General features: G+C 40.3%; 4 protein-coding genes across 6 annotated transcripts; 2 read left to right on the forward strand and 2 right to left on the reverse strand.

Moving 5' to 3' along the window:
* Positions 1–22,272: 22,272 nt before the first annotated feature.
* prpf18 (PRP18 pre-mRNA processing factor 18 homolog (yeast)) lies at positions 22,273–29,059 on the reverse strand. Of its 3 annotated transcripts, XM_076088964.1 has the most exons (11): positions 28,893–29,059; positions 28,262–28,339; positions 28,007–28,033; positions 26,488–26,586; positions 26,278–26,391; positions 25,906–26,052; positions 25,681–25,749; positions 24,531–24,671; positions 24,353–24,424; positions 24,108–24,263; positions 22,273–23,130 (listed from the first exon to the last, which is right to left on the reverse strand). In XM_076088964.1, exons 1-11 carry the CDS (start codon positions 28,956–28,958, stop codon positions 23,050–23,052), a joined length of 1,050 nt encoding a protein of 349 aa, XP_075945079.1. In that variant the 5' UTR covers positions 28,959–29,059; the 3' UTR covers positions 22,273–23,049. The 3 variants fall into 3 exon arrangements, with proteins under 3 accessions (XP_075945079.1, XP_075945080.1, XP_075945081.1); XM_076088965.1 differs by lacking the exon at positions 28,007–28,033 and having other exon boundaries at positions 28,893–29,058; XM_076088966.1 differs by lacking the exons at positions 28,262–28,339; positions 28,893–29,059 and having other exon boundaries at positions 27,889–28,162.
* Positions 29,060–30,406: 1,347 nt separating this feature from the next.
* Positions 30,407–34,399, forward strand: bend7 (BEN domain containing 7). The gene is made up of 10 exons (XM_076090012.1): positions 30,407–30,470; positions 30,955–31,032; positions 31,120–31,473; positions 31,796–31,915; positions 31,994–32,346; positions 32,951–33,058; positions 33,255–33,372; positions 33,482–33,595; positions 33,753–33,794; positions 34,341–34,399. The coding sequence occupies exons 1-10, from the start codon at positions 30,407–30,409 to the stop codon at positions 34,397–34,399; spliced, it is 1,410 nt and encodes a 469-aa protein (XP_075946127.1).
* Positions 34,400–35,822: 1,423 nt separating this feature from the next.
* sephs1 (selenophosphate synthetase 1) lies at positions 35,823–42,132 on the forward strand. The gene is made up of 10 exons (XM_076088967.1): positions 35,823–35,878; positions 37,606–37,728; positions 37,873–37,969; positions 38,451–38,554; positions 38,740–38,847; positions 38,980–39,134; positions 39,236–39,326; positions 39,431–39,530; positions 40,087–40,299; positions 40,780–42,132. Exons 2-10 carry the CDS (start codon positions 37,633–37,635, stop codon positions 40,992–40,994), a joined length of 1,179 nt encoding a protein of 392 aa, XP_075945082.1. The 5' UTR covers positions 35,823–35,878; positions 37,606–37,632; the 3' UTR covers positions 40,995–42,132.
* A 652-nt stretch (positions 42,133–42,784) lies between these two features.
* cpt1b (carnitine palmitoyltransferase 1B (muscle)) lies at positions 42,785–48,385 on the reverse strand. Its single transcript, XM_076089865.1, has 18 exons — positions 48,245–48,385; positions 47,900–48,039; positions 47,569–47,740; positions 47,257–47,358; positions 46,641–46,778; positions 46,474–46,551; positions 46,126–46,233; positions 45,899–45,983; positions 45,293–45,488; positions 45,033–45,218; positions 44,821–44,926; positions 44,615–44,731; positions 44,317–44,481; positions 44,083–44,217; positions 43,451–43,603; positions 43,256–43,369; positions 43,041–43,133; positions 42,785–42,919 (listed from the first exon to the last, which is right to left on the reverse strand). Exons 1-18 carry the CDS (start codon positions 48,383–48,385, stop codon positions 42,785–42,787), a joined length of 2,364 nt encoding a protein of 787 aa, XP_075945980.1.
* Positions 48,386–50,618: the final 2,233 nt, after the last annotated feature.

Below are 50,618 nucleotides of genomic sequence, written 5' to 3' on the forward strand. Positions count from 1 at the left end.
CAGCTATGAACTGCTGAAGTGCATTTCTCTTCTGACATTCCACAGTATAGGGAGGAGGGTCCAGATTATTCCAAAGTCATTCCAAGTTTACCAAAGCAGTTTGTTTCTCCCCTAAAAAGTCACAGTCTATGTTACTCAACGTGAACCCCACTCAGCATTTCGGAGAGTTTTCTGTCAGCCTTGCAAAATAAACAGCTCTCTCTCTCTCTCTTATGCCCCCTTCTTTCACCCCCTCTCCTCTTCTCTCTCTGTCTCCCTCTGTCTCTCTCTCACCCTGTCACAGTTGCTCATTCGCAGGTTGATGGGGGGCATCAGAAGGGATGAGTAGGAGGCATTTGAGACAAGTGTGTGAGAGACACAGCGTAATATCGGTGGAGAGGGACGTCTCTCTCAGAGCTTGTCTCTGGTCATATCCACAACCGGGAGACAACAGATGATGCAGAAGAAAGGATAACCCGGACAATCACCCAAGGGCAGGATGGCAACGTGGAGAGGTTACCGTAGAGCGAGAGAACACACAGAGAGGAGGGGTCACCAGGCCGACTGTGAGCTGGCTCTCCCGCTCACGTCCCATCATTTAACTGTGTTTTTGTCTGTCTGATGCCCCCCCCCCCCCTCCGCTCTACTTGCCATTCTCTTCCTTCCCAATCTTTCTCTACATGTAGAGCCTCGTCAACTAGATCTGCTCTGACAGGCCCTAGCTGCATGCTTACACTTTGACCGACTGCTCTTTTTGACTTTGTGTTTGTGTGTGCATGCATGTGCGTGCATTTGTGTGCAAAGAGAGAAGGGGGAGTAAGACTCTTTTGCTGGCGTTTGAAGGGTCTGATTTTTGTGGCAGGGCTGTCAGATCTCCGTTCCCTCCACGCCAGATCAATGCCAGCACCAGGCAAGTGGCAGCGCCTGATGAGAGCCACCCGCCCCTCTGACGGGTGCCCACTACGACAGGGAATATGTTCTTCCAAATAGCAAGCTGGTAGCAACTGAGTGACGCACACACAGAGTGGCACCACAGAGGAAATTGGTCCCTTCAATGCACATGGAGTGCTTTCTGTTGAAAGCGGCAGGTATGGAGGCTTTGACGTCTGTATGTTGCATTGTCAACACAAACACACTTGTGGATTATTCATCTTGTATGTGCACAGTGTGGTTTCAAGATGTTAATCACAACAAAATAGATAAGTGACTACCTTCTTAAATCTGTATTCAGTGAAGATATTTGTGCATTTTCTGTATTTTTAGTAGCTGATTCCTTCAACTGAATATGATTTGACATTTTCAACAAAACAATTCCTTCCAATTTATAAAATAATAGTGCAATTAAAAGGTTTTACTTCTTTATCCAAAAAGCAAATATTTAAAATGGGTATCAGCTAGTTCGTGTTTTTGACAAATGACTGCTACAGTTTCTGCTTGAATTTATTGCTGTACTTCAGTTACAATTAATATCTTGCTTCAATATGCTGGTGGTGACTAAATTATACAATGTATTGTTTCTAAATAATTCAGAAAAAACTGTTCTCAATCATTGTAAGTGATAAAACACGTCATGTCATGCACATGCAGCACATTAGCTCAGTTTTCAATTCCATTGTCGTGATCAACACGTGAATATCTTTGTGCCATCATAAATACTAACACAGAGGAGTGACGCTTTCTTCTTAAAAGTAGTTCCGCCTGAAACTCAGTGTAGTAAATTTCACCAAACACATTCTTCACCAAAAGCCAGATGCATAAGACAAGGTGAAGGTACGGCAACAGAGTGTGGCATTTAATGCACAAAACCAAAGCCATAACACTGAGTAGATGCTGCCCACTTAAATCTTTACATTCTTCATTCACTTTAGCTCACCAAACAGGACAGTCCCCATAGGCGAGTAATGAATAATCATTAGCAAAAGGTCCACAAATTATTGATGTAAAATAAGCAATGATTCTTTTTTTTGTTTCGCAATTTATTGCCATTAACAAGTAACTTGCAATCCAATAAATGTCAGCATGGCTTTCAGTTAATTAAAGGGAAAGATATTATACAGTAATGCAGGGTGGCGTTTATATCTCGATTTCCACAGACTGCAATTTACTGCTGAGCCTTTATTTGAAGGGACCCACAAATAATGGCTATTAAGCCGTCAGAGGATGGACAGGGGATCACATTAATGAAATTAGATAAGTTGGAATGGTGATCTACACAGCCTGGACTCTGGAGACTCACACTGACGCACAAATCCACACGGACATGTACGCACGCTGCACACTAGCATGACATATTAGGACTGGGTGCTGTTTAGTTTCCTCTTTCCACCTCTTTTTATTTCTCTGACCTGCTTGGCTTGTGTTTCCATTTTTCTTCTTTCTTGCCATCACCTCTTCTGCACTTTGTCCAAGCACCAACGAGTCCAGTTAGGTGTTCAACATGAGGGCCTGTCAGCTCATCAGGGAAAGTTTCCCTGTTTGTCCTGAGCACTGTCGGCAGCCAGTCAGTCCACTAACCCCGCCATCAACACTGCTAACACACACTCTCTCTCACACACACACACACACACTGGCACACATGTCCACATCTCCCCCACTAACAGGGAGGTGTCACTTGGGGAGGCAGCTGCAGTCGCTGGTGTGACTGCTCTCCTCAAATCAGAGACCCTCGTCCCTGTCAACAGCAACCTGGCCCTGAGGCTACCACTGTCACACAGTGTGCACCCTGTCGTACACACACACACACACACACACACACACACACACACACACACACACACACACACACACACATAGACAAATACACACTAGGGGGGAGGAAGAGGAGGAGATGGAGGAGGCAGGAGCTGTGTTCTGGAGAGCTGATTTCCACTGTATTAGGGGGAAAGGGTGATGGAGAAGGTAGGAAGAGAGGGAGAGGGAAAAGGGGGAGAAGGAAGGATAAAGGGAGGGGTGAGGGATGTGTGTTTTAGTTAGAACAGTGGGCCTGATTTCCTTCCTGACAGAGAGGCCCAATTATTAGCTGTGACAGTTTAGGGAAATTGGGCGTGTGAGTGTGATGGGACAGATAGGAGCCGAACAGATAGGAGAACTGATAATTGTTTGACAGACGCCCAAGTCAGGTAAAAATCCAGCTGCAGAATTCACCCCGCTCTGTTTCATGTATACAAATGCAAAAATGAACATGATCCACCAATAAGACATTAGCCGAATAATTTTACCTAAAACTACCGACACCGTAAAAGTCTTAATATTTCCTTTTTTCCAGCTTTGTTCTCATCCTCTCACTCTTTGTCTCTCTCTCTTTGTGTGTGTGTGTGTGTGTGTGTGTGTGTGTGTGTGTGTGTGTGTGTGTGTGTATATATATATGAATGACTTGGCCTGTATTTGTGCTGGCAGCATACATAAGAGGCCCTCTGTGCAATCGGACAAGGTGCCGATATCTCAGTCATGTGACAGTGACTTCCTGTCTGTATGTCCGACAGCAACTGAAGGCTTGTCAATACGAACTCGTGCTCACATCCTTTCCCATCTCTTCAAACACAAACTCCCACGGCCAGCAGAGAACCATGAAAAACACTTTCTTCTTTTTACTGTATGTCAAGCTCCTCCTATGGGAATGAATGAAACTTTACACTATATGACAATTGCTATTTTTACGTATTTTTAAGTAAAACTGAAATTGTTCAGTTTTAGTTGTAAAAAATTGAGCCAAGGTCAAAAAGTGAATTCGGTTTTTTTGGCATCAGATTAGCATCATTCAGTGTGACAGATTGTCCCACCCCAAAATAGTGTAATACATTTGCTTTCATCAAAATGAATTAATTTATCATATGGATATTTTCCAGAACATAGCAGTCGTATACAGTCTCCATCCATCCTATCTACAATCCCTCCAGTTCCTCTTCCAGTTTTGCTTTGTGGCTCCGCAGCCTGCTGAACTCAGATGGCGCCTGGAGGCTATTTCAAAGGACAACACTGCCCTCGTATGGCTAGACGATGCTATTAAAATGACAAAATTCATGCTGGCTTCACTCTCAAGTTACATGTGTTGCAATTTGACACATCTGTATTTGGCACATCTGAAGTCATCTGAAAAAGGTGTAAAATGCGCCTCGTGATCAGAAGTATACACGCAAATATTCTTTACAAGTGCCTTTTATTTAATGTGTAGTGAAAAGTAGGATTTGACAGAGTCTGCCCATTTAATGCCACGCACACACACTCACACAGAGGTTCATCAGTTATCCAGCTATGCCGGCAGAATCAAATATTGTTTTTTGGACTCATAGATGGCCGTATCTGTTACTACAACCCATCCACTTTCTGCTTAACATTTGTCATTGATCGCAGCCAAGCCCCCATTGGCAGGTCTAATTAATTTACGAACTTGTCATTCCACATCATTGATTAAGTTGTCCTTCAACCAAGCTTTAATTATATGCAAAGATAAAAGATTTCTCATTATTGTGTTTAATCTAATGAAAGGCCATGTGCTACAGCAGGGGTCGGTTCAGAGGTCCAGACTATTGACCTTGGAGGACACAGCTAGAGGATGAATGTTTTAATTAGACAGAGCAAACAGCTTTGGGAGGGAGAGCCTTAAGTTGTCTGCTGGCTAGAGGGTGGGACAGGTTGGCACAGAGCAGTTAAATAGATCTCAGCAGGTCTCTCACCTATATTGTCTACAGTCACTCTTTAGCACACTGCAAAAATATCTTAAAAACATATTCAATTTAGTTCAGTCTTTTGAAATCTTGACACTCATTAGGTGAGTTGAATTATTTAACTCCGTTAGGGTGAAATTATTTTCTCCCAGAAATTTAAATATGTGTTATACAAGTTGTTAAAATTAGCTTTTTGATATAGAGTTTGTACAAAATTGGGCCCATATTTGGAAATTGAATCTGGTTTAGTCACGAGGGTGAGATGACACCTTTAGTGAACTATTTAGCAAGGCATGTGGCATCTAGATGTCAGCAGTATGCAGTTTGAGTGGCTATTTGCAGGGATGGAAAGAGTATTAGACTATTTTACTCCAGTACCAGTAGGCCTACTACTACTTCAAGAAAAATGTGTCAAGTATAAGTGAAATCACAGTTTTTTACAGTCCAAAAACTAACATTTCATTGAAAAATAATAATAAATACTCTCGGAAACATTGCACCCTCAAGCTCCCAGTCCCCTTCCAACTTCTCCTCCCCAAACTACAGTCCATCTGTATTTTCAAGTAATGTTGCTCTATTGATTCTCCCAGATCCCTAGAGTCGTCGTCTTCTTCCTTTCATTGCACAATGAAGTTTTAGGTGCATACCGCCTCGGGCTGCAACAACTAATCAATCAAATCGATTAAAATGAAATAACAGATTAACTTAACTAACTTTGAAAATAACTATAAAGTCTATTAGAGGTATAAAAAGTTTATTTTATATTGCAGTATACTATTCTATAAAAAGTCACAGTATAGCATGTCATAAAATGTTACAGTACTGCATAAAAAATTGTCCTGAAGATTTTTCAGTGTATAGTACGCCAAAAAAAGTATCATGAAATACGTTACAGTTCAGAATGTCATTAAAACGTCTTGAAATAGTCATAGTATAACATGTCATTAAAATATAAAAATGGTAGTATAGTATGTCATAAAAAATGCCACATAAAAATGTCATGATATATTATCCCATGAAAATGTCATTAAAAATGTCCTATGCCATTCAATTTAATAACAAATGTCATAGTATAATATGCCATCAAAATGTCAATGAAAAATGTCAATGTATAGTATGCCAGAAAACGTTGTCATAAAGAAAGTCATAGTATAATATTTAATAAAAATGCCAAGAATGTTTGGTATAGTATGCCATTACATTGTTGTAAAAAATGTCATAGTATGGTATGCCATTAAAACTTCATGAAAATCATAGAATAGCAAGTCATAGTATAGCATGCTATAAACAATGCCAAAAAAATGTCATATCATAAAAAATGTCATAGTATAGTACGTCATGAAAACGTGTTTCATGTCATAGTATAGTATGCCATAAAAACATCATGTACAGCATGCAATTAAAAAAGTGTAATCAAATATGTCATTGTATAGTATGTCATAAAAGTGTCTTGGAGAAAGTCTTAGTACAGTATGCAAGAAAGAAATGTCATTCAAAATGTCACAGTACGATATTTGATAGAAACGTTCAACAAACGTTATAGCATAGTATGCCATGAAGAATACCATACAATACATCAAAGTATTATATTTGTATTTTATTTTATTCAATTTTCAAAAGAAATGTCATGAAATTGTCATAGTACAGTATGCAATTGGAATTGGAAAATTAGAAAATTAGAAGAAATGACATGAAAAAGTCATGTAAAGTATGCCATAAGAATGTCATTAAAAACATCAAATTATAGCATGCCATAAAAAAATGTCATAAAACACTTCCCAGTATAATGTCGTACAAAATTCATCGATTAGTATTCCATTAGAAATACCACAAACATGTCATTGTATAGTACGCCATTAAAAATTCATAAAAAATGTCTTATAATGTGTGATAGTATAAAAGTGTCTTTAAAAAAATGTCATGAAATAGTATGCCATTCAAATTTCAATAAAAATGTCAGAGAAGAGTAGGCCTTTAAAATGTCACGTATAAATGTCAACGTATAGTATGCCAGCAAAGTGTCATAAAAAACGTACGGTATGCCATTAAAAACGTGTCATAGTATATGTCCTAGTATAGTATGTCACAAAAATGTCCTAAACAACGTCATAGAATATTATGCCATGAAAAATTGTCATAAAATACATGATACTTGATATGATACTTCATAAAAAGGTCATAAAAAATCATAACATAAGTCATTGTATAATATATTATAAAAAAGGTCATAAAGTATGCCATAAAAAATGTCAAAAAAACGTCTTAGTGTAATAGCTATTAGCTGATGTAGTTGTAGTTGTTGCAGCAGTATAGTAGGAGTTGTATTTGATGTAGGAGTGATTGTAGAAGTTGTTGTTGTAGTAGTAGCAGTTGTCAAATATATATTTGAATGAGGTGCAATTTCTTCTTTTCTTTCGATCTCTCCAGATGAGTGCGGTTTCTTCACTCTTTTTCATTCATGTTGTTTTCTTCTGCTGTATGAATGTACTCAGATGAATGAATACACACATGGGAGTCTGTCGTTTCTCATTAAAAAATCTTTCAAATGTGTGGCTTTCTTTTCTATGTCTCTTATTGTTGCTAAATATAGCACTTGAAGAAATTCAGCTTAAAGTTGACTTCCAAAGTTGTCTTGCCATTGTGGGGTTGTATCCACATGGTTGAATGCAGTAATGTAACGGTACTACTGTAAACCTCTTCAAAATTAGCTTGATATAAGAACTTAAATCATCAACACTTCTTAGTAAAAGGACACTTTAAAAAGTAGGTTTACTTCACAATTTCACAAGCTACAAAAATCCAATTTTTTTTTTTATGTCCAATTTTAAAACTTTTATTAAATTAACAATTTACAACAAGAGTGTTAAAGCATGAAGCCAGTGCACTCAACATAGAAAAATAACTCTTGGATGAACAAAGAAATCCTCAGTACAAACTGTCAGACATTTTCTGCTTTCAAAAGTTAAATAAATGATTTAACTTCAGGTCCCAGAGAGCACAGCTGTAAAAAAAACAACCAATCAGAGAGCTTCAAATTATAAATGAACGATTACATCAGAAGTAGAGCATGCTGGATAAATTCACAAATTTGATTCAGTTAACTTTTGTATTAATTTTGGATCAATCCATTTAGGATGGGTTAAATGCAAGTGATAGTTGAGAGGTTAGAGAGAAGGTCAGGAGCTCAAGGTCAGGAGCTCAATCAGGAGCCCCTAATATCTGACCAAAGAAGTGGCCTCAACAAGAAAAGGTGAAAACTATAACAAAAGTCTTCAGTGGAATCCTAGCTCCCCTATCTTGCTAAAAAGCTCTCGGCAAGAGCGGCCAAACATCTCAAATCAAAAAGCTCAGGATGATAGAAGACTGGTCTGGAGGCTGGAGGCTGTGGGTTTGATCCTTATGTGGTGCAGTAACCCGGTGTTGGAGGAAGTGAGGAAACAACGTCGTCATCAGTTTTGGTCCGGAACTCTGCACTCATCTAGTGAGAAATGAAGAGAAGGAGGACATAAGAGTTTGCATCTACTACAACAAATACAATAGCGACGACTACAACAGGGGTTCTCAAAATGTTGATGAGTGAGTGCCAATATAGGGAGCCAGCAAAGGGTTGACATTTTCAATAGCATACTATGATATATTTATGACTCTTTTATGGCCTATGACTAACTCTATTAATGCAATTGTTAGTACAGTATCATGACTTTTGTATGACAACATTTACTATGATTTTCTTCATTGATATTTTCATTACTTTTATGGCATACTATACTATGATTCTTTAAATGATACTTGAATGCCATAAATTATTGTATATTTCTGAGGTATTTTATGGCATACTATACTTTGACTTTTGAGTGATATTTTTATGACCTGTAATATTATGACTTTAGATGACATACTATGCCTTTTTTAATGGCCGCATAAAATATTACATTTTAATAATTTTTATATGACTTAATATACTATGATCTTTTTACGGCTTACCGGCATATGACATACTATGCTATGACATTTCCCCCTCTTTTATGGCATCCTATATACACATACTTATATTTGGACTTTTTTTATTGCCTATACTATACTTACTGAAACAATAATCAAAGTGTCGAGTGTCGAGTTCGTTCAGCATCCTCTTCTGGCCTTAGAGCTCCTCTAGGAGGTGGCAGCTGATTCTGATGAGCTTCTGCTCTTCCAGCGTCTTCTGGAGGACAGAGACGAGAGAAAAAAAAAACTCATTCCAGGCAAACAACCCTTCAAATAAATAAAAACCTTAACTCATTAACTCGGGAAGTCTCGTGTGGGGGGGTCAACACATCATGGCAGTTCGTGAAATGCTCCAGAAATATAATCTTTTTGTTTCGTGCGGTGTCACTCGGCAAGACATCTTTTTCTGTCAGTCGAGATGACATTATGCCACAAATCGAACAAAAACACCATAAAGGTTTGGCTTAAATTGACTCGGTACAGTTGGGTATGGGAAACAAAAACAACATTAGAAACCCATCACGAATGCGTCACCTCAACATCATTTTGGGAGACGCGGGTCTTGTGGTTCAATATATATAACGATGAAAAAGAACATTTACTGTCACTGTACACGTAACCAATAACTTTCATTTTGTGACTCTTTCACGAACTGCCCTGAGGCTGGAGGGGAAGATGACGTGCGACCTGTTTGATAAACTACATAGATTGTTCCCACACCTCACTGTGATCCGAACACCATGCAAGCCAGGGCACTTCGGCATGTGGTCTGATAATGAAGGACACTCTGAATGACTCGGAAACATCTGCAAGTTTATACTTCTCTGCTCTTTCATTGTTAAAGCGGTACACTCAGCCTCTCTGTTCCACTATAACCAGTCCACTCTCTCTGGCCCACTGCACTCCCCAAAGTGTTCAGACATCTGAGCAGAATGAGGCTCTGTAGTCACTTATTGTCACTGCTGGAGGGTTCATCATGAACAGTATAATATTTAGCAGGTTAAGACCCAGCGTGCACCTGGACCCAGCCTTGTCGAAGTACTGTTTTAAAAATACTTAAGTAAAGGTAGAATTACAGATTTTTTTTAAATACTGTACACTGGCTTTTCGCTTTAGACGATGAATGTGATGTTAAATGTTTTACTTATTTGCTGCATTACAACTTTGTTCATCGCTTCACAGCACATCCCGGAGACATGAAGGTGAATGGTTGTTTCATCGAGTCGTGAGTCAAGAGAAGCTAACAGAAGTCTTTTTTACTCCTCATCCTGCCTAACTGTGTTTGATTGTATCTATTGAGCAGCAGGAGGCTACTCCAACGACACCTCAGACAAGAAACTAAATGAAAATACATTTCCATAAATGACTGTATTTCACTGATTTATATTAAGCGACTGCATTATCTCCACCCTTGAGGTATTGCGTGCAGATGCAATGAAGCATGTGACTGCAGAAGGAGCAGGAGTCATATGGTTGTATTGTGTTTTAAAATAATTGAAAAGAAATAGGAGTTTCACAAACAACATTGATCGGTAAAGCCTCAAAATACACAATAATAATAAAAATAATAATATTTATTTATATAGCACTTCTCTAAACAATGTTACAAAGTGCTTCACAAAAGAAAAGAAAACCAGAAAAGCAACTTGTGTCCTATAGGAAGATATGTCCCTGTCAGTTCCATTGGCGACCTTAAGCAAAGTTACATGTGAGGGGTCGATCGCTTTTATTCATTAAATACCAAATAAATCGTCCTAAACAAACAGGGCTGAGACGTATTGACGTTTGAGGCTCAGCAGATGCAACAGACAGGCTACACCACTAGAGGACAGTACTGCCTCATATCAGCCATTATGGAAACAACACGTTACACTGTCCTGTCTGCATGGGGTGTAGCTCACAAATATTAAGTTATTTACACAACAGCTTGTAAACCTTGATGCTTCCAGAGTAATCAGACACCGACAGAGCTCAACAGATAAGTCTGTTTTCGAAGATTTCATTATTTTTATCTTAATTTGCAGACAGTTTGGTCTGACTAGTTACTACATTTTGGTTTCTTTACTCTTTATTAAATTGCATTTAATGTCTAATTAAACAAATACAAGAGTTTAAAGTAAAGACCATCCATATAACTTATGCCAAATCAGCATCTTTATTGGCACTTCAATAGGAGCAGGATGTTATTACCAGCATACTCTCCATCTGAAATAATGTACTTTTAGGGGTGATACTTGAGTTCTTCTAGATCACCTAGAAGCAACATTTAAAAATTAAAAGTAAACAGTGACATTTGTGATACTACAGTTGGCCCACTGTATGGGAGCAGTACCCTAAAAGCACACAGAAAAGGGCACCCTAGCAAATACTTTACAACGTCATCACCACAATTATCGGATTCTACACTTGTGTTTCTCTGTTGAATCACGGACAATAACAGTTTTATACATGATTCATCTCTAGCTAGAAAAAAAAAAGTTAAAGTTTGAAAACACTTGGAAAGAAAACGAGAAATAAATTCATCCAGGCAGTCCAGGGAGGTGTTCTGGAGGTACTTTACCCAGGAAATATGCGTTTTTACTGGGGTAACGTGTACTTGATGTTGTGGAGGTATTTGGAGAAAAGTGAGTGAAAATACCTCCACATCAAGTACACGTTACTACTAGATGCTACTCCACAGTCTCATTGATGTCCAAAGAACACAATCGGCTAGATTTTGGAAATCAAGTCAATTCTTTCCTTAATAAAAGGAGAAGATGAGAGTGATGAAAAACATTTCATTTGTTCCAACTACTCCTAATCTTATTCCCCTGCATTCTCACACTGAACAGAGAAATCCAAATCCAGTGCAGTTCATTATTAGTCAATGTACTGTATGTTATTTCATTTCAACATTTTAAGATATTGCATCTCTTTCTGCCACAGTTTGTATCAACACGTTTTGCAACCTGAAAAACAAAACAACTCCAAATATTTTGTACCAAATGTGGCCTTGACGTTTCTCGCTCCATCCATGATGAATAGATCCACCCATCGTATGTCACAAAGACTTAGGGTCACATCTTTACACCCATCATCCATCTGTTCACAGCTCACGCTCGGTCATCTCCATACAGTATGTAACAATTAGTGGCCATTTCAACATCAGGCTCGTGATTTCCTGTAAATATTCAGTGTAAACACAAATAATCCATCACCTCTTCCCACTAGGTGGCATCATGCATTCACCTGGCCGTCCTCGTCTTTCATTCATACATTGATTGAGGCAGGCCTGTCTGCTTGAAGGTCTCAGCCACCTGTCTGGAGTGCTGCATTTTAGCCGACAGCGCCTCTAGAATATCATGCTGGTCCACAGCGGTGGCTGTCCGGTAAATGAAGGTCCCCATTGACTCCAGACCTCGCATACCTAGATTCACTCCACAACCTGGAGGATGAAGAGGACGATGAAGAGGAGAGGGAAGAAAAGAAAAGGAAAGGGAGAACATAAATCACAGACGTCATACACGCATCAAATAACATCTATCTCAGCCAAACATGTTCATGATAACAATTATATTGACAATTATTTCGCAGACAAATAGTAAACTGTAGCCTTGAAGATATAGTTATGGCATGAAAAGAAAATGGCAGCACATAAATAAACATAGAGCAGCATGAAAACAAAACCAGATAAGCGTCAGCTGAAAGGCCACTGAGTGCAGTAATGACTCGCACAGACATACAAAATAATTCATCCTCTCCTTGCGTCTCTTTAATTTCCATCTCATTTATTTCTCATTTATTCAAAGTGCTCTGGGTTCTGCTTGATGGTTCGTCTCACCTTCAGCAATACTTTGAGGATAGAAAAGATGGCACTTATCAGAATCTTGTATGGGTTTTGGGCAAAGACGCTCTCCTATTTTCAGCAACACAATAACTGGTATATTATAGACAGATGTACCTGTGTCGAAGTTGAGGACGCGTGCCGCCTCCCCCTCCACAGTGACTGCCACATTGTCGCCCTCTATGAAGGCAGCGCTGATGCGTCTGTGTGATAGCTGAATCTCAAAAAGGCGGCGGCTGCACTGCATATGGTGGAGCGTCACGTCGTTGAGACGAGGCTCTATGTCCGTCTTATAAACATTGAAGGACTGGTGGAAAATGTTCTTCATGATCTGGGCAGCAAGACAGAGACAGATCATTTCTAGCATCATTCACTTCACAAAGACTATTGATGAGTCTTTACATACAACGTTTTATACTCTGGGATGAGAGAAATGGAAAGACGCATCATGACTGAGCTGAAACAACTGTAGCTAATTAATCGATTTGTTGATCGACAGAAGATTTATCTGCAACTACAATGATCATCGAGTTACATGTTTCAGTCATTTTACAAGCACCTTACTGCTTCTTTTTGCACTTCTGGTCAGATGCTAAAACTGCATCTCGTTGTACTAGTACTTGCGCAATGAAAATAAAGTTGAATCTGAAGTAAAACAAACTTTTGTCTTTGTCATATATGATATTAAATAGCATATCTTGATTTTGAACTGTCTGTTGGAAAATAATACCATTCTGAAGACATCTTTTTGGATTGTGGTAAACTGTGATTTCCATTGATTTTCTTTGTCATTTTTTTTACATTTCATAACAAAAGCAATTAATCAATAATAAAAATGAATTGGTTGCAGCCTAATTCCAAGTGAAGAATAGCTGCTGTGTGCCTTCTCATTGATTCTACAGTAATTGTGGGTATTGAGTGACAAGCCTCTCATGCTCTCTCCGCCTCTTTCTCTCCGCTAAACTCTGCTCTCCTTCGACCCATACTTGCACAGTCATCTGTTACCAAGTAACAGTGCATCTGATGGCCACCCACATAGCAACAAGCGCTCCGAGGATGGTCTTGCTATGTATGTACCTGTGTGTATTACATGTTGTGACTACAGGCTATGCCTGACCAAAGCAGGAGACTTCTTGACAAATAAACCTAGAGAGTTTAAATTAAACACAGACTGCCCATCGGTTGTAAATGCACCCACGGCCTGTTGTTTAGCACAGGAACAAAACATCCTACTATCATTTTATTCACTGATGTGTAACAGCAGCATACAAATGGCCTCCACACACACACACACACACACACACACACACACACGGTCTACTTTCTCCTCCCCCTCTTTCCACATTTCTTCATCTCTTGCTTTCTTTGGCTCAGACACACTCTCATTTAAATAACGCTCACTCACGCAAACATACATAAGGACACTAACTCCCACAATAATGTATTAACATGGAAATACAGCTTCTCATACTTCTTTATCAACAACAATAGGTAACAATGCTCAGAATTATTTTTTTTTTTTTTAAATAAAATAAGGACAAGAGTCTCACAGAGGAGTTGGCCGTGTGCCTGAGGAAGCGAACCATCTTGGTGTCAGATGCGGGGCAGACGAGGGCCATGTAGCGATTTCTGAAGGTGCCATAGATCTTGAGGTGAAAGCCAGGTTTGGCCGTGGGATTTCGGGGCTCTCGGAGGGCCTCCACACCGTAAGCGGACAGGTCGAAGTAGAGGCGGTGGGCACGGATCTCAGGAGTGGGTACCTGAAGTTAAGAGAGAGAGGGAAAAGAAGAAAAGACACTGGATCAAATAATTTCAGACATAACAAAATATACAAGGACCAGCAGTGAGATTAATGTAATATTTGATACCGTCACTTTGGACAACAATAAATCAATACAACGATATACCTGCTTAGTAAATCTAATTCTTGATATGCATGCACCCTATGATGTGTTGAAAAGACATAGAACATTACATGTCAGCCTGTGGGGCTGTAGTCACTTGAGTGGAGATTAAGAGTAACATGATTTTTATTCAGTGGTTCAGCCTGGCAGTTACTCCCCATTTTCCCTTAAGCCAGAATTGATCAATTTTCTTTTCAATGACATAAACCAGCCACATTGGATCAAACAGCATTTAGAGCAACCAAAGTAGATAGGCAGGGAAAAGAGCCGCAACTGGGAGGGGATGGGAGGGATGGGAAGGAGGGGAGGGCTGATGGGGATGACCAGGTCATATTCCTGGGAGGTAAATTCAATCATTACAGGAAACAGCCAGGGAGAAAAGGCTCCAATAAAAGGCAGCCACCGAGCCTCTTCAGAGAACGTGATATGAATGGTTATGGTGGCATAAAAAAAGCAATGAAGACCATGCTTGTGTTCAGATATTAAACAATATGGGCCCGAAAACTTTTCACCTCAACCTGTTTATTTGTTTCTCCAAACTAATCATTTCTTCTGTACAGATTGTCACTGCATTTAATCATAAGAGCAACCTTTCGTCCACACAAGTCAATCTCTATGAACAAAACGATGATCAACAATAGCTAATGTCTGGTTATCTGTGCAGGATAAGGAGCAGACTGCTGCTGTAAATGTCATTTGTCTGCATTTCAATGTCTCCAGTTCAATGGACCAGCAGGGATGGGACATTTCTTATTTTCGTTATTTCTTAATCTGAAGTTCATTATTACAGTCAACGAAATAATTAATTAAATCAATTTTACTCTGTAAAAGTGTTCCATATGTATCTATTCAGTGTTTTCTGGGCCTCTTGCTGACATCATTCAGTCAAGGAACCATCTGCATCTATAATGTCAAGTGACCTTTGTCGCACTACGTGGAAAAAAATGGCAGCTGATGTTTTGATATCTTTGATATTCACCTGGCAGGGAACAGATTATGAGTCTGGCAAGGGGGGGGGGGGGGGGGCATAATGAATCGCAAGCTTTATCATCCCCGTCACCTGCCTCCATCAGAACAACAGCTGCTCTCATCAAATTCAATGAGTAAATCAAAATAGGGCCAGTGTTGATACTGCCGAGATTCAACAGTCTGCTGTAATCTGGCTGTTTATATGAGGGTCAGATATTGTGTCCACATCACTGTTTGCTCAACTCAGCTTTATGAGGTCAAATAAAGTGTCGCCTTCTCTGTAATATCCTGCAATATCCTGTTTCTACTGCCTTCATTCTTTACACAAACAGCAACCTATTGTTATTGCCCCAGTGTGTGCACATGAGTGAATGCATCCATTAGTGTATATTCATGTATGCGTTACAGATGGTGCATGCGTGTCCTGACCTGTCTCTGGTCTAGTCTCTCTATAGTTGCATTAGCTCCGTAAGCATGGCAGGACTCCACGCTGTAGTCAGAGCTGATGCCCAGCACCGAGCAGGAGTCACCACACGACCCGTCAGCCACCACGATCACACGCGGCCACTGATTCCGCTGGATCCGCCGCAGGTATTCCTCTGTAAACTGACACAAGAGATGAACGAAAAGTGAAACAAAGGAAAGCTGTTTATTGGATATTACAACTTTATTTACAGTTTAATTTACATTTTCATAGCTTTATATTAACTGTACTGACTGTACTGTATTTTTTCAGTTGTGGCTGTATTTAGTAGAATGAGGGTTTACTTGCAAAACATTCTAAATTCACATAACATATATCATTATGCATAATATGTTTTTAGGATAATATATGTAGGCTAGTTAGACCAACATCAACTTCTAAAGACTTTTAACAGGTTATTAAATGGCTGCAACTAATGATTATTTTCTTAGTTAGTTAGTTAGGTTGTCTTCAGCACACAGTCTTTACAGTAAGAGATAATTGACAGACAACAGAAACATACACAGTTAGCAGCAAGCAAAGCAAGAAATCCTCACAAGTGAAAAGCTGGAACTAGAAAATGTTTTGCATTTGGAAGAATCCACTTAAAGGATCAATCAGTTCTCAAAACAATTTGTCAATTCATCATTTATTAGTTCTTTTTGGTTACAGATTTAATAGTTCTGAAACATTCTGAAAATAAAAACTACTTTTAATCTTATTTTATATGATTTTACTGCGGACACTTCTTAAATTTCCATTACTAACAATTTGAATTATTACAACTTTTACATAACCAAAGGATTTGATTCATCCCTCTTCCACTGGCTATTAATCTTATAAACAGCTAAGTTATATTGTAATATATCCTCACAGGTCATAAAAATGGGCACCAGAGGTTGTGCTTGTCTTGGCAACAGTGTATCTCTCAAAAATATGTATTATTGTGCCTGTTTATGCATCGCTGCCCCTCAGTAAACAGCAGGTACTTGCCTGTGCAGAGCAGGACAAAGACAATTGACAGGATAAAAGGGAGAATAAAATGTCCTTTCGGGGGCTGTAATGGCTCAGAGCCTAAGAGATCTATGTTAAATCCATTAAGAGTGCAAATAACAAGTAATTTAAAACACCTCTTTGCATGTTCAAACATTTGAACCACTGATAGGGTGGGTGAAAAAAAACATTCATCAAACATAGTGTCCCGTCTAATCAAGAGGAAATATCCAGCTTGGCAGTGACTCTAAATAAAACTGAAGTTCGTTGTGAGCAACGACCCTTTTGAGCTTGTTTGCCACGTTCCAAAGGTTGGTGAGTCACTGGATAGCAGAGAGGACAGCAGCAGCTATTAGGAATGACATTGAAGCTGAGGAGGAAAGAAGCTGCTGGCCAGAGCCAGAGAAGAGCGCATGGCTACACACAAGTATAGCGTATACCAGTATGTTTTCTACTGTCACACAGCATCTGCATTGCTGCAGCGACGCTCTAACTCCAGCCCAACCTTAATAGAGCAGCAATAAAGTCTTGTCTCTGGTTTCCAGCGATGACACAAATATTCACTGAACATTTCATAATTGTTTGCCCACTTTGATCACTCGTTGCTTCTCCCTTTGAGGTTTTTGTGTGAGTAGGTTATTTCTTTGTTCTAAGTTGAGGTCTGGCTGGCAGGTTTTGTTCGCATGCTATTGTTCTCTTGGTGTTATGAAGCCCACAGTGAGGGGTACACAAATAAACATAACGTTTTTAGTAAAACAGCTAACATTAATGATTTTATCATCATGCAGTAATCACAATTTGTGGCCAAGTGCCGGACGACAGTACAATTTCATTGACTATGCCTTTGGCTTGGGGATATCCTCAAAAACAGCTGTTGTAGAAATATGCAATTAAATCCTTATCAGTCTAAATAGGATTATTTTGATCATAATAGGTTTGGACTGGTTACTATATTCTCTCTTGTCTGCTCCACTGGCCTAAAAACTGAAGTGAGGATTCTCCTCAGGTTTGAGGTCAGCTTACATAACAGGTTATTTCAACTGATGGGCCCGCTCTCAGTCTGACATTAAACAATGTTATGAGTAACTTTGGGAGAATTGTAGAATACGATATATACATATACAGTACGTCTGGTGTAAATGAGGATGACAAATGAACAAATGTTTGGTAAGAAAAACACAGGATGTTTTCTATGTTTCAGGGTGCTTTAAGCGAGGCACATGACGAGAGCATCAAAAGGCTCTCTAACTGCCAGAAAAGGAAGGTGTGAGCTACAGTATAGACAGCACCCTTGCTCAAGGGCTTCTGATTGGAAATAGGACAGACTTCAACATCACTGCTGATAGCCATCAGATCCCTGCTGAAGTGGATATGCACCAGCCGCTTTCCTTTGACCGCTACCACTTAGGAAGGATCAGGTTTTGACTATGAAGGCATGTCATTACAAAATGAGGTAGCATGAGACTTGAAGTCTGTCTCTACTCTTCACAAAGGCATTACACACTATTTTTCAGATCAGTGTATCATCGATGAAATAGCTGAGAGAGGAAATTGAAGTTATGCAACATAGTATTTATAGCCTAGCACATGGGGATTATTTTGAGCATAAAGCCCTACGTGTTGAATTGACATAAAAGCCTTGAGGTATCACTGTTGCATACAGACTGAGTGATAGTGGTTTGGCAAACTGTATAGAAGTCAGTGAACAGGCTATACCTTGGTTCCCAGCTGCACCTTGACGTCCACCTTCAGCTTCTTCTGCTCCAGGATGCTCAGCAGGTACTCCTGAAACACGCCTATCCTGGTGAAGAAATGCTCGTTGTGCCAACAGCCCTCCATGTTATCAAAGTCCACTCCGAGTCCCAGCAGAAACTTCACACTCCGGGGATCCAAGGCGATCTGCTGGGGCCGGCAGAGCAAGGCAGTCCGGTACCTCTCATCCAGCACGGTCAGTTTCAGCACCTTACCGGAGCGGACAGCGACCAGCGCGGCCGTCAGCCCGACAGGTCCCGAACCCACGATGAGCACCGACATCCTGGCCCGCCACTGTCTGAAGCCGTCCAGACTCACTTTAACCACCACATACACGGCCACAGCCACCAACGTGCTCAGAGCAGTGTCATATACTAGAGCGCGATACCTCTCCTCGTCGTTTTCCTCGATGCCGCCAACTCCAGCATTTTCTGTCTGCAAACCGTCCATACCGCGCGCAGAAATGACACTGTAATGTTTGCCAGCAGTTGTGTCTTCCCTTATCTATTAGCCCAACGTCCTATCAACATCAGTGCATCCACTGAAAGAGAGAAATAGGCTTTACATCCATGCACACAGCCAAACCAAACCAGCCGAGCCTTGCCACACGCGTCCTCTCCGCTCCCTCCGCTGCAAGTTGAGTTGTTGAGTTGTTGATGCAGCGCGCTCTCGCTCTCTCTCCTCTCTCTATTCTCTCTTCCTCTCTCTCTTAGAGCGTCAGGGGGAAATGAGCGGTTTAATGTATCAGCAATAGGCCTATACGTGCAAGGGTTTAAATCAGACATCTTTTTGAAAGTGCCAGGACTTCATAAACTCAATGGAAGACCCACAGGCATGTTAGTCCCGTCCTAGAATCCAATAGAAACAAACTGCAGCTGCTGGACAATGTGCTTTGATTTTACTCTGAGAAACTATTGATTTACTGTTGCTAAAACAAGAGAAATCGGTCGATTCTCTCTCTCTCCCTCACACACACACAATAAGACCAGACAGCAGCACATCAAACTTACTGTATAAACCCAAAGGACTGATTGCAAAGTGTAGCGGCATCTACTCCTATTTCCCCAACAACAATGCCCACTAGGGAATGGAAAGACAAGGTGCTGTAAAAAGCAGAAGGTGACGAATATGATTGTATAATGGAAGGCAACAGTCTAAAGCTGCTGGCGAAAGATTAAGAAAAAAGCCACAAGGTCTGCTTGTAAGCTTCACATCCTCTCTAATCTCTTCCGTACCAATTGCCATCAATTTCGGATTCATTTAGATTCTTTTTAATTTCCCTTCCTGTCCTCTCTGAACTAAAGGAAGCAGTGGCTGTGAACACACTTCACCATGACGGCTCCTCAGAGGACAAGGCCAATTTATATGAAAATATCCATTTATGTGCTGCTCATAGAAATAGATTGCAATGTTACATCAGCAGAGCAGAAGTGATGATGCAGTGGCACTGTGGTGGAGTAACCCTGCTAATAAAATTAGCACTTTGAAGGTGGTAATGACTCCAAGTCAAAGCCTTCACATGCGACTGACAGGGAGGTTCATAATTGCCTCATTGTCTGTGACAGGAAAGAGAGTATATCCATAAATACATTTACATCACCCGGGATCCAGAAAGAAACGGAGGGGAGAAAGACAAACACAGACAAACAGAGCGAGAGGCATATTGGTGTGATATACCATGCCTCCACCAGTCACTGGTTTCCACCTCTGCAGGTGCCTGGCAACGCTCTGTCCAGCCAGTCCAGATGACAAGAGAAATTAAGCTTTAATTACAGCTAAGCCCTGCAAGCTGGCAGGCAACCATAGACAAGCCATTTCCCTGGAAATGAATGGAGAACGGTCACCTGGAAACAAAATGATGAGCTGAAATATTCCATAAAGGTCACGAACTGATGTTTTGATAATTCAGGATTAGTTGAAAGGACGGCTTGTTGAAGACAAATTCAAAGCACAAGGTGCAGAGAACATACTGAAACTATCAAACATTAATAACACTAAATAATGTTTCTACTCGTTTGTGGATAGATTTCTTTTTTTTTTTACCTAAAATGGGATTAATTGAGGAGTATCTCACCAACTGCACGATTACTTCGTCACATGATGCAGCATTAAACAAAACACTAGAAAACAATTAAGCAACACATTTGCTTTGATTTCAATATTGGCATGCTAATGTCAGCAGTTACACAGGAGCAATGGAGATAGTCCTTCCATGAATCCTGGGGATTTGAATGTGATAATGAAACTAAGTGGATCCCTCACACATCCTGCTCTAACGCCTGAACAAAAGGAGCACAGAGAGCAGGTTTTTATCAGCTTTCACAGATTACAGCCAGGAATGGGACCATGCATAACATCTGAGGTTATTAGCAAAGGCCGTATTAAATCAGCATATTCACATACAGGGTCAGTGCCAAGAGAATGGGATGAGGCCACCTATTTGTTTGCAGTCTTTACAACATCTTCGACTAGTGCGGACAAGTGAAAGTGAAATGAATAGAATCAAGGGAGTGAACATGAATCAGAGTATCATCTTTTGAGATTCAAATAGCCAAAGCACAGATGTGAGCAGAACGTGTCACAGAAACACATCAGCTGCTCTCATGCAACATGTATCAATGCTAGGAACAAGAACATGTTGTGTTACATAGAACTGCAAACTTGTTACAACCATAAACATCCAAAAACTGCAGTGTATGCAAAATGCATCGTCTGTTTAGCCATGTTTTCCCTTGCTTTACCCCAACATCTTTTTCCTGCACAGCCCACCCACCCCTCACTGTGCTTGTTCTAAGCCACACATCAGTCTAACATCTGCCTAAGAACCACAAAACTACAATAGGTTTCTCGTGGCCTGCCTCACCAAAAACGTGTAATGATCTCAGAGTAAATCTTGTAGTTTTATTGTGTTTTGAAATTTAATTAGGTCCTATTAAATCTCTGGGATGTCCACCTAAAATGAAGTGTTTCCTTTCTGTTGGCATAGCACTGGTCTGAAAGAGAACACAACTCACACAAACAGCCAGGTGTGATACAATGCAGAGTTATCTTGTTCATTAACAGTGAACTGCAAATACTTTCCACTGGACCATCAATTCAAGGCCTTGTCCAAGCAAACGTCACAGCTGACAGTGACACAACGCATCTGTGTGGACAAAAGCCAAAATATTTAGCTTAGTCTTTCCTCAAGGACGGGCAGATAAATGACTCCGAATGAAAAAGAAACTGGTGAGGGTTAGCTGTGGGTGGAAAGCACAGCTCTTACTCACAGTATTTGCACTGCCGCCTGTCAACCTGTCCAGCTGGGTCTCAAGCAGTGACGCGTTCAGAGCCGACTGACTGGAACCGTGGTAACGTGCACACACCGTAACCACAAGGAACAGATCACCATGGTTACTCGGTGTAATAAGGTCAGTGTGTGACGCTGGATGCCACCGTCTCAGCAAACGACTGGAAGGTTTCCATCAGCAATCAGTGGTGGCAAATCTAGTTTGCTTTGTTGCTTTGAAGAGAACACTGATTCCTTAATTGCCTATTTTCCTCTGACTAGTATTAATGAATCTTCAAGTCACACAGTGGGCAATCTAAAGTATTACTGAAGCACGTCACGGCACATTTACAGAGAGTCCTTTAGCACAAACGGTTTCCCTGGAGACACATTTTCTAATGACCAAAATAAACTAACAATGGTGGCTAAAAATAGTCCCATTCAGCCATCACAAGAACACAAGAGAGCAGATCTCGACTATTTCAGAAGAAAATTTATTTTGAAGAAGAAAAATGTACTTTTCACACTGCATAAAACAAATCCTGGCAGCTGTTATAACACACAAACCTTTATTTTCTTACTAAGATAGTACAGGTACACATTGATTGGTTTAAGTATCTACTGAAACCTCAAACATGCACATAGAACTGAATCTGCATTGTCAACAGAGTTATGAAGAGTTAAGAACTGCCATATTCCACGTGTAATAAAACTTACACTACTGGAGCTGTTTTTGACTAAATGGGTTTCCCACATCATGAAAATTAACCCTTGAAAAACATGTTCTGCTATTATTGGCTTTCACAAGTTAAACCTTTTTACTGTTTAACGTTTCCTGCAACGATAGTTCAGAACTCATGAGAGCATAAACATGTTCTCGAGTAGGACCGAATGACTGAATATTAATGGCATGACGGGTGAATCGGTTTTCCCAGTAGTTCACAAGTCTAACAGGACTCAAGGGTTGTTGAGCGTCCTCCACCTAAATCCAAGACAGTTTCACTTCTAAGCTTGATGACAACTCATTGTATACAACAGGTCTTACTCACACAGATTCTGGTCAAATTATCTATTTTCTCAGACCCCCCAAAAAATGCAGATGTACTTGAAAGCCCTTGACATAGAAGACGTTGAGCAATTTCTACTCAGCCACACTGTCATGCCCAATTAAGTTGCTGCCAAAACTACCATATTGGATTGTGATACAGCTGAGCGGACAGCCTTGGCATAAGTTAAACTGAAGTTACAAGTTAAAGAGCGTTGTACTCCACACACTTTGATGGAACAGTCGTGAAGTGTTTCTGGCAGATAGTCATTAGCCTCTTCAGTCCCTAAAAAAAAAGAAGAAAGAAAAGGCAACTAAGTTGGGAATGAAAAGTATAAACACAGGTTAACTATAACCCACCTGGTGGTTCATTTCTCAAACTGCCTATTAAGATTGTATAGACACGTAAACATTTCATTAATGTGTATACGTCATGATTACAGTGTTTTGGGAGATATATTGATATAATGTGGTGGCTTCTAGTAACTACTGTATATGACCAGCAGTCACTTTAATACACATTATTGACATACGACAGGTGCAGTGACTGCACACGGAGGAGAATAATGCAGCAACACTTGCATACCCTAAATGCTAAATATGTACAGTGTTCCGCAGTGTTCAGCATAGGAGGTGTCCCTCATGAATCCCAGTCATACAAATATGTTACAGTATGAAGAGTCAATATGCATCTTTCTGATGTTAGTTATAGAACATTTTCACAGAAAGCACAGTAACGTTAGGTCTCAGAACTCGTGCACAATCCCTACGATTTCAGTCCTGGTTGATTTAATATATATATATTTGAGTGAAAACTATTTTGGGCTTAGAGTTCAGCAGTCTGGAGTATTTATGTTGATACATAAGCTTCCAGAAGTGTGTGCATAGTTCCATTTTTTTGTCTGAATACAATGGAGACAAATTGTAATACAGTTTCTTTCTGGGAAAGTCACCACAGCCTCCTTCAGCGATAGGCTGTGACTTAGACATTTGTTTAAATAAATTTAAACAAAATTTTTTTTAAGTAATCAAAATATCAATGGGAATAAAAATGATTGTAATTTGTAGAGTAAAATAAGCCTGAATATGGCATTTTATTTATCCGGGAAACGCCCGTTAAGGATACAACAAAGATGAAAATCATAAAATCCTACAGTGACAGGGTAATATATTTGCAATTATTATTAGCTTCAATGTGAGGGTCACAGTTTTAGAAATAATTCTGAAAGCAATAGAGATTGAGATGATCTCAGGGCGTCTCACCTGGATGTACTTCCTCTGTGTCTCGTCGTTGAGAACGTGGGCCACATGCTTGGAGAAGATCTTTTCTCGCCCAGTACGAGCGTGGATACCCACCATGGTCACACCGATTGGCCAGGGAGCATTACCAATGGCCATCTGCAAGTAGGAATCATTTGCCTGGACAAAAGATTGAATTAAGTTGATACATTTGTACATCAATAAAAGGGGCCAACATGGTCAAAAACACTGTTATACAGACGACAAACCTTGACATATTCTCTCTCCAACATGAATTTAATGATGTCTGTGATTGACTCTTTGATGTCAGCTGGTAACGTCTGAAAAAGATTAAAGAGAACTTAAAACTATTAGAAATGAAAATAAAAACCAACACATAGTGAACAACATCCTTGCGGCTTGTTTCACGCTCTCCACAAACGCTACCTTCTTCCTGAGCTTCCTGAAGAGAGGTTTCAGGTAAGACTCAGTCTGCGAGTGAGTAGCACTGGCCAGCTTGCCCTGAACACTTCGCTTCACGTGGTCCTTTCGGCTGTTCAGATCTTTCGCCCAAACACCAAGAAGAAACTAGAAAACAAAACAGGAAACATGGCTATTGACTAAATACTGAGAGAGGGGAGGAAGCACACCAGTGTTGGAGAGGTCTGACAACGGTGAAAACACAGGCGTGAAGGAAAATAGTTGCAGACACGTAGCCACCATGTTTAAAAAAACATCTTTCAACATAACAGCCATCTTCAGGGTATTTAGGGACAAAACAGCTCCACAAACATTCAATAGGGGATAAGAAACAGGTGTGCTCTATCGTGTAGAGGAGTTTCCTCAATTCATATTTACATATTGTAGGAGGAGCAAGAAGCTACCTGATTCATTCTGTCATTTAAAAACCACATCTAGGCAGAGTACATTTGATAAAGAGTTAGGTTGTACAATGCATCAAAAAAGCCAAGCGTCGACAAAACAGTCTGATGAAGACACATAACGTTAAGAGAGACATTAAGGATACTATTTTAAAGAAATAAAACAAAACAAAAAAACACCGCTGGCTCCCTAAGGGATCGTGTTACACGTGATATTAGGTTAAGGACAGAGAAAGAGGGAAGACATCTAGGTATCTATGTACTTATAGACGATAAACAAAGTCAGATAATGAGGTTTAACTAAAAAACAACATTTAGGTCATTCGGGGTAAGGGTCTTTAAGTAATAGATCCGAAAAGCCTCTCTTTTCAACAATGTGCTAGTACCCTGAATAATGTTGAAACGCTGGTAAATTATTAAATAATATTTTTTGCATCATGGCTACGAGTGTGCAATCATTTTCCTGTATCAACATATTCTATACGATACATTTGGACAGTTTACACAACATGATAAATGATGACTATTTGTTCTTGAATGGTCATGTTAAAAACTCCATCATTAAAATAACTTAATATCTCTTCAGCTAGTTAAGAAAAATGCAAAGCAGCACTGTATATTGAAAACAACATGAAAAGCAGCCCCAGTATTGTAAAATATTTGTGATCCAACAGCTCCCTCTAGATCAAAGGTAGAGTAGGATTTTCTTGCCTTACCTTCAAAAACTTGTCGATAACATCCTGGTCTCCATTATCATCGCCTGTGCCCAGAGTGTTACGAAGAGGCTGAAGGAGAGTTTCAGTATCAGACATAAACTCAATCATAACCATATCGTACTGAAGAACACAGTTCATAACCGATACAAATCACAGCTTGTGACACAGAATGAGTTAACGGTTACTTGATCCTGTAACCTACGCAGTATTAACGATGCAACGTACCTCCAATTCTTCTATAGTGGTGTTTTCTTCTAGCACTTTCAGGTCATGCTGAGTGTCCACTTCTCCTGGCTCTGTTCCTCCAACGATCTCATTCAGGTACTGCAGGTCAATCTTGTCCATGGCTGCTTTAAGGTCATTCCTCAAGCCCTGGATGCAGAGGCAGTGTTAAACAGTGTCAACCTGCAAACTGTGCTTAAAAAGGAGGACAAATCTAATTTGTTTCCGATGAAGGCTCATAGAAAAGTGATGGTTACTTGAGCATTTTGAAGGCTAGAAGGCCATTTTTATATTTAGTGGTTACTGTATGATCCCCCCCCCCCCCTAGATAACGACGTGGATGATGTGTCCCACTCAAAGACTACATTGTCCTACCTTGTTTACTTCTGGGGTCAGAATCTCAATCTTCCTGAGTCTCTGGAAGGCTTCATAATCGGACTCTCCAAACAGTCGGACTGGTTCCCCTCGTTCTCTTAGTCGTCGAACTACCTATACACACACATAGCAATGCAAAAAATGCATTAACCTTTTGTTAGGAAAGAAAAAGTACTTTGACGGAGGTGTTGATATTTTATATCGACTCACTTCCTGTCGTGACAGCGTCATTGGCAGCTTCTCTTCTGTTAGTTCCATTTCTAACACTGGATTGGCTGAGGTGGACGGCTCATCTTCTTTCTTAGCAATCTTCAGGACAACATGGAGGAAACAGAGATATACTTATTATTGAAGGGATTATTGAAGGTTCATTTCATTAATATTGAAAGATTGCTCTTTCTGGGACAATGCAACTAAACAGTATACATAATGTGGATATGTGAAAAGCATCTGCAATGTCTTCATGAGATGAGGCCTCATGAGTGACGAGGATGTGTCACTCTGATGCATTTGAATACACACATTCACATCCCCATCTCACCTGCAGGCTCCTCTATAAAGACAAGGCATCCAATAACTTACCAATAGAAGCAAGCATTGTGAATATTACATACAGCTTATTTCACTTTGTGTTTTTTAAATGTTTGCTGCACCACATAAAACCTAATCACAGGCAAAACATTCAGTATTTTTTTCAAAAAGGAAACTCAAAGAATGCGGCTAGATCATGCTTTTATAGGCACATGCATCCCAGCACTCTTAGATTGTGGTATGAGGAGCACAATCTAAAAGCACAAACAGAAAGACAACAAAAGCCTTCCAAACAAACAATGGCCCTTGCTCAAATAAACACAGTATTCTGCATGTGTGCAAAGAACACCGCTTCATACATTAGACATTTTAAGCACTTGCACAAAGTAGAACAGAAATACAGTTTTCTATAGAGCAGCAAATCAGGAGAAACGTTTAGACGGTCTCAACATTAAAGCTGCCGTCATTGATTATGTGCAAAAAAAAGAGGTGCAGCTTGGTAACAGAATTATCTGTTATTTCAGATCAGTATACCATGCTGAAATTCACACCATGTCTGTGTCCCACTTTGTAGTTTCGTTTCCTTGTTCCCTTGCTTTCTGACAAGTGATTGTTGCAGAGTTTGTAAGTAGTTTGTAACACAGAACCGGTCCGGCATGTAGTCTAGATGTCATAGTGGTTGCTGCATATGAAAATAAATTGTTAAAAGCATAAATATTGACAATGGTGGTGCATTGGAAGCATGCGGTGCTTCAGCAAATTCATGTAATGAAGGTGAATTTGAATAATTCATATTTTCAAACGGATTTCTGTAATAGGCTATGAAACTATGACTACTAAAAAGAAAAGAAAAATCCATGACTTTTCAAAATGACTTGGACTAGACTAAATTTATCACGCACAATAAGCAGAGGAGAGCTGGTTAAATAGGCCCGATATCAAATGAGTATAGGTTTACTGATTGATTGAGATGTCTGATGTAGAATAAATGTCATCATCTCCGGCCTTCATGGAGTGATTTCTAACCTGCACTGGAAAATAAAGATGTCTCCACCATGTTATTTCTGCTTTTATCCTCACTGGTTTTGGAGAGTGAACTGTCAGAAAGGGTGCCAAGGAAGCGGAAGCCTTTGGGACACAATGTGTTTTATCCGTTCATCATGCATCCTGTCAGCTACTTTCACTGTGCAATCCATACCTGGCTCTCAGGAGACTCTCTCTGAACCTACAGATGCAGGCAGCAGAGGCAGGTTGGGGAAAAACAGCACACACAAACACCAATGTACACCTGGGCATCAAAGCCTGACCTCATTTTGTTTCCTAGCAAAAAGTTAAACTACAGTATCAAAGTTTCATTTATCTAAACATGAGATACAACTGAACTAAGGAAAGGCAGTGATTTATATTTGTGTGAGAGAGAGAGAGAGTAAGGAAGAGTGATCTTGACATCCACCTTATATCCACATCTTCTGAAGTAATCTTCTTCTTCCTTGCGTGCAAGATCAGACCTTTTGAAGAATGTTTTCGAGTCCTGGAAGCAGAAAGATAATTGACTTGTTTCACATTTCTATTCAAACTTGATGTACAACGCAATGAAAATGTCTGGTGGCAAAGCATGAAGTGGCATTACATAGAAATGGTCTCACAACAAAGATGCTATATGCTTACCTGTTGCTTCTCTTATGCTATGATTGAAGTGTGTATATCTTTAATACAAAATAACTAGTAATTTACCATATGCATATGATGTATTAACGTTACAGGTGTGGATGTCTAACATTAACTTTTTTAATTGCTTGCTATTTTCGGTTAAGTTAACCTAGCATTGTTATTTTTAGCCCGTCTATTATCAGTCTACTGACTGTCTTAACATGTCTAACATTTGCGTTAGCTATATTTTGAGCTTTACACAGTACTGTAACAATACATCTAACAATAAACGTAGCGTTAAAAACATCGATGACTCTGGAAAGGCAGCGTAGACTAAACTAGCTAGCAGCTAACGTTAGCTAAGTTAACGCTAGTAAACATGTAAGAGTTGAGTGACCAAGCTAACAAAACAAGCTACTTTATCAGCCACTCACGTCAACAAGCTGTTTGTCTTCGATGAGTTTTCTTTTCCTGACGATCTCAGCTTTCAGTGTATCCATGTCAATAACTTGTGGTCGTTATTCGTTTATTTCGACAAAGTATCTAACTAGCTAAACATGTAGCACTGATGCAGAACGCTCAGGCTGCGCCACTTAACCCGGAAGTTCATCTCTTAGCCAACCTGAATTTCAGTATAAGAGTCCTTATTTAATCCATTTGTTGTATTTTGTTGATTGTGTTTCAAAATAAAAATGTAAAAATAAAATGTAACTTGGCTCCAACGACTGTTTAAGTCAGCGTCTTAAGTATTTAGTCTCCTTAGAGAGTTTAGTATGGATACCAACATCTAGCTTATCATTTCAAGACAAGCACTCTCCTTTGGGCAGAATAAAACAACAAAATACTTCTTTAGCAAATCACTATTTGAACACTTATGAACTCAGAATATTTTAAGATTGCCTGATCTGACCATGACATGTTAATATGTTTTGGCGCATATTCTAAAATATAAATGACTAAATCAAATTGCAAACAGACTGCCAATGGTACAAATTCTACAAAATAGTGTGTGTGAGGATCAGTCTATTCAACCAAGAATGGGGAATGAAAAAGATTAGACCATTTTGAAATCGTTTTAGGTTGACAATTGAGAATTGATAAAATAATGACAAAAGTAACATCATCTTAACAGACCTGCACTTGTCATAAGTGACTCAACACTAACTCCTTTTTCCTGTCAGTGACTCAGAATTTATACCGTTGCCTGAAGCGAGGTGATGACTGGGAAAATCCATCCACTGATGCACAACATACACTTCAGATATAAGATACTCTTTCTTCACTATGCTTAAAGAAAGAGGGTTTATACAATCTGCGTTTCTGTCTATAAAATATAATATTATCTCTAATGAATGTAACATTAAAAAAAAAACCTCACCAACGAGTTAGACATTACATTACATTAGAGATGGTCATTGAATTATTATTTTAATGTAGAAAATGAGTCGCCCTAACAACCATAAATGCACTATTATCAGTATATATTTCTTAATAATTTTAGAATCCAGAAAAAAAGTTTACAGTCTGATCTCATAAGCCTATTGTTTCTGTTCTAGTGACAGTCCATTGTTTGGCCACCACAGTGGCAAATGTGTGACTCGACCTTTAGATGAGAACATACCATCAGGTGGCGCAAAGGGATATGTGACGAATCTTTAATATTAAAGTCATTAATTTATTTACATGGCGAAAGGGAAGAACCAGCATCATTTCTGGATACGAGAATATATCATACAACAATATTTATCAGGTCTATTTAACAAGCTAAACACGGTGAAAATGTTCCGATGACAGGATCTGTAGCGTAGCCTGAGGAGAAATGTAGCCTAACTGATTAATAAGGCAGACGGACAGTGATTCCGCTGAGTGTATCACTGATTCCGTCTTTCTCAAGAGCGATTTTCGACTGCACGACTTGCTGTAGACTAACGTTAAATCCCCCCTGAAGATGGAGTTTGGAGAAAGGAAGAGAAGAAGGAAGTCACGGAGCTTTAAACTGGTCACGGATGAAGGTAGGCTGCTGAATGAATGCAAGACCTTGCAAGACGCGCGTCTCTGTCTGGGTGCTTGTCTGGCGCTGTGTGCCAGCAGGGACGACTCTGTAAACAAAATCGATGGCCACGATAATGTCCATAGGCTGTGCCTCGGTTATAACCAACAGATAACATTAATGATTAAAGTCTTACATGTGAAAACCTTCCTGGACATCAGTCGCAACATAGATTCAAGAATGAAATGATTAGAACAAATGAATAGTCTAAATTATGAAAACATGTTGCACATTCTGAACATCCAACATGCAGCTTGGATTGTTCACTTTCTGCTGAAGCTATATGCTCTAAGCCTCTCTTGGATACACTTCTTCATACCACCTACAGGTGGTGGTTTCTGCATGGGATGGGAGGGGGGGACGGGGCTTTGGTTTACATCACAGTAGTCCCTATCATTATGCACAAGCTTCATCATTGCAACAAAATCTTGCTGTCTTTCTTGCAGATTTTGCCCCTTCATATATGATGGATTCAAACTGCAACGATGTGAATGGAGAGCCTAAGGATGCTGCTGTTCCTGGTGGTATGTGCCATAGTGAGGAATAACTTCTATGATATATTGAGGCAGATCTCACTTATTATACCGACTCTTTCTTCTTTCTCAACGTAGTTTGGCTGGGGGACGAGGGCGTGGAGATCAAGAGGCAAATCACAGGAATGATGAGGCTTCTGAGTGATAAGACCGGCAGGGTATATCATCGCGTGGTAAGAGAGCAGGACAGCTTAACAAAGGATCCCCAGGAAAGGCATCTGACCTGGGTACATCAGCCTGCAATTTCATCTCTTGTATCAGAGGACCACCAGAGCAACAGCTGGAACTCTGCAGGGGACCCAGGGCCCTCACCTTCATCCATATCCACCCCCATCCCCAACGGTCCAAGTTGTGGCCAGTACAGCACCCGCTCCAAAGCCCTGAGGAGCCTCAACAATACCACGGATCCAATCAAAATGAATGAAGCTAATGGTAGGATACCAACGCAGGTTTGAAGAGGAGAAAACCAATAGACACAACTTTAATTTCCTCAAGAAAAATGATGCTGATAGAATAGAGAGGAGAAAGTGTCCTGTGCTGCACACCAGACAAGCTTTTTGTTGTAGAGGTATATATACAGAGGTATTCGTGTGTAAAGCAGACACTTATCCATACAAGAAAGTCAAACACTCCTCCACACACATATACACATTTTGTTGTCAGTGACGTCAGTGACGTTGTCAGCACTTTGCACCCGTATGAGTATGCATGTTTAAGCAGACACTCCCTTACCAACACCCTACTGTCTTCCCAGCAGATGTAGTCCCTCCTGCTGCGACAGAAGCCCCCTGCTGTATGTGTAACTGTAAGGGCACCTTACAGTCTATTTTGCAGGAACTGCGTGCCATGAGGAGGCTGATGCACACTCAAAAAGGTCAGTGGATGAACACGAACACTCATACTGTGACAAAGTGAGAAAGACAAATTGTAATGTGTTACTGCCTTTCTCTAGCATCCTTGGAAAGACAGGGAGAGGCAGCATCATCATGCCAGCCTTGTCTTGGCCCAGGCCCCGCACCTCGCTGTAGGTCCCGCAAGAGGAGGCCAATCTATAAAGTGGCACCACTGAATGTGTCTAGTACTAGAAGAGCTGCTATTGGCCCTCTGGAGGCTTCACCACTTATAGCTGCACCTGCAGAATCTGGAAAGAGGGAGGAACGTGAGAAAGAGCAAGGCTCATCCACACCCAACAGTCACTCGGTCTCGTCTGAGGTTTCTGTGCTGCCACCTCAGAAAAATCTTGTAGCTATCAACAACAGACACAATCCTCTCTTCACCCAACTAAAGGAACATCAGTCATTGGAGGTAATCTGCATGTTGGTTCAAATTTACAATTTGAGTTTACTGCACTCCCATAGAAACAGTGCTCATGAATTTGAATTTCTGAAGAATGTATTCTCAAAAGTTTTTTAATGTGTGTATTTACTGTATTTACACTTAGAACAAATCAGATGTATTTCTTAACTCAACCTGATGCACATCTGAAAAATCATACTGTAGAATTGGCAGTTGTTGAATTCATCCAACTACATAATGGCTTAATTTTCTTCCAGATTTATTTTGTGAAGATACAGAACTAAGGCAGTCATTTTTTTATATTATAACAGTTCTCTCTTTAATAAGAAATTTAAAATCCATTACTTTCTTGTCAATATGTTAAAAATCATCGCCAAGTGACATGCTTTGTTGCTAAGGAGAACCTTTGTGTCCCTGTACCGCTTTTGATCTCGAATCATCATTTTGGGAAGGTATGAGATATTAAGTTTTGCGCGATCATTTTACATTTTACATTCAACATTAAGCTAATACACAAGACAATGACTTCTGTAGAGCTCTCTTTTTCCTTCCAAAAACTGAATTTATCTAATGTTTTAATTTAACACATATGTGTTATTTGATTATTTTTCAGTCTGAGGTGCGTCTTGCAGAGGATCATGACGTGTATATCTCAAAGGCTCAGCTTGACTCCATTCTGGTCAACTATACACGCTCTGGCAGCCTGCTGTTCAGGAAACTGGTGCGCATCAATATTTTGCTGTGAGCCAACTCACTGGCCCTTTGATTGTGGTTAAGTTTGCAGTCATGTGGCACCTTTGGTTACTTACATTTTAATGAAAACAACAACAACACATATCCAATCATTTACATCACATATAAAGCTGAGTTCACAAAAGGCTCAAAAATATTTTAATATGGAGCTATGGTGTGTCCAGGTGTGTGCCTTCTTTGACGATACTACGCTGGCTAACTCCTTGCCAAACGGTAAAAGAAAGAGAGGGCTCAATGATAACCGTAAGGGCCTGGACCAGAACATTGTGGGCGCCATTAAAGGTAAGATACAAAAGACTTAATCAGTCTCTTTGTACCAGAGTACAACAATAATGACACATTAATGAAATGATAAATGATACATTAATGTAGTTGTGTGAACTGTGTCCAGTGTTTACAGAGAAATACTGCAGTGAACATAGAATAGAGAAGTTGCCCGGGCCACGAGACTGGGTTCAGATCCTTCAAGATCAGATCAAACTCGCCAGGAGGAGGCTGAAAAGAGGTACTGCTACAGAGTCTACTGCGACGTTTCCACCCTATTCGCTCTCATTTAATGAAATAGCAGTGAGTTTACTAGTATAGGTCAACTCCAAAGTTGTCAAAGAGGAGGCCTTCTTTGAACGTGTCAGGTAAACCTTGTTCTTCCTTTGACTCCTCAGATGCTGCAGAAGCAGAAGAAGTCTTAAATGGACCTTCCACAAGTATGAACCTCACATTAAAATGGCAACTAACACACATACACACACACACACACACACACACACACACAAACACAATCCAGATGTCTACTTGTATCCGTCTGTGTCTTCACCTGCAATCCTTATATCAGTACTCTCACAACATCTTTCCGTCAGCCCCCCTCTGAGTCCACCATGTCTTTACCTCTCACAACTTCACTGTCACAACACACACACAAACTGCTGCTGCTGGTTCGCTCATTGGCTCATATGTCGTTGTCACGCTGCTGCTGCTGTTGCTGTTGCTGTGACATTTGACATTCTCACACAGCTTCCCGAAATGTCAACTAATTATCTTCACACCATGCACCTTATCCCCCATTTCACCTCTCTATTTCCCTCGCTGCCACAACAGCATTTATCTTTCTGCTGTCTCAGTTGTAGTTGTTGTTTTTTCTTTCAAAAAAGGCTATGAGACCCGTAAAAAAATCCACCAAATGTGTGAACACAGTTGTCTTTTATGGCAGTGATATTTTGTATCCTAACATTGTTTTCTTCCTTCTTCTATAGGTTGTGACTATAGCAAGCCTGCAAGTGTGAAGGGGATGGTCGTTAACATGACTGGTTGATTCAATGGCTGCCACACTGGCCTTACAGCATATTTGTTATTTGTCTTTATTACTTCTCTAACTTGATGCATTTTGCCACTTTAGATTTTTCCTTTGCAGCTGTAATCTGCGCTCTCCTATGGATGTAAAGGGAAAAAAACTATAGCACCCAATGAAGAAGAAGCCTGCTTTAATGTCTCTCTCTCTCTCTCTCTCTCTCTCTCTCTCTCTCTCTCTCTCTCTCTCTCTCTAACATGCACCTGCTCCAGCTTTTGTGGTCCTTTTCAGTGGACAGATCCTGGGATCTGGGTTTTTATGCCAAAAGACACTGAAATATACAGTGGTTAAAAAATGTCAGATCATTTTCATGTTCAGAAGTGACTTACTGTTTACATTATAGGCTAAAGCTTTAATTTGCCTTGTTCTCATATGTCATTACTAGAAGTTTCAAATCTAAAACAAGACAAAGTAGGCAACTGTAATATTATAGCATTCATATATTTTGCACAAATTACCTTTTTACAAATTGCATTTTAAAAGGATTGTGCCTTTTAAGTGACCAGTACTTCAATGGGTGTAATGTGTTGTGCAAGGTCAACCTTAATTACAAATATTACATCTAAAAGCAGATTTCTGATGTATTTTAAAATAGGTTGATAGAACTGTTTTTAAATAAAGCATATAAAGTATTCAATGAATTGTTTTTTTATTTGAATTATTAGAATCTCTAGGCTATGCATATTGTGCTATTGTTATTAATACTGTGATGGAATTACAGTTTTCATTATTTTGCTCAGTGTGCATATGACATGAATAGTTGTTTCCACCATTAAATATGATTTCCTGGCCATTTTGTCTTTGTGTTGTTTTTTTATATGCTGGACGGTAAAATTAACAACAGAAGAAATGAGACAAACACTTCGTATTGCTGGATTTCTTTCTTGAGGACCAAACAAACATAAATATAGCTTTGTTGTAATGTAAAAAACAAAACAAAAAATGCGTTGTAACAAAAATATTTGTTGCACTATTAACATTAACATATCACACATGTAAGTTTATAAGCTTCAGCCTTTATTAAGTACCTATTCTTCAAACCAAATCATGCTATGTTGTTGTAAGAGCAATTGGAGGGAAAACAGTAAATTAAAGGTACACTCCATTGTAGAGATTTTGTTGCCAGACTTCACAGCCCATTAAAGGGGATGTTACAGCCGCCAATGTACGGGCAGAGGACCCTTTGAGATCTTGTGAGTTTCCTCTTTGTATTGCAAACCATATATTGTTTGATGAAGACAAAACATGATCGGATAGGTTGATTCATTGAAATGCATTCAATTTTACGTGACAGTTCTAATTTTTAATCGTCTAGTTCTGAGTTAGAAGACAAATATGTCTCACTTTTCGTCAGGCGTTCTCGGAGGACGCCCGATTCTAGCCGCAATGCATTCTGGGGCCGTCCCCGCTCTTCTGTCGGGATCCACCGCTAACGTGAAGCTGGTAAGGATAAACTGGACAGAGCAATTAAAGGGGAAATGTTGCAAGAATATAACTCCGCTTTGGTCCTAAAATAACATTTAGGGCAATTGTAAACACTTATATTGCACAATGTTAGTACAAACGTTGCACAAGTTGCATGTTCAGTGCTGTTTTATTGATACGAACTGTGATGTTGCACACATCGCATGGTGAGGGACAGGAAAGGGTTAATTTTTTCCGCCGCCGACATTTTTATTCGGCGCTCTACGGCAACTTTTTAACTTACAATGGGCAAAGAACTGACACTATGTTTCAACAACTGTGGATCACATTAGGGCTGTGGCCTGCACAGTGTGTGTTTTTAATTGTTGTGCAGCTCGCACACTCGGACACTCTCAGCTCTTTGTTCTTATGCTCATCACCTCATGCATTGATCAGCGTTTGCAAAGCGAGAGCTAGCATAGAAACGGAAACTGCATTTTTTTTTTAGCAAAACAAAAGATGAGCGATGTAACTGTCACTTTCAGCACACTGTAAACTGCAGCAGTTAACAGCGTGGAGTCCATTACACCGAACAGTTCACCTGCGGTCGGCGCTGATATTGTTGCCTCAGGGTTGAATGAACTTAGCAGCATTTTGTCTCTTGAACATTCCCACTGTGAGCTAACCGAGGCCCCTTCAGCAACTCAACAGCAGTTTGAATAACAAACCGGGCTTATAAGCGACCAATAACTCTGCCAGGTTTAAAAGTGTTTCCCGTTGTCATTTTATTCACGTGTTACATTTAATCAAACAAAAGCAAACATGAGAGTCGACCAGCATGCACCAGCTCACTGTGAAGTGTTATGTTCCCAGTGGTGTGTATTGGGGGTCACAGAGAGATGCTGTTGAAGAGTCTTTGATGCTTTGCACTTCAGACCCCTAATATTTGTTTTCTCACTAAACTGACCAATTTTAATAAATATTGTACTTAAAATTAAAATGCACTCGATGCAATCGATTTTTATTTTCTTAATTTGATCAAAATCAATGTAATTTGAAACCCGAACAGGAATACATCTAGATATTCACATTCAGTACAATACAATAGACCTACACAATTACTACACCTGTGAATTCTTCATTTAGTATTGAGACTCGTCAGAGAGGTGCTGATTTAAGTGTGGTCGTGTTTCAGGTGTTTGGCTGCTTTGGTACGGTGTTCCTAGTATAAAGTATCCTCAAAATGTGTTACTAAGAAAATTGATACACCGCTCATTCGTTAGTTAATAAATTGTTTTAATTATATCCAAGTGTAAACTGAATGAGAACATCTTTTAGGTTTTGGACTGTTTATCAGACAAAACAAGAAAAGTTTAAAGACATTAAAAAAAGTACTTTTATTAAATTCTAGCAGACTTGTTTCACTATTGTTTGACATTTTATATACTGAAAATAAATCAAGAATATAACTGACAGATTCCTTAATAATCAAGATAATTGTTGGTTATTGTTAGCAGCGCTAAAGACGACTGCAGAGTTAAATGAAGAGCTCTCTGACGCAGTCTTACGCTATTATGAGACACACAAAGGCATGATTTAGTTCAGTGACGTTGCTTCAGACATTTGCACTTTGTCATGATTCACTGGAATTGATGCAAATGTGAGCACGTTTGTGGATAATATAAAATCGCGAGGTGAATTTCATCCCATTCAAACAGCGTTTCTAATCACAGTTATTTTATTGTTCCGTCCTGATGTGCTTCTAGTGGTGAAGACCCAGACTTTCTTCAGACATGTCCGTGAGGGAGTCCTTTAACCCGGAAAGCTATGAGCTGGACAAGAACTTCAGGCTCACACGCTTTGCTGAGCTCAAGGGCACCGGATGCAAGGTTAGCTCTCCATATGAATATCTGCCGTGGACGCGTCATTGTCTTTGTATATCTATACAAATTAATAAGGATTCCACCAGATAAGAAATGTGATGTAAACAAATACAGGATAATGATTATGGTGGTTTTTGTCTTCGGTCACAGGTTCCTCAAGATGTGTTACAGAAGCTGCTAGAAACCCTACAGGAGAACCACTACCAAGAGGATGAACAGTTCCTGGGGGCAGTTATGCCCCGATTAGGTAATTATGATCCTCGTATTGTACTGTAATAACAAATAAGCCAAGTTACAAAGTGCTTAACAGTAATACAGCTTAAACAAAGAGTATTAGCTATTCTAACCACAACAGAACCAACTCCTCTGTAGTGGAAACTAGTTTTGTGGGAGCATTAAAGATAAAGTTGCTTCATATAAAACTCTGAAAGCATGTTTGAAAGCACCAGTCCTGCTGTATTATACATACGCCATCAATGACCGGACAGTGTTGACTGCGATTGAGGGAGCAATAAATACAACAGGGTGCAAAACATTAAAATACTATAAAGGTGTCAGTTCTGGACAGACTACCAGCGCAGAAACACTAAAATGAGAGTCGTTTGATAATTCCCTCGTCATAGAGCCCAGCTGTCAAATTCTGCTCTTACATTAAGATTTTGTGTGTACAGTACCAGAATGAAAACCTCTTCAAAATATCACATACAGAGCTCTTTTATATTTTAAAGGCATAGGAATGGACACCTGTGTGATCCCCCTCAGACATGGAGGCCTTTCTCTGGTCCAGACAACAGATTACATCTACCCCATTGTGGATGACCCCTACATGATGGTATGGATCTGCTCTTTTATGGGCATTACTTTTGCTCCGTTGTGTACCTATTAATTATACATACCTGTGACAAATGAAAGGATGCCACCGTTATGATTCTTTGTCTGTATCATTGGTTGTAACGTAAGCCGTTTTTTATGCAACAACCCTTCATGTGCTTAATTGTCAGTATTTCTTTTCTCTAGGGAAGAATAGCTTGTGCCAATGTTCTAAGTGACCTGTATGCTATGGGAGTGACAGAGTGTGACAACATGTTGATGCTTCTGGGAGTCAGCAACAAAATGTCAGAAAAGGTATGAGGCATGTCAGCAGATGTGTTCACTTTTGGATCTTGTTTCTGGCTAAAAAACTGCGAAGAACCAATTGTTGTACTATATTATGTTGTGCTCCCTTCCTGTGTTCTGAATTGTCTTGGTCTTTTACAGGAGAGAGACAAAGTCATGCCACTGGTCATCCAGGGATTCAAGGATGCATCAGAGGAGGCGGGCACATCTGTAACAGGAGGACAGACGGTACTCAACCCCTGGGTGGTGATGGGAGGAGTTGCTACAACAGTCTGCCAACCGAACGAATTCATCATGTAGGAATGAGCTCCACACTGCATATTTCCCTACTTATGTATAATTTATCATTTTGTTATTTTGCAAAAAAAAAACAATGTTGATGTTTGACGTTTCTCAGGCCAGACAATGCAGTGCCAGGAGACGTGTTGGTGTTGACCAAGCCGCTTGGAACACAAGTGGCCGTTGCAGTACATCAGTGGCTGGATATTGTAAGTCCGCCTGCTCACTCATTTCACTCTAATCATTTTTGTCTCCTTCTTTTGTAGGATACACACTAACACCATTGGCTGTATATGTTGTTTTTATCTCTCAGCCTGAAAAGTGGAACAAGATCAAGTTGGTGGTTACGCAGGAGGATGTAGAGCTGGCCTACCATGAAGCCATGATGAACATGGCTCGGCTCAACAGGACAGGTAAAACCTCTATGAATGTGTCCAAAATGGCAAACTGTATTACTACCTTCAACCTTGACACAGGCAGTGCAGATCAGATCCACTCCTTCTGTTCTTACCTTTCACAATAAAAGCCCTAGAAATATAATTGCAGGCAAGTATTTTGCTTTTTTGTGCTGTTCATTTGTCACAACCCCGGTGTGTAAATGCCTTTAAGCTAGGCATAACTAGATGAGCTGTTGGGCAGAGAGAAATGTTGAATGAGGGAGATTATTTTTGTAAACAGCAGCAGCCTCTGCAGCAGTGTTGCACCCTCTGTGGCTAAGTAGCTTCTGCTAATATAGTAAAACACAATGCAAAAAAACGTAATAATACCTAAAGATAATGTTCCATGTGAGACAGAAGTTGCATACTTCTCATGGTTATAATGTTTATGCTTTCAGACGGCATACAGTGTTTGGCCTTCAAGGGGTGACGGCTGTTGTGAATATCAGCACCAGCTGTGTAGTCAGCATTGTGTACATCCCCAATCAACCAAAAGTCATCCAAATGTGCGCTCTCTCTGTCTCTCGTGTAGCGGCTGGTCTCATGCACACCTTCAACGCTCACGCAGCCACCGACATCACAGGGTTCGGCATCCTAGGCCACGCTCAGACGTTGGCACGGCAACAACGAAGCGAGGTGTCGTTTGTCATCCACAACCTCCCAGTGCTCGCCAAGATGGCGGCCGTGTCCAAGGCTTGTGGGAACATGTTTGGACTCATGCACGGCACCTGCCCTGAAACATCAGGTGTGTGTGTGTGTATACAAGGCTCTGTTTTTTTTTTTTTTTCTGTCTGCGTTAACCACCGTTTATTTTGAATGTAAAGTTTGTTTACAGTAGATGGCACATATGTCGAGACAGCCTCACAAAGTGCTTTACAGGTGAATAAAAACAAAATGCAAAAATAGGAAAGGCCCAACATAACAAACACCAGTTTTATACATGTTCCGGGGGCCACAACAACAAAGATTCAATCAACTTTGCTGTAGCGTTCTGAATCAGCTGTGGTTTCTTCATTCATAATTTGTTTAGAAAGTCTAACTAGTCTAATTGGGACAAGATGCAAATTAAAAGTCCTAAGAATATGACTTCTGATAGGTTCAAGTTGGATTGAAGGTAATTTGTACCCTTTCAAGATATACTCATCCAGTCCTTAAAACACAACTTGTATGATTGTTTTGGTCAATTTAGACCGTTGTGACTGACGGAATCTCCTTTTCTTTACAGGAGGCCTGCTTATTTGTCTGCCTCGGGAGCAAGCTGCCCGCTTCTGTGCCGAGATCAAATCCCCAAAATACGGCGAGGGCCACCAAGCGTGGATCATCGGAATTGTAGAGAAAGGAAACCGCACTGCTCGCATCATTGACAAACCACGGATCATAGAGGTGGCACCACAAGTAGCCACGCAGAATGTCAACCCAACTCCTGGTGCAACTTCCTAATCTACCTGTGCGTCATCGACCGGAACCCCGAAGCTCTGCAGAGTGTTTTTAGACACATAAACTACAAAACCATCCTAGAGTGTTGAAATATATACACAAAATAGTATGTACACAAAAAAGACTGGGTTGGCGTGTATCTACATGAAAAACGGCTCCACACAGCGGCCCAAGGGGCACGTCATCACCCAGTGGACTCAGCCTGCAGTACCCCAATGATAAACAAACCGGTAAGAATTAGAGCATACTTAAAATCCATTTGCCTTTTGTGTCTGTTGTATTCTCTTATGTTACATGTGTGTGTGATCAGCAGGCAACTTCTGATAAGAGGGCAATGGTGATGAAGACAATAATGTGATACTGTTGATTCATTTTGAATCTTAGGAAGTCTGGTGTCTGTTGCCTCTTTGGCTCTTTTTAAAATGGCTCTCATCAAGCAGGTGGACCGCATGATGGTGTTTTTGTTTGTCTATTCACTTTGTACAGTTATAAAGACTAGTTTTAGTTCATTGCTGTAACTGATGCCTTGAAAGAAAAAGAGTGACCAGAATGGTTTGTTTTTTATTACTTTCTTTTTGTATTGTCCCCGCCTGAACTAATAAATATTACAATAGAAAATGGTTTGTTTTTGCCCGCTCTTTGGGAGCTGCACTCAAAAGTCAAATGTGACGTTATCTATCATGAAACTGCAGATTGATATTTTTTTTTTTATAACAATTGATGTTGCTTCATTGTGCATTGACGTGAAGTCATAGATGAAGTGTGGTTTAAAGTCATAGGTCAGGAGATGAACCGTCTACCATCTGCATTCCCAGTAGGTCATCATATTTAAGGTAATGTGGTGATTAGAGTTTGCATTATATGGTCACTCAATCGTGCAACTGTAAAAAGGAGTCTGTTCACAACAAGCACTCTAATCAGTGATGTTGCCTTTGTTCGAGATCTGGTGCATTTGGTTTTGCTCTCACTGTTGCTGCGAGCAGTCTGACAAACTCTTATAAAGCTTCCAGCGGATCAAAGTCCACATCGTTTTTGTTTGTCCTAGAAGCCTGACTGAACCTGTAAGGCCTCTGTAGATGTTCATATGGATACCAGGAACATGACTGTCACCCCACTTACAATAAACGTCTCTCATAATAGATTGTTTTTCCTTGTATGTTTTTGATGTATTACATTTTTTTGTTAATTTTTATTAATTAATGTGTTAAGAATGGAAAATAACTATGAATTTATGTCTAGTGATTAGTATGATTACATTTGAACTCCACAAAAGCCACTGATTATGAGATACATTTAATTGATAATCTTTAATATTTTAATCAAAAATGACAACATTAATTCATACAAATTGACATGTAACAAATGATTTATAGTTTCAGACAGTACTGAGTTTTATATTTACAAGTTTCATATGCACAGACCATAAATAAAGATTATATTTAGATTTATTACATTACGTTAGCTTTATATACAGTCTATGGTATAAACTGACAAAAAGGAGAGAGAAACACCATTGCATAAACGAAAATTCCCATTTTTAAAGATCTATCCCTCAGCACCAAAACAACACAGCTCTGGAAGGTATAATACAAAATAGAAATACATTAGAGAAGTAACAACTATTTCTTTAATCTGACTGAGTGGAACGACCAGCTCCTATAATGTGACCAAAAAGATCTTAAGTGCAACCTGTCTCCCGAACTTTAGTTTTGTATGAATGAAGCACGACGAAGAGACTCACAGGTTGTATGTGAGGCACATCCAGCATATCACTCTACAGTCGTTACAGTCTGTTATTTGTGCTTTTTCCCATTTTCCAGCTGTACATGCGTTGCATGCTCCACCGTCTTCTTATCGTTTTCAGGCTTGAAAAGTGCTCGGATATCAAGCATGGCGTTACAAATGTGCTGACCAAACCGGTATGAGTCCTGCAGGTCACAAACAAAGGCAGAAACAGAGAGAGACATAAAGAGTGTTGCGTTTTTTAAAGACAGCATTACACGCTATACATATATGATAATATGCATTGCTCTCATTTTGTACTCTTACTGTGTCAGGGTTGGAGAACTTGCTGGAGATGTGGAATGTGATGAGGTTTTCCCCAACGATTATATAAGACACACCATAACCATCATCAGCCACCTGGTGGTAGAGAGGAGGCGCTATTACTGCACAAAAATGCCTCCAGACCACGACTTCAGGGTGAAACGTTACGACTTGTGTGTTGCTTTTGCACATCCCTTAAATAAAACAACTTTACTCACTGGGCCAAATCCACCACCAGCACCCACATATTTAGGGAACTTGTTGATGTCAACTAAATTGAGCTGTTGCTGTGGAGTCTGGCTGGTAGACAACTTCCAGGGCTCTGAAAGCACCTAGAAGCAAAGATATTGAATGTTAGGGCAGATAAGAAAGGAGAAAAGTTGGTAGGGTAAGAGTAAACCCATAGTTCTAACCTTCTTAAGGAATGGCGAGTCAACACCGAGGTATTTGGACACTATGTAGAGACAGAAGAGGTGACGGTCGATACCAGAACCCGTCATGGCCAGACGATACATGTTTTGATGCGTATCTGCTGCTTTCCGAAACAGGGCCAGTCTCTGGGCATTCTGATCACAAAAACAAACGGCACAAACAAGTAGCATCCAGGCCCGTACTTATGACATTAACAACATATCAGTTTGACCCTACAAGAACTTCAGAGAGTTCAGAGTCCAGGGCACTGGCATGAGGAGACATATTGCCTCCAGGTCCTGGTGACCAAGTCCTAAGCAGCACAATGTGACCTCTAACAGCGTGTCCTCTCCAAATGTGATGTGGCATACTTACAGAAAGTGTGTCCATTTACACCGAAAGACTGATTGTGAATTTGTGAGCCTGATAACACACACATTTGAGATCAGATATGACCAAAGTCTAATTATTTTGCAAATTGTTTTAAGTATTGACCTCCTCCAGTAAAAGATTTGAATGTTTAAGGACCTGGCTGGACCCACCTGTGATGCCACTACAGACCTCTTTGTGTTTTTTATGTTGTGTGATCCTGATTCATTTGAAGTGTTTCTGTGTGTGATTGTGTTCTGCTTACTGTTGCACCTGCATCCTCCATGGCTCTGACAAATGCAACAGCCTCAGAAGTGCAGGAGCGTACCGTCTCTGTCCGACCGTCTCTGAACATACGAGTCATTGATGACTCGTAAGTCAGACAGAACACACCCTGGTCCTAAAAAGCAGATGGATTGAAGTAATGGTTGGTGGATGACATAATCAAAGACAACAGTGAGCGATAATGTCAGTAATGTCATGAAGATGGCAGCCCTACCCTGAACTGTGCCAGCTGCAGGGCCAACTGAATAAAGGCATCAGGGCTGCTCCTGCACTTCTTGATCAGTCCTTTCCCAAACTCATGGAATAGATGGCCATGGAAGTCCACGTCGTCAGCTATCTGCTTGGCTGACAAGTATGAAGTCTCAATGACCTCTTGGCACTACGAGAGGGGAAAACAGAAGGATAACCTGATTCGTTTTGTGATGAAAATACAGTTAATAGCCTACAGCAAATACCATTAAATGCAAATCAAATAGGTCAATGGCAATTCATGATTTAAGGCCCTACTGCACCTCCTTTGGAATTTGCCACTGTAGTCGAGAGGGATAAGGCAGACCTTTGTTCACATCCCCTTTACAATGCCCCTCCTCTGTGTAGCCAAGATGGAAGCAGTCTGTTGCAAGAACATACTACATAGACAAAAAAATGCTGGTTGAAAATATATCTGCACATTTTTAATCATTGTTTTTGAAATACAATATCAGCACACGTTTCATACCTCCCACATATGTCCGACAATTGGTGCATCAGCCCAAGAATGTTCAGCATTAACACCCATTTTTCCATTTGGATAAGAGATCAAGGTGAAAGACTTGTCAAACCACCTGTGGCAGAGGAAATAAACAAGTCTTTTTCGGTGAACCAACTGCTGAAAGTCTAACCAGTACTGCAGCCAATAGCTGGGACCTTCCCCTTGACTTCTGTGCGTACCTGTCGTAACATTTTCCATGAAGCAGGGACTTGGCATAACTGTCAAACGATTTGGTCTTTGCAGGGTCGTAACCCTGTGGCTCGCCATCTAGCGTCAGGAAGAAGGCAGCAGACTCAATGGCGTCCAGGGACACTTTGTTTCCTCCCTGGCTGAAATATTTAATCCGAGCCCGAGCCCATGGAACTCTAGAAGGGGATGTCAGAGTAAGACAATTTTCCACACATGTGTCCTGCGCATGTGTGTGTGTGATTATATACACCTGTTTCCTGCAGTCAAGGCAGCTAATTTGAGTTCTCCTGGCTGGGGTTCTGATGTATCATTGAGGATCCTTTGAAACTGTGTTTCAAGTTCACTGGGTAAGAGGTGGCGTCCTCCAGTGTACAGCCACACTTTGAAGAATCTGCCCTTGTGGTAGACAACCAGGTGCTTACGGTCAGTCAGGTGCTGCACAATATCTGCAAGGAAGGGCCAACAAGAAAAAGGAAGCATGTGTGGACACATGACAAAATAAGAGGGATGATGCCGTTGGATAATCTCAAAGATAAAATGTAGAATAATAGGAACAGGCATAACGCTTTAATACACACAGATTGACTAATGGTCCTTTTATCTCACATTCATAATCATGTGCGCCAGCAGTACAGCTGTTAGAGGGTAAATCAACACTGTAGCACATTGGACTGGGGGCTGAAACTTTCAAACCAGTTGCACTTCTGTTCATACCTCAGTTAATGATGTCAAAGCAGGTATTTCACGTTTAACAGCTGATGGAAAGCATGTGCTATGACAGCAAGTTTCAACCCAGGTCTGCCCAACTCTTTTGAGTGTTGATTAACCCTTTAAACTGTACAGAGCAGTTGTTTACCTGTTTCAATCCCAGGGATGCGGGTGGTGTTAAATATCCTCTCCATCTGAGTGGAACACATAGGAACTGTCCCCAAAGCCCTCAGCTGAGAAGAGAAAAGAAAAAAAGCATTCATCACAGAGAAGAATGAAGTATGTAAGTGGTGTTACAGCGGGTAGGTTACAAGCTGATTGGGTGATTTGTTTAGATTGATGGCAGAGTTGTAGTAAAGTCGTGGCAAGCGTTACCGGTGCATGTTCACCCCGTTCCAGTTTGCGCCTGTACTGCAGCATGGCATGGACCACATTCCCTGCCCGAGCAGCCTGTCGGTGTGTTGGGATTATGTACAATAGGTCCTAATACATTCACCACAAAGACAAAGTATACTCAAATAGACAGAAAGCGGAGAGCAAGTATAAATCACATAAAGAGACAAATATGATTTAATAAGAGTAATTATTATTTTGGTTACTGGCATTTAGCAATGAAGTTTAGAGAATTAAAGAACTATTTGTTTGTCTAGTATTTCTCGTTAAAAATGATATGAAAAGAGCATTACTAATACACCCCAGTATTGACAGTCTACTGTATCTTACCATTATATAGAAGTTACTGTTCACCATGATAGGACTCCTACCCCTGAGGTAGATGTACTCCTCCCACCAGTCACTTACCTAGAGAAGATAACATATTATCATTGAATGACATTATCATTCAATTCAATTTGAGTTTCGATGTTGTATAACTTGCAGGTACTACTCACATAATTTGTCCCCCACCAGGATTTCAGGATTAGGTATCTCTGTAGCTGGGCTGCTTTTGAATCTTTAAAGTCATTGGCCAGCATCTCCATTTGGTTGTACTGTTCACTGTTTAGCAGAGGACGGACTGACTCCAGGTACTGTGGAGAAAACATGGTGTGTGCTGTCAGGACGAAGGAGCAGTGAAAAAGCTGATATGGTGCAGCATGCGCTACATAAACAGAAAACCTGAAAAACATCCAGCACATGTGCAGCATAGGGGACGTGACAGGTTTGTATCTACTAGTGTACTACTGTAGCTTTCACAGGGTGCAGGAAGGGAAGGGAGCTAGATGGTGGTACAGTCGAACTATGTCTGTATGGTCTAACAAGCTACATATATCAAATAGTTGGAAAAGTGTAGGTTTAGTTGATGTGCCAGATAGGTTTAGGTGTAACAGTTAGAAATGGTAGTCAGAAAGGTGTTGTTGGTTGTGAAATCATGACAAATGACAATGTTTAGATGTCAGGTAACACTTAATAACATGCATTCATTTAGTGCGTCTCCATGTCATTCGTTTCAAGATGACACATTCACTTGTTGTGGTCATAGGAGGTCAGTACTGTGTAGTTTCACACCCTGTAAATTGTATCATCCACACTGGGCACAGGGAGCCTGGGTAAGGAGGCCTGAAAACTGTAGAGCAGCGGCCTGCGCCCGGAGAACATCTTCACGAGGCTCTGGTAACAAAGAAATAATCACACAGAACATCACACACATATCATAGTATACTAGATGACCCTTCATAACAGATCAGGAATCAACATACCCTCTGCACTGAGCAAGGGACGCAAATGCTTAATAGTAATGATGTACTGGCAGCCAGATAATTGAATGGCACACACAGTATGATTGAAGCTTCAGACAGAGTGAGTGAAAGACAAACGTACCAGCCACACTTTGGTAGATGAGCTCATTTTGCCATGGGATTCAAAAATCCATCCATGGTAGGAGAGCAGAGCTTTGAGCATGTATCTCAAGAGGTAGATGAGGAACAGCCAAAGTCCAGTGGCAAACAGAATGGCACTCAGCACCGCTCGGGTCTGCACTGATAAATAGTCTCTGCACAGAAAAGGCACAACACTGCACAATAACTTTATAGTTTTTCTTAAATAGCTGACTTACTGTGTCGCTCGTCTATGGAAAGCTAAAGTACAGTAGAATATGTCAAATCTGAACAACAACAAGGGGACATATCACTGGCTGCAGGAGATCTCTGACCTCTGTGGTAGGTTTTCCGTGATTGCTTCAATCATTCCTAGAGGGGGGTCTATGCGGATATACAAGGAACTCATCATGGCAATCACAACTATCAGCCAACTGGACGGACTGGCAGGATAGACTCCAGCTAATACACCATTCTGTGAGTGGAATCAACAAGATTCAATATTAACACAAGATTAATCTTCATCTTCTACGTTATGCTCAGATGATGAATGAATGAAAATGCACAACTGTTAATACCTTTGTAGAGCTTAAATGCTACACTCGAAAGCGTGTTTGTAATCTTATTATCTAGCGACTCCACATTTTGGAACAGTAGATCTTTAGTGTTGGCTATTGTACCTTGAATTGAATGGCTCGCTTCTTCCATGCTGTCACTCCAGACAGGTAGATGTTTTTGATGACCTCTTGACTCAGTTTAAGGTCCACACTGTCTGGGCGCACAGTGAACTGGAAGCCCACCGCCTGATGCGCCTCAGCCATCTCTGAAAAGTACTAGCCTGGAAATCAAGGTGAAACTAAGTCATCAGGTTTCTTCAATAACAATATAAACAAGGCAGAGAGATGACATTATAAGATTAAGAAACAAAACAAAAGCATACATAACTAGCATCACAGGTTAAAAGCAGGTGAAATAGGTGAGTTTTAAGTGCAGTTTTGAAAGTGGCGAGTGACGGAGAATGTCTGAGGTGCTGGGGGAGAGAGTTCCAGTGGGTGGTGGCAGCAATGGAGAAGGACCTGTCCCCCCAGGTCTGGTGCTTGGACAGAGTAGGGGGGTAAGGAGGTTGTCGGCGGCGGATCTGAGGTTGCGGGTGGGAGTGTGTCGTGCAGGAGGTGCGAAAGGTATGAAGGAGCAAGGTTGTGAAGGGCTTTGTATGTAATGAGGAGAATCTTGAACTGGATTCTTTGCTGTATGGGGAGCCAGTGGAGGTTTTGAAGGACTGGGGGGGATGTGATCTCTGGTGCGGGAGTGTGAGAGCAGACGGGCAGCTGAGTTCTGGATGTATTGTAGTTTGTTGATGGTTTTGGTGGATCTGGAATAAGGATGCTGTTGCAGTAGTCCAGTCGAGAGGTGATGAAGGCGAGGATGAGTGTTTCCGCGGCTGTGGAGGAGAGGGAAGGCCGTAGACGGGCGATGTTTTTGAGACGAAAGAGGCAGTTTTTGTGATGTGATTGACATGACGTTCGAAGGAGAGGGTTTAATCAAAAATGTCTGGAAGTGACCAGTTGATTCTAGATGGTCTCAATTTTTGCTTTGTAGAATGACAGGAAAAAGTTACATTTCTCAGCTGTGGAGGAGTGGGAGAGATTTTCCAAAGGTTTGAGAAGAGGACCTTGGGTTTGGCGGTACCGGAGTGGATGATGCCAGAGTAGTAGGTGGAGCGTGCAGTATTGAGAGTCAGCTTTACTGTATGGAGCTAAATCCAGGTCAAACATTTAGTTCATTTGAAAAACGAATTTGAACCTGAAACTTCAAGTTGTGGTCTTGAACATTGAAAAATACAGCAATGTATTCAAAATAAAAAGTTTAAAAAAAGTAAAAAAATGGCGAATTGTAATAGTATGGCTACTCGTTTTTATTAACTAAGCTAATATAGGCTAACATCAGTTGGCACTTGTTGCCATGGCAACTACACCAGCAGACTACACTGGGGTGAATAAACGGCTATGCTAACGTATTTCATTGCACAATGGATTTATAAATTCAGAAAAATATATTTTCAAAAAGAAACGGAGGAAAACATCTCTATACCTGTGGTGATAGATAACACATATGTATGTGCCCTGCATTAGTTTACTCCTGACAGAAGTGCTCACCTGAAGGTCCACTCCCTCCTATGGCCAAATGGGTCAATAACGCTCGTCTTCGTTAACGTAGCCGCTCATCCACCCCAGTTTGGTCTGCTGGTGTAGTTGCCATGGCAACAAGTGCCAACTGATGTTAGCCTATATGAGCTTAGTTTAATAAAAACGAGAAGCCATACTATTACAATTCGGCATTTTTTTTACTACACCAATTACAATTACCAACATTATAACATAAAGAGGAAAAAAAAAACGGATAAACTTTCAAAGACGTCCCCACTGTGAGTCAGTGGGGACGTTATTTGCACCATTGTGTTTGCTCATAATGTGATAGGGAAGGCCACTGATATGGGAGTCACACATTTTAGCATGAAAAAAAGAAAATAGCTATATTATAAAGTTGGAAGGGTTCAGTCATTGTCTTTTAAATGCAATGCCCTTGTGAAATCTTAAACTAAAATATTTGGAGTTCATAAACCACTCCATGTAACGGACAGGGTGACGGCTCTAGGATTTCTTTTTCCATGTCATATGACTGAGCAGTCACCAAGTGGGACAAAGTTCAATGGCCAGATATAGCAGTACACCGGCTGAGCATGTGCCAGACCTCAGATGGGCATGCAAATATAAACACAGACTACAACCAACAGATGAATGCTAAACCCTTTGGCATTACAAAACACTGTCAGAAAAAAACCTTGAAGGTATGCATTTGTTTTTACTGAACAACTGCACAGAGTGAAAATGGATTGATCAGCACTTGATTGTATAATTGTACTTCCACATTATGGTTTTAACCTGCTTTTTTGCATACACGCTTAACACAACATTCACTGAAAGATTTCACCAATCTATCATTTTCACATTAAACTCTTGTGTAATTAAAACATGTAACCAGTAGAACAATCCC

Source organism: Anarhichas minor, unplaced genomic scaffold (genome assembly GCF_050575085.1).
Source record: "Anarhichas minor isolate MPS153535 unplaced genomic scaffold, ASM5057508v1 ptg000011l, whole genome shotgun sequence".
NCBI lineage: Eukaryota > Metazoa > Chordata > Actinopteri > Perciformes > Anarhichadidae > Anarhichas > Anarhichas minor.

Excerpts from the sequence above, each read along its gene's own strand:
- cpt1b (XM_076089865.1), bottom strand. The coding sequence starts at position 48,385 with ATGGCTGAGGCGCATCAGGCGGTGGGCTTCCAGTTCACTGTGCGCCCA. Across the intron at positions 45,984-46,125 it reads AACGGGGTGAACATGCACCG|CTGAGGGCTTTGGGGACAGT; the intron begins GTAACGCTTGCC and ends TTCTCTTCTCAG. Across the intron at positions 44,482-44,614 it reads AGTGGCAAATTCCAAAGGAG|TGCCAAGAGGTCATTGAGAC; the intron begins GTGCAGTAGGGC and ends CCCCTCTCGTAG.
- prpf18 (XM_076088964.1), bottom strand. The coding sequence starts at position 28,958 with ATGGATACACTGAAAGCTGAGATCGTCAGGAAAAGAAAACTCATCGAA. Across the intron at positions 26,053-26,277 it reads TGACCCCAGAAGTAAACAAG|GGCTTGAGGAATGACCTTAA; the intron begins GTAGGACAATGT and ends CTCTGCATCCAG. Across the intron at positions 24,264-24,352 it reads TGGAGAGAGAATATGTCAAG|GCAAATGATTCCTACTTGCA; the intron begins GTTTGTCGTCTG and ends TCTTTTGTCCAG.
- bend7 (XM_076090012.1), top strand. The coding sequence starts at position 30,407 with ATGGAGTTTGGAGAAAGGAAGAGAAGAAGGAAGTCACGGAGCTTTAAA. Across the intron at positions 31,033-31,119 it reads GGATGCTGCTGTTCCTGGTG|TTTGGCTGGGGGACGAGGGC; the intron begins GTATGTGCCATA and ends TTCTCAACGTAG. Across the intron at positions 33,373-33,481 it reads CATTGTGGGCGCCATTAAAG|TGTTTACAGAGAAATACTGC; the intron begins GTAAGATACAAA and ends AACTGTGTCCAG.
- sephs1 (XM_076088967.1), top strand. The coding sequence starts at position 37,633 with ATGTCCGTGAGGGAGTCCTTTAACCCGGAAAGCTATGAGCTGGACAAG. Across the intron at positions 37,729-37,872 it reads TCAAGGGCACCGGATGCAAG|GTTCCTCAAGATGTGTTACA; the intron begins GTTAGCTCTCCA and ends CTTCGGTCACAG. Across the intron at positions 40,300-40,779 it reads CACCTGCCCTGAAACATCAG|GAGGCCTGCTTATTTGTCTG; the intron begins GTGTGTGTGTGT and ends TTTTCTTTACAG.